General features: G+C 49.4%; 5 protein-coding genes across 7 annotated transcripts; 4 read left to right on the top strand and 1 right to left on the bottom strand.

Annotated features, from left to right (window-relative positions):
• The first annotated feature begins 32,549 nt into the window (after positions 1-32,549).
• Positions 32,550-35,520, top strand: LOC112884754 (ubiquitin-conjugating enzyme E2-17 kDa-like). Its single transcript, XM_025950296.1, has 5 exons — positions 32,550-32,793; positions 32,939-33,025; positions 33,569-33,696; positions 34,880-34,984; positions 35,145-35,520. Exons 1-5 carry the CDS (start codon positions 32,565-32,567, stop codon positions 35,286-35,288), a joined length of 693 nt encoding a protein of 230 aa, XP_025806081.1. The 5' UTR covers positions 32,550-32,564; the 3' UTR covers positions 35,289-35,520.
• Positions 35,521-36,585: 1,065 nt separating this feature from the next.
• Positions 36,586-37,543, bottom strand: LOC112884755 (arabinogalactan protein 16-like). The gene is made up of 2 exons (XM_025950297.1): positions 37,048-37,543; positions 36,586-36,915 (listed from the first exon to the last, which is right to left on the bottom strand). Exons 1-2 carry the CDS (start codon positions 37,157-37,159, stop codon positions 36,809-36,811), a joined length of 219 nt encoding a protein of 72 aa, XP_025806082.1. The 5' UTR covers positions 37,160-37,543; the 3' UTR covers positions 36,586-36,808.
• A 2,765-nt stretch (positions 37,544-40,308) lies between these two features.
• Positions 40,309-43,430, top strand: LOC112883976 (post-GPI attachment to proteins factor 3-like). Of its 2 annotated transcripts, XR_003227002.1 has the most exons (6): positions 40,309-40,630; positions 41,306-41,567; positions 41,659-41,858; positions 41,950-42,137; positions 42,419-43,083; positions 43,178-43,430. XR_003227002.1 is itself a non-coding variant. In XM_025949255.1 (5 exons), the coding sequence occupies exons 1-5, from the start codon at positions 40,527-40,529 to the stop codon at positions 42,703-42,705; spliced, it is 1,041 nt and encodes a 346-aa protein (XP_025805040.1). In that variant the 5' UTR covers positions 40,309-40,526; the 3' UTR covers positions 42,706-43,132. The 2 variants fall into 2 exon arrangements, 1 of the variants encoding a protein (XP_025805040.1); XM_025949255.1 differs by lacking the exon at positions 43,178-43,430 and having other exon boundaries at positions 42,419-43,132.
• Positions 43,431-45,522: 2,092 nt separating this feature from the next.
• LOC112886956 (S-type anion channel SLAH2-like) lies at positions 45,523-52,444 on the top strand. Of its 2 annotated transcripts, none has more exons than XM_025953005.1 (3): positions 45,523-45,670; positions 50,108-50,331; positions 50,450-52,444. In XM_025953005.1, exons 2-3 carry the CDS (start codon positions 50,143-50,145, stop codon positions 52,160-52,162), a joined length of 1,902 nt encoding a protein of 633 aa, XP_025808790.1. In that variant the 5' UTR covers positions 45,523-45,670; positions 50,108-50,142; the 3' UTR covers positions 52,163-52,444. The 2 variants fall into 2 exon arrangements, with proteins under 2 accessions (XP_025808790.1, XP_025808789.1); XM_025953004.1 differs by lacking the exon at positions 45,523-45,670 and adding an exon at positions 49,678-49,914.
• Positions 52,445-52,668: 224 nt separating this feature from the next.
• On the top strand, positions 52,669-58,512 carry LOC112886955 (ATP-dependent DNA helicase DDX11). Its single transcript, XM_025953003.1, has 11 exons — positions 52,669-52,918; positions 53,012-53,560; positions 53,649-53,731; positions 53,922-54,275; positions 54,877-55,131; positions 55,203-55,445; positions 55,525-55,746; positions 56,308-56,872; positions 56,954-57,223; positions 57,588-57,692; positions 58,361-58,512. Exons 1-9 carry the CDS (start codon positions 52,762-52,764, stop codon positions 57,157-57,159), a joined length of 2,634 nt encoding a protein of 877 aa, XP_025808788.1. The 5' UTR covers positions 52,669-52,761; the 3' UTR covers positions 57,160-57,223; positions 57,588-57,692; positions 58,361-58,512.
• The last annotated feature ends 10,790 nt before the right edge of the window (positions 58,513-69,302 follow it).

Here is a 69,302-nt window from a genome sequence, read left to right as displayed (position 1 = left end):
GGAGGAGAGCAACTACCACCACCCCCACCCCTCGGAGACCTGGCACATATAATTCACAACCAGACCCTCATACTGGAAACACTGGCCAACGCCCTCGTTAACCGGCAACCACGAGGGCAGAACATGAACGACAAGCTGACGGCCTTTCTAAGGACCAAGCCGCCCACCTTTGCCGGATCTTGCAACCCGTTGGATGCAGACGACTGGTTGCGAGTGATTCAGAGGAAGATCGAACCATTCGAATGCCAGGACCGGGACAAAGTCCTTCTGGCAGCCCACCAGCTCACCGGAACAGCATTATCCTGGTGGGAAAACTATTGTGCCGCAGCCGAAGATGCCTCTACCATCACCTGGGGAGAATTTGTAAGGGAGTTCCGCCGCTACCACATCCCTTCGGCCACCATGAAGCGCAAGGCGGATGAATTCCGCGCACTACAACAAGGAAGCATGACGGTGGAGGAGTACACCCACCGGTTCATAGAATTGGCCCGATATGCGCCGGAGGAAGTGAACGACGACGATAAGAAGCAAGACATGTTCAAGAAGGGATTAAGCCCAGAACTCCGAACCTTGCTTACCCCTCAGATTTATCCGGACTTCAACACCCTGATGAACAAGGCTATCCTCACGGAAAGGGCCAAAGTCGAAGAGAGGAAGGATAATAAACGCAAATTCCTGGAGAGTAGGGCCCGCCAACAGGACCGCTTCCAAAAGCCGAGGAACTCCAACTACACTGCACCAAGATCTCAGGCCCCAATGCAGTATAGGACTCGGTCCCAAGTGACAGGATCACGGGCCCCTGAAGCACAGCCTAAGAGTCAGAATACCATGAGGGCCCCGCAGAGCAACACAAGCCTGGTTGCCTCCAACAACAACAATGTTAGGGCCTGTTTCAACTGCCGTGAGACAGGGCATTTCATCGCCAATTGCCCCTATGCCAAGAACAAGCCGGCTACATCGGCCTTCTCCAACACGGTGAATGGGCCCAGACCAGCCCTGACCGGTGCCAATCGAGTGCCCATCCGCAACAGCGACAACAGCCAGCAGATGAAGCAGCAAACATTTGGGCGAGCCCGCGTCAATCACATCGATGCGCGGGAGGCTCAAGAGGCTCAACGCGTAGTGCTCGGTGAGTACCTAGTCAACTCAGCTCTGGCAACAGTACTATTCGATTCTGGAGCATCGCACTCGTTTATATCCTCGAGCTATGTGGAGAAACACCAAATACCTACAGTACTACTAAAAACACCCCTATTAACCCGGACGCCTGGAGGCGACATCAATTGTCAATTAGGTTGTCCACGGGTAAGGATCAATTTAAGTGGGGTAGACTTTCTAGCAGATTTGGTAGTACTTAAGTCTAGGGGAATAGACGTGATCCTTGGAATGGACTGGTTAAGCCGGCACAATGGTCTCATAGGCTGTACCAATAAAGTGGTACACCTAACAAACTCCGAGGGAGTACAAGTGATCTGCCATACCCGGGATAGTAAGTTCGACCCAATGGTGTTTAGCCTGGAAGCCAAGCCCTTAGAAGGAGTCCCGGTAGTAAACGAGTATCCGGATGTATTCCCCGAAGAGCTTCCCGGTATGCCGCCGGACAGGGATATAGAGTTCGTCATAGACCTTATCCCCGGAACATCCCCTATAGCCAAGAGACCCTATAGGATGGCGGCCTCTGAGTTAACAGAATTAAAGAAGCAACTAGAAGAACTGCAACGAATTGGCTTCATTAGACCAAGCTCGTCGCCATGGGGAGCCCCAGTGCTGTTTGTCAAGAAGAAGGATGGGAGTATGAGGTTGTGTGTAGATTACCGGGCACTGAATGAAGTCACCATTAAGAATAAGTACCCCCTCCCCAGGATTGATGATCTGTTCGATCAGCTAAAAGGAGCCAAGTACTTTTCTAAGATCGACCTAAGGTCAGGGTATTTCCAGCTCAAGATTAGAAAAAGTGACATCCCTAAGACAGCTTTTGTCACCCGTTACGGACAGTTTGAGTTCACCGTAATGTCCTTCGGACTAACCAATGCCCCCGCCTATTTTATGAACCTCATGAATAAGGTATTCATGGATGAGCTAGATAAGTTTGTCGTAGTCTTTATTGACGACATACTTATCTACTCTAAGAGTGTTCAGGAACATGAGCAACATCTGCGGGTAGTGTTGGAAAAGCTAAGGAAGCATAAACTATATGCCAAATATAGCAAATGTGAATTCTGGCTGGAGAAAGTAGCTTTCCTTGGTCACATTCTGACCGCAGAAGGCGTAGCAGTGGACCCAGAGAAGGTCGAAGCAGTTTCCAATTGGCAGCGACCAACTAACGCCAGTGAAATCAGAAGCTTCCTTGGGTTAGCCAGGTACTATCGGAGGTTCATTGAGGGATTCTCTAAGATAGCCCGACCCATGACGGAACTTCTTAAGAAGGAGAAAAAGTTCGCCTGGACGGAAAATTATGAAAGAAGTTTTCAAGAATTGAAGCAAAGGTTGACAACCGCCCCAGTGTTGACCCTACCGGACATCCATCGGGACTTTGTCATTTATTGTGACGCATCCCGACAAGGATTAGGATGCGTACTGATGCAAGACGGGAAAGTCGTTGCATATGCCTCCCGCCAACTCAGGACTCATGAGCAGAATTATCCGACCCATGATTTGGAATTAGCAGCCGTAGTGCATGCCCTTAAGATTTGGAGACATTACCTGATTGGAAATAAGTGTGAGGTTTACATCGACCACAAGAGCCTGAAGTATATCTTCACCCAGCCGGATTTAAACCTGAGGCAAAGGAGATGGTTGGAGTTGGTCAAGGACTATAACCTGGAAATTCAGTATCACCCCGGAAAGGCGAACGTGGTGGCCGACGCCTTAAGCCGGAAAACCTATGGACCCAAAGATGACCATCTATGCGAGGAAATGGCACGATTAAATGTGCACATTGTTCCTCGAGGTTCCAGCCAAATGCTAAACATCCAATCGACACTAGAAGATGGGATTAGAGAGGCCCAATGATCGGATCAAGAGTTAAGGAAGATCTGCAAACAAACTGGAGAAAACAAAGCGCCGGGTTTCAGAGTAGATGATAAGGGGACATTATGGTACGAGGATAGGATTTGTGTGCCCTGGAATGGAGACTTCCGGGAGCTAATCATGGACGAAGCCCATAACTCAGCCTACTCCATCCACCTAGGATCCACCAAAATGTATATGGACATAAAGCAAAAATATTGGTGGAATGGAATGAAGGCGGATATTGCACGATTCGTGGCTCATTGTGATACCTGCCAAAGGGTCAAGGCCGAACATCAAAAGCCGGCAGGATTATTGCAACCCTTGCCTATCCCGGTCTGGAAATGGGATGAGGTAGGGATGGACTTTGTAGTGGGTCTACCCAGAACGCAGAAGGGACACGATTCCATATGGGTAATAGTGGATCGACTCACTAAATCGGCACATTTCATACCCGTACGAACCACTTATGGTGGAGAAAAGCTGGCAAAGCTTTATGTAGAAAACATAGTAAAACTACACGGAGTACCTAGCAGGATTGTCTCTGATAGAGGGACCCAATTTACCTCTAGATTCTGGGAAAGCTTGCATCAGGCCATGGGCACCAAATTAGATTTCAGCTCCGCATACCATCCACAGACGGACGGAAAGGACTGGGAGCAGAGTCTTCCCTATGCAGAATTCTCGTACAATAACAGTTACCAAGCCAGCTTGGGCATGTCGCCATTCGAAGCCCTCTATGGAAGAAAGTGCAAAACCCCCTTGATGTGGTCGGAAGTCGGAGAACGTGCACTAGTAGGACCTGCACTTATAAAAGAAGCAGAAGAAAAAGTAGCGGAGATCCGCGAGAAATTGAAAGCAGCCCAGTCTCGACAAAAGAGCTACGCAGACAAGAAAAGGCGAGAAGTAAGCTTCAACCCAGGAGATTTTGCTTATCTCAAGGTCTCACCCATTCGAGGAACGCGAAGGTTTCAAGTACAAGGAAAGTTGGCCCCTCGATACATTGGACCGTATCGAGTTCTGAAGAGAGTCGGAGCAGTAGCGTACCGACTGGAGTTACCAGAAGAAATGTCTGATATACACCCAGTATTTCATGTCTCGCAATTAAGAAGGTGTTTGAGAGTACCCGAAGGAGAATATGTGCCGGTGGAAACAATAGACCTGCAGCCGGATCTGCGATACCAGGAAGTGCCGGTCAAGATTCTAGACACTGTCACTAGGAGGACAAGAAACTCCGAAGTACGGATATGCAGGGTGCAATGGAGCAGACACAGAGTAGAGGAAGCAACCTGGGAACGCGAGGAGGCTCTAAAGAAGGAATTTCCCCATCTGTTTAGGAGCCAGCCGAATCTCGAGGACGAGATTCATTTAAGTGGGGTAGGTTTGTGACGCCCTGAAAAATTCACTTAATTAAATCATGCGCAAGAGTGATTTGTAAAAACGGTTCGACGTCAAAACCCTAACCCTAACCGGATTGCTGCCCCGTTCCGCATCGCTCGATGGCTTGTCGCCCACGCGCGACCGCCCGCCGAGATTAGCGCCGGCGCGATTCCTTTCTCGCGCGACACCGAATCCCGCGCTGAAGCGTCCTCCCATCAGGGAAGACTTGAAAGTGTCACTTTATCAGTCCCAGGAGGCTGATAACACTTTTATTACATCAGATGGTACATCATCGTACAACTCTACGCGGTAATGGGCAGTGAAGCGCCACTATCGCGAGGATTACAACCAGAACCCACACAACTACACTAGCTACGAATAAAGGATCATCAGAGTCTTGCGTCATGCGGAGCTCCAACGGTGACCTCACCCACAGGCAAGACTGGGTGCAGGACGGAACCCTACTCGTCGTTCTCGGGGATGTAGTCGGGATCCTCCACTGTAGAGTAAAAACGGGGTGAGTACAAACGTACTCAGCAAGTCCAATCACACCCACGGGGGGGGGGGGTTATAACAGAATTAGATGCACAGGATATTCCAAGGATAAAGCTACGGTTCTTTTGTGGAAACACAATTATATGCAAGGGTTCGTTCTAAAAGCATTTTTCAAAGCAAGTGTCTAAGAACGCACAATGTCGATCCTCGCGGATCCAAGTTTCAAACCGCTACCGGACTCCCCGTCCGCCGTAGCACACAGCACTGTGGCCGGATACTTTTCAAACAACTCACACCAGATCAACCCTTCCCAGAGTGGAATGCTAGTTATGTGACCACACCGTAACCTGCCCAATACCGTGGGCACGGCTATTCGAATAGATTTCTAACTCTGCAGAGGTGTGCAACTTTACCCACAGGTGGGGTACCACAGCACGAACACCCGAGTGCCGGTGCAGATCCCATCGAAGCCCTTACCCACCGTAGCTAGACCTGACTAGCCACCACGGGATCTATCAAGGGGTCATTCGTCCTAACACCGAGGTTTAACCGGGGCATAAGTCACACAAAGCTTATCCCGTCTCCTTGATCACCCGTTGCTCCCAGCTCTCCCGATGGCTATCAGACTAGCTAGTGGGGTTAGGCCAAGCCGTTGCCCATACAACGGTCAAGTGGTTCGCACTACGAGAAGCTAGGTGAGATGTCACATCAACTCGGTCCTTAGGGGTGACAAGATGGATATCTCCCATCCACGCTCGACCACACAGGTACGAGCACACCAACGGCAATTCACACAGAAATGCCATCCATCTCATCTAACTCGCTTTTCAAAACCACATTTTATCCCTTCCCACACACACACATTTTCTTTATAAATCAGGCAATCAAAGTATGGTTATTTCAAACATGGGTGGCTATCCTACCGGGTTCCCAGCACGCAAAACAATGCAATTCTATAAAACAGGCCATTGGGTCGTGTTTATAAAAACTAGGACAGAAATATGCATCAAAGGGCGGAGTTGAACTTGCCATCGTCAAACCCTTGCGGGAAGTCCTGATCGAAGCACTGTCCTTCGGGTTCGGGGTCGCAGTACTGGTCCTCGGTTGCTTGGTCGCGGTCGGGAACCTCGTCGTTCACTCCGTGTCCTACGACGCAAACAAACAGACACACAATCAACCGAAAGAACTAAAAGCTTTTACCGATAGGCTTGAATCGGAAATAATTTAGTTACGGAGTTAGGGGCAATATCTCTGGGTGGTTTCTTAATGGCACGGCTAAAACTATACTAGAAGCGGAGTGGTAAAGTTTCGGGTCAATCGGAGTTCGTTTCGCACATAAAATGACGCGCTAAAGGTGGTTTCAGGGCTTGAACGGGGGTCCAGGGGCTTGGTCGTAATTATCTAAAGAGGGCAGGGGTTTAATTGCGAACCCTAGAAATTTCCAGAGTATGCAAAAAGGGTGTCGGGCGTAATCGGGTTTGCGTAATAAAGGACTTGGCTTGAAATATCAAAAGGAGTAAGGGTTATTTAGTAAAAAGGAGTAACTAAGTGAGGGGGGGGGCTTCTTTGGGGAATACAGAAAAAGGGGAGGGGCTTTGGGCAAAACTGCCCTTCTTCTTCCTCCCCTCAGCACGTGAAACAGAGGAGGGCTAGGGAGGCTCGGCCGGCTCCAAATCCGGCGGCCCTAGGGCCTAATCGCGGCCAAGGAGTGGGGGGAGAGGGAGAGGGGAAGGAGGGGGCCCATTCCCAGCCTCACCTCGGGCGGGGGCTGCGCGAGGCGGCGGGCCGGCGTGAGGCAGGCGGCGGCGGCCGTGCGGCTCGGCGGGCGCGGCAGCGGCACAGCGGCGGGGGGGCGCGGCGAGGCCGGGGCGCCAGCGGCGGTGGCGTGCGCGAGTGCGCGTGCGCGTGGAGCGCGTGCGCGCGCGGTCCGGCGGCGCGGCCGTGTACGGCGGCGTGCGCGCGCAGGGGCGGGTGGCGTGCGTGCACAGGGGGGAAAGGCGGCGTGCAGGTGGCCGGCGGCAGTGGGGCTCGGGAGCAGGGGAAACAGGGAGGAAGAAAAAAGAGGGGAGGAGGGAAAAAGGAATAGAGGAAAAGGAAAAGGAAAAAAAGAAAAGAATAGGAAAAGGAGAGAAAGAGGGGGAGAAAAAGAATGGGGAAAAGAAAGGGAAAGAAACGCGCGCGCCGGCGGAATTCACGGCGGCGACCGCGCGGCGGAACTCGCGGCGGTGACCGCGGCCGGTCGGCCGTGCGCGCGCGGCGCTTGCGCGCGGAACGAGGGAAAAGATGGCGTGATTGCGGTTGGATTCGGTTGCCGGTTTCGGGTCTCGGGAAGGTTAGGGTTTCGGGGGGGTTAAGGGTTCCGAAGAATTTAGCGTGAAATTTTCGGGGTGTTACAAACCTACCCCACTTAAATGGATCTCGTCCTCGAGATTCGGCTGGCTCCTGAATAGATGGGGAAATTCTTTCCTTAGAGCCTCTTCGCGTTCCCTGGTGGCTTCCTCTTCTCCGTGTCTGCTCCATTGAACTCTACATATCCGTACCTCGGAGTTTCGTGTCCTCCTTGTGACAGTGTCCAGGATTTTGACCGGTACTTCCTGGTATCGCAGATCCGGCTGTAGATCGATCGTTTCCGCAGGCACATGTTCTCCCTCGGGTACTCTTAAACACCTCCTTAATTGCGAGACATGAAATACTGGATGTATATCTGACATTTCTTCTGGTAATTGCAACCGATATGCTACGGCTCCGACTTTCTTTAGGACTTGGTACGGCCCGATGTATCGGGGGGCTAATTTCCCTTGCACTTGAAATCTTCGCGTCCCTCGAATAGGCAAGACCTTGAGATAAACAAACTCGCCTGGGTTAAAACTTATTTCTCGCCTTTTCTTGTCCGCGTAGTTCTTTTGCCGGGACTGAGCTGCTTTTAGTTTCTCGCGGATCTCTGCTACTTTTTCTTCTGCCTCTTTTATAAAGTCGGGTCCTTCTAGGGCACGTTCTCCTACTTCCGACCACATTAGGGGAGTTTTGCACTTTCTCCCGTAGAGAGCTTCGAACGGCGACATGCCCAGGCTGCCTTGGTAGCTATTGTTGTACGAGAATTCTGCATAGGGCAGACTCTGTTCCCAATCGTTTCCATAGGTCAGGACACATGCTCTCAGCATATCTTCTATGATCTGATTTACCCTTTCGGTTTGACCATCCGTCTGCGGGTGGTATGCGGAACTAAAGTCTAACTTCGTGCCCATGGCCTTGTGCAGGCTTTTCCAGAACCTAGATGTAAATTGGGTCCCTCTATCCGAGACAATTCTGCTAGGTACTCCATGTAACTTTACTATATTTTCTACGTAAAGTTTTGCCAGCTTTTCTCCACCATAAGTGGTTCTCACGGGTACGAAATGTGCCGATTTAGTGAGTCGATCCACAATCACCCATATGGAGTCGTGTCCCTTCTGTGTTCGAGGCAGTCCCACTACAAAGTCCATCCCTATCTCATCCCACTTCCACACCGGAATAGGCAAGGGTTGCAGTAATCCTGCCGGTTTCTGATGCTCGGCCTTGATCCTTTGGCAAGTATCACAATGAGCCACAAATCGTGCAATATCCGCTTTCATCCCATTCCACCAATATTTTTGCTTTATGTCCATATACATCTTGGTGGATCCTGGGTGGATCGAGTAGGCTGAGTTATGGGCTTCGTCCATGATCAATTGCCGGAAATCTCCGTTCTGGGGTACACAAATTCTATCCTCGTACCATAATGTTCCCTTATCATCCACTCTGAAACCCGGTGCTTTGTTTTCTCCAGTTTGTTTGCGAATTTTTACTAACTCTTGATCCGAGCTTTGGGCTTCCCTAATCTTGTCCTCTAATGTTGATTGGACGTTTAACACATGGCCGGAAACTCGAGGAACAATGTGCACATTTAATCGTGCCATTTCCTCTCGCAGATGGTCATTCGTGGGCCCATAGGATTTCCGACTTAAGGCATCGGCTACCACGTTTGCCTTTCCGGGGTGATACTGAATCTCCAGATTATAGTCCTTGACCAACTCTAACCATCTTCTCTGCCTTAAATTTAAGTCTGGCTGAGTAAAGATGTACTTTAGACTCTTGTGGTCAGTGTAAACCTCACACTTATTTCCGATCAGGTAGTGTCTCCAAATTTTAAGGGCATGCACTACGGCTGCTAGTTCCAAATCATGGGTCGGATAATTCTGCTCATGAGTCTTGAGTTGGCGGGAGGCATATGCAACGACCTTCCCGTCTTGCATCAGTACGCACCCTAATCCTTGTCGGGATGCGTCACAATAGATGACAAAGTCCCGATGAATATCCGGTAGGGTCAGCACTGGGGCGGTTGTCAGTCTTCGCTTCAATTCTTGAAAACTCCTTTCACAGGATTCTGTCCAAGCAAACTTTTTCTCTTTCTTAAGAAGTTCCGTCATGGGTCGAGCTATCTTAGAGAATCCCTCGATAAATCTCCGATAGTACCCGGCTAACCCAAGGAAGCTCCTGATTTCACTGACGTTAGTTGGCCGCTGCCAATTGGAAATGGCTTCGACCTTCTCTGGGTCCACTGCTACGCCTTCCGCAGTCAGAATGTGACCAAGAAAAGCTACTCTCTCCAGCCAGAATTCGCACTTGCTGAACTTGGCATATAACCTATGTGCCCTCAGCTTTTCCAATACTACCCGCAGATGTTGCTCATGTTCCTGAATACTCTTAGAGTAGATAAGTATGTCGTCGATAAAGACTACGACAAACTTATCCAGCTCGTCCATAAACACTTTGTTCATGAGGTTCATAAAGTAGGCAGGGGCATTGGTTAGTCCGAAGGACATTACGGTGAACTCAAACTGCCCGTAGCGGGTGACAAAAGCTGTTTTGGGGATGTCACTTTCTCTAATCTTGAGCTGGAAGTACCCTGACCTTAGATCGATCTTGGAAAAGTACTTGGCTCCTTTTAGCTGATCGAAAAGGTCATCAATCCTAGGGAGGGGGTACTTGTTCTTAATGGTAACTTCATTCAGTGCCCGGTAATCTACACACATCCTCATACTCCCATCTTTCTTTTTGACAAACAGGACTGGGGCTCCCCAAGGCGACGAGCTTGGTCTGATGAAACCAATCCGTTGCAGTTCTTCTAGTTGCTTCTTTAATTCCGTCAATTCCGAGGCCGCCATCCTATAGGGTCTCTTGGCTATAGGGGATGTTCCGGGGATGAGGTCTATGACGAACTCTATATCTCTTTCTGGCGGCATGCCAGGGAGTTCTTCGGGGAATACATCTGGGTATTCGTTACCACCGGGACTCCTTCTAAAGGCTTAGCTTCCATGCTAAATACCATTGGATCAAACTTACTATCTCGGGTTCGGCAGATCACTCGTACTCCTTCGTGGTTTGTTAGGTGTACTACTTTGTCGGTGCAGCCTATGAGACCATTGTGTCGGCTTAACCAATCCATCCCAAGGATCACGTCTATTCCCCCAGGCTTAAGTACTACCAAGTCTGCTAGAAAGTCTACCCCACTTAAGTTGATCCTTACCCGTGAACAACCTAATTGGCAATTGATGTCGCCTCCAGGCGTCCGGGTCAATAGGGGTGTCTTTAGTAGTACCGTAGGTATTTTGTGTTTCTCCACATAGCTCGAGGATATAAACGAGTGTGATGCTCCAGAATCAAATAATACTGTCGCCAGAGCTGAGTTGACTAGGTACTCACCGAGCACTACGCCTTGGGCTTCTTGAGCCTCCTGCGCGTCGATGTGGTTGACGCGGGCTCGTCCAAATGACTGCTGCTTCCCCTGCTGGCTGCCATCGTTGTTGCGGACGGGCACTCGGTTGGCACCGGTCAGGGCTGGTCTGGGCCCATTCACTGTGTTGGAGAAGGCTGACGTGGCCGGCTTATTCTTGGTGTAGGGGCAATTGGCGATGAAGTGCCCCGTCTCACGGCAGTTGAAACAGGCCCTGACATTGTTGTTGTCGGGGGTGGTCTGACTTGCATTGCCTTGTGGGGCCCTCGAGGTATTCTGGCTTCTAGGCAGGGCCTGTGATCCTGTCACCTGGGACTGAGTTCTTATACTGCATCGGGGCCTGGGTTCCTGGTGCAGTATAGCTGGAATTTCTCGGCTTCTGGAAACGGTCTTGTTGGCGAGCCTTACTTTCCAAGAACTTGCGTTTGTTGTCCTTTCTTTCTTCGGCCTTGGCCCTTTCGTGAGGATGGCCTTGTTCATCAGGGTGTTGAAGTCCGGATAGATCTGGGGAGTAAGCAAGGTCCGGAGCTCTGGGCTTAGCCCCTTCTTGAACATGTCTTGCTTCTTATCGTCGTCGTTCACTCTTCCGGCGCGTACCGGGCCAATTCTATGAACCGGTGGGTATATCTTCCACCGTCATGCTCCTTGTTGTAGCGCGCGGAATTCATCCGCCTTGCGTTCATAGTGGCCGAAGGGATTGGTAGCGGCGAAACTCCCTTACGAATTCTCCCCAGGTGATGGTAGAGGCATCTTCGGCTGCGCACAATAGTTTTCCCACCAGGATAATGCCGTTCCGGTGAGCTGGTGGGCCGCCAGAAGGACTTTATCCCGGTCCTGGCATTCGAATGGTTCGAGCTTCCTCTGAATTACTCGCAACCAGTCGTCAGCATCCAACGGGTTGCAGGATCCGGCGAAGGTTGGTGGCTTGGTCCTTAGAAAGGCCGTCAGCTTGTCGTTCATATTCTGCCCTCGTGGCTGCCGGTTAATGAGAGCATTCGCCAGGGTCTCTAGTATGAGGGTTGGTTATGGATGATCTGCGCCAGGTCTCCGAGAGGTGGGGGTGGTGGTAGTTGTTCTCCTTCTTGACTTCCCCCCGGTTCTGGCTTACTTCTGTTCTCCTTGGGAAGATCTTGTTCAACGGGATGTGCTCCGACACTAGCGGCTACGGGGTTCCGGCCCGGGAGGCCCTCGCGACGTTCCGGGGGGTCACCTGTTGATTGGGTAAATCGGGGTTACGTTATTGATGTTTAAGTTGTTTAATACGTATATAGGGCGGAACCTACTTCTGCCAGTAGATATTTAAACAAGCAGCCACCACAGCACACATCATCACAACAACAACAAACTTTATTACTGCGGAAAGAGGGTACAGCTTGGGGTAGGGCTAGGTCTCGCCTACTCGTCCAGGGTCATGCCCGAGGGCACGATTTAACAAAAGGGGCTGGGGTGTACACCGCTAGGGTGGCGTCGTCATTCTACTCGCGGGGCAGGCCTTCTTCTGGGCGGAAAGCGTGAGTGATCCTTGTCGCCATCCTCTGGATTCCATCGGTCAAGGGTTGCGCCGCCGCATCTCCTTAGCGGCAGCAGCAGACTTTCAGGGTTCTCGGGTGGGCTTGTGTGCTCTGAAAAGTGTCCCCACCCTATGACGGGTGTCCCGAGTAACACATGGTCTTCCCCTATAGCCGGGACTGGTGTTCCACTTTGGGTCCAATCTGCATACGCCGGTCTCGGGCCTGCCTGAGGCTCTCTTGGGCGACTGCTTCGTACTGACCGCGGCTGCGGCTCTCGCCTCGGCATGGGCGGCTCGGATCTGCTGTATCCTCACCGCGAGCTCTGCTTGCTCGGCTCGGTGAGTCTGCTCCCTCAGAAGGTTGGCTTGCTCGTCAAAGAGTTGGTCCAGGGCGGCTAGGTAAGTAGCCACTTGGTACAGGGGGCCTTCTTCGTGGCGTCGTCGCTCCAGGTTTCTCATGCGCGCTTCCCAGACTGGGGTTCTGATGGCCGGCGGAAAGAACTTCGCTGGTGTAGGGGCGAGGTGTTCTTCGAAAATCCGGCACAAATAACGGAGCGCTTTCCTGACGGCCAAGGGGTAGGTGTCTTGGTGTCTAAACCCTGTGGCGGTCGCCCGCCAGGGCTGGATGTCGGGGTAGCGGTTGCTCCTGGCGATGACCAGGATACCCTGCAGCGGAGGGTACCATGGTGTTCGTACTCTCGGCTGTAGTACCTTGGGCGCTCTGTAACGCCAAGGTCTTCCAGGGTGTTGATCAAGAGGCTGGGGAATCCAGGTGCAGCTTGGCAATCGCCCTGGGTCCATCCTTCCTCAGCCATCTGAAACAGAAGTAGGGTAAACAACATGGTACAGGTGTAAAAGCGAGTAGATGATATTTATTACAACAAGGGTGGTACAGTTTTCATGGATACGTGGTCATTAGGGTAGGGTTTTTGCTAGGGGTGCTAATCCTATCATGGGGATTCTTCCTCGGCCCTGATAGAGCGCTTCTTTATCGGAAGGAACCGATCCATCTCGTTTTCGGTCTGAGTACCCTTGTCCCAATGGGTCTCCATGGGTTCTTCTTCTTCTTCTTCGATCCATCCACCTATTCCGTTGCGGTTCTCGTATTCTTGCATCTGGGTTTGGAGGGCGGCTAAGAAATACTCGGCGGTTGCAGCTCTTGCCCGTTGTTCCTCCAGCTCCTGGGTTATCTTTTCAACTCCATGGATTAATTTCTTCAGTTGTGCCGCTTGCTCGTTGCAGAGTGCATCTAAGCCAGTGAGGTAGATGGACAGGTGGGAAACCGTGTCTTCCAGGTCTTCTTCTTCTCGTCCAAGTCCCCTCATTCGGGCAATCCAAGTGCGCCCTCTTCTTTCAGCGGGTGGGAAAAATCCCATAGGGGTCCGCTGAAGGTGGTGCTTGTAGAGTACACGCAGTCGTCGCAAGGCTTTACGAGCGGCCTTTCGATAGGTGTCGGGGAAGCGAAAACCAGTGGTGGAGATGAACCAAGGGTCCACATCAGGATAGCGGGTGCTTTTCTCCACAAAAATCATCGTGTCACACCGAAGGGTGCCACCGGAAATGTATTCTCGGTAGGCGTATTCCGGCGTTTCCATAACCCCGACACGTTCCAGGCTGAGCAACAATAACTTGGGAAGGCCAGGCTCTGCGTAACAGACTCCGTTGACCCATCCATTGTCAGCCATCTGGAACAGGGTAAAAACCAGTGGTGAGTGTTTGTGTGAAAAAAAAAGAGCTAAGCCAGTGCAAATCCTAGGGCTTAAAAGGGTTTCGCTCCTAGGGTCACGTCCTACGGCCAGCCTACGGCTCTGATACCACCTGAAGCGTCCTCCCATCAGGGAAGACTTGAAAGTGTCACTTTATCAGTCCCAGGAGGCTGATAACACTTTTATTACATCAGATGGTACATCACCGTACAACTCTACGCGGTAATGGGCAGTGAAGCGCCACTATCGCGAGGATTACAACCAGAACCCACACAACTACACTAGCTACGAATAAAGGATCATCAGAGTCTTGCGTCATGCGGAGCTCCAACGGTGACCTCACCCACAGGCAAGACTGGGTGCAGGACGGAACCCTACTCGTCGTTCTCGGGGATGTAGTCGGGATCCTCCACTGTAGAGTAAAAACGGGGTGAGTACAAACGTACTCAGCAAGTCCAATCACACCCACGGGGGGGGTTATAACAGAATTAGATGCACAGGATATTCCAAGGATAAAACTACGGTTCTTTTGTGGAAACACAATCATATGCAAGGGTTCGTTTTTAAAAGCATTTTTCAAAGCAAGTGTCTAAGAACGCACAATGTCGATCCTCGCGGATCCAAGTTTCAAACCGCTACCGGACTCCCCGTCCGCCGTAGCACACAGCACTGTGGCCGGATACTTTTCAAACAACTCACACCAGATCAACCCTTCCCAGAGTGGAATGCTAGTTATGTGACCACACCGTAACCTGCCCAATACCGTGGGCACGGCTATTCGAATAGATTTCTAACTCTGCAGAGGTGTGCAACTTTACCCACAGGTGGGGTACCACAGCACGAACACCTGAGTGCCGGTGCAGATCCCATCGAAGCCCTTACCCACCGTAGCTAGACCTGACTAGCCACCACGGGATCTATCAAGGGGTCATTCGTCCTAACACCGAGGTTTAACCGGGGCATAAGTCACACAGAGCTTATCCCGTCTCCTTGATCACCCGTTGCTCCCAGCTCTCCCGATGGCTATCAGACTAGCTAGTGGGGTTAGGCCAAGCCGTTGCCCATACAACGGTCAAGTGGTTCGCACTACGAGAAGCTAGGTGAGATGTCACATCAACTCGGTCCTTAGGGGTGACAAGATGGATATCTCCCATCCACGCTCGACCACACAGGTACGAGCACACCAACGGCAATTCACACAGAAATGCCATCCATCTCGTCTAACTCGCTTTTCAAAACCACATTTTATCCCTTCCCACACACACACATTTTCTTTATAAATCAGGCAATCAAAGTATGGTTATTTCAAACAAGGGTGGCTATCCTACCGGGTTCCCAGCACGCAAAACAATGCAATTCTATAAAACAGGCCATTGGGTCGTGTTTATAAAAACTAGGACAGAAATATGCATCAAAGGGCGGAGTTGAACTTGCCATCGTCAAACCCTTGCGGGAAGTCCTGATCGAAGCACTGTCCTTCGGGTTCGGGGTCGCAGTACTGGTCCTCGGTTGCTTGGTCGCGGTCGGGAACCTCGTCGTTCACTCCGTGTCCTACGACGCAAACAAACAGACACACAATCAACCGAAAGAACTAAAAGCTTTTACCGATAGGCTTGAATCGGAAATAATTTAGTTACGGAGTTAGGGGCAATATCTCTGGGTGGTTTCTTAATGGCACGGCTAAAACTATACTAGAAGCGGAGTGGTAAAGTTTCGGGTCAATCGGAGGTCGTTTCGCACATAAAATGACGCGCTAAAGGTGGTTTCAGGGCTTGAACGGGGGTCCAGGGGCTTGGTCGTAATTATCTAAAGAGGGCAGGGGTTTAATTGCGAACCCTAGAAATTTCCAGAGTATGCTAAAAGGGTGTCGGGCGTAATCGGGTTTGCGTAATAAAGGACTTGGCTTGAAATATCAAAAGGAGTAAGGGTTATTTAGTAAAAAGGAGTAACTAAGTGAGGGGGGGGGCTTCTTTGGGGAATACAGAAAAAGGGGAGGGGCTTTGGGCAAAACTGCCCTTCTTCTTCCTCCCCTCAGCACGTGAAACAGAGGAGGGCTAGGGAGGCTCGGCCGGCTCCAAATCCGGCGGTCCTAGGGCCTAATCGCGGCCAAGGAGTGGGGGAGAGGGAGAGGGGAAGGAGGGGGGCCCATTCCCAGCCTCACCTCGGGCGGGGGCTGCGCGAGGCGGCGGGCCGGCGTGAGGCAGGCGGCGGCGGCCGTGCGGCTCGGCGGGCGCGGCGGTGGAGCGTGGGGGAGAGGCAGGGGCGGCGGTAGAGGCTTGTGGGGGATGCCGGGGTGCGGCCGGGCCTATTTATAGGCGGCCGGCGGTAGGGGAGGCGGCGGCCGGCGGGTGGCTCCACGGGCGGCCATTAATGGCGCCCGTGGCGTGCGGCGGGGCACGGCCGTGCACATGGGGGGGGGGCCGGGCGGCGGTGTGCAGCACAGAGGGGGGGGGGCGCGAGCGGCGAGGCGGCACAGGGCAAGGCGGGGCGCGGCAGCGGCACAGCGGCGGGGGGCGCGGCGAGGCCGGGGCGCCAGCGGCGGTGGCGTGCGCGAGTGCGCGTGCGCGTGGAGCGCGTGCGCGCGCGGTCCGGCGGCGCGGCCGTGTACGGCGGCGTGCGCGCGCAGGGGCGGGTGGCGTGCGTGCACAGGGGGGGAAAGGCGGCGTGCAGGTGGCCGGCGGCATTGGGGCTCGGGAGCAGGGGAAACAGGGAGGAAGAAAAGAGAGGGGAGGAGGGAAAAAGGAATAGAGGAAAAGGAAAAAGGAAAAAAAAAGAAAAGAATAGGAAAAGGAGAGAAAGAGGGGGAGAAAAAGAATGGGGAAAAGAAAGGGAAAGAAACGCGCGTGCCGGCGGAATTCACGGCAGCGACCGCGCGGCGGAACTCGCGGCGGTGACCGCGGCCGGTCGGCCGTGCGCGCGCGGCGCTTGCGCGCGGAACGAGGGAAAAGATGGCGTGATTGCGGTTGGATTCGGTTGCCGGTTTCGGGTCTCGGGAAGGTTAGGGTTTCGGGGGGGGTAAGGGTTCCGAAGAATTTAGCGTGAAATTTTCGGGGTGTTACAGAGGCGCAGCCGCCGTCCGGGGAGTGGACACACAGTAAGTGCTCCCTCAACGACCTCAATAAGCTTGTTTCCGAGGGATTACTCCAAGACAAGAATCTTGTCAATTGGCGCCATTTATTTCACGAACCTTTCCCCATGGAGAATGTAGATGAAATCTTCACATTCTACCATTTTGCTGAACGTGGTTTGGCCCTCCCCTCTTGCTCTTTTTTCCGTGGCCTTCTTTACTACTACGGGCTTGAGCTCCACCATCTCAACCCAAATTCCATTTGCCATATCTCAATCTTCATCCATTTCTGCGAAGCCTTCCTAGAAATCGAACCCCACTGGGATCTTTTCCACTTCCTCTTCCGGGTGAAACCACAACCCACATCAAAAAATCCATCTGTTCTAGGGGGCGCCGGCATCCAACTTAGACAACAAGTAGGCGACAAGTACCACTCGTACAAATTCCCCTCCAATATTTCCAGGTGGAAAAATCATTGGTTTTATATCGAAAATCATGCCCCCCAACTCCCAGAAAAATCCAATAGACCACTTGTTGTAAGGCCGGAGTAGAATATCGAACTTCCCAGGGGGGACATGGATCAAGTCGAAGAGTTGCTAGACATCATAGCGGCTCATAAGGAGATGGGAGTGACCAGCGCATCCGTGATGTTCTCCTTCTTCAAGCGCCGAGTCCAGCCAATTCAGCAACGCCATATACTTGGATTCGAGTACAAGGGCGCTAAAGATCCGTCTCGCATATGCGTAGAGGAGCTGACAGACGAATCTGCACTCACTCGGGTCAGGCGGGTGCTACTGGATGTGGACGTGGTCCCCTACGTCCCGTAGCTGTTTTCGTCACAAAATCCTCCGAAACCGGTAAGTATTCGACTACTTTATGTTGAAAACAAACTCTGTTCTGCCACTGCTAACTGAAGACCTTCTGTAGGGGCACACAGAGTTGTACTGGAGCTACCCGCCGCAACTCGACATCCCTCGGCCGGACCACCTCCTCCCCAGCGCCGCAACCGAAGCCAAGAGGGCTCGAGTAGCCGATGCTCTGCCCGGTAGCGAGTCCACTGAAGGCGGAAGCCCCCTGGCGAAGAAAGAAGCCGAGGGGAAGGCGAGTAGAGGCAACTCCCCCGGACCATCCGTGGAGTTGACCGACACTCTGCCTTCGGTCTCGCAGGGTCGACGGGTTGTGCGCTAACTCAAAGCGCAAGAAGTCGAGTCCTCCAGGTATGAATATGCTGCCTAGCTATCATACCTCAATGTTGTTGCACGCTGATATTTTCCGTTTGCAGTCCTCCCGCTTCTCCACCCAGGCCGAGGCTTCAAGAAATGGGAACGGATCCAGCAGCTTCGGTGGCAGGATCGGTTACCATTGCTGTGGCGGGCACCACGCCGCCGGCTGGTGTCGCCCCGCCGCCAGCAGCAAGTACCGAGGCTGAGACACCACGGTCATGCGGGTGAAGAAGGCTGTCATGAAGAGGTCTTCACTATAAGTACCCATCTTGTTACATAATGAACAGCCTGCCCTTTTCGACTTGTAATGATAGAACTGACTCTACTTCATTAGGTCTGTGAGCGCCGTGAAGCACAAGCCGAAGCCTGCCGCAGCTGCCCCAGCCCCCGAGCCACAACAAGTCGAAGCCAGGGCTGGTGGTGATGAACAAGTCGAGGCCCCTGATGCCGCTCCTGCAGATGGCACAGGCAAGTGTCTGACCGCCCGCGGCTAGTTGCTTAGCTCCAGGTAATGTGTACTGAGTGCATCTTAACTTGCAGGTGCCCAGCAGCCACCTTCTGAAGAAGCCGCAGGGACCTCAAGGGGTCCTTGCGACCTGCTGATGACCGGGCCCGGGTACCAGAACGTCATCACCACCAATCTGGTGGATGATCCAATGCTGACAGCCAGCAACATAAAGACCTTCAAGAAGGCCTACAAGGAATTGTACGATTTTACCATGGTAAGATCTGACTGCTCTTCTGCTTGTATACGTTGTCGAGTTGCTTGTCTTGATCTCCTCCTTTATGCAGAACGTGATCACGCATTCTCAAAAGAAATCAGAGAAGCTGAAAGCAGTTGTGAGTGGTCACCAGGAGCTTGCTGCCATGGAAAAACGCATATCCGACGAGAAGACGAAGAACTTCTATCTTCAGAGAGAGCTTGACATGCTGAAGCAGGAACAGACTCGAGAGACATGGCTTCTCAAGAACGACCTATGCAATCTCAAGGAGCAGCTCAAGGAACAGAAGAAAGCGCACCAAGGTAAGCCCTTTTCCTTCCTCGAGTACTTTCCCTTAACAAGTTTCCTGGGACACTGAAAATATCTTCACCGCAGAGTTTAGGAAAATCTTAAATTACAAAGAAGAGCTGCTTACTGACGTGAAGAATATGCTGTATCGCTGTACAGATAACGTCGAGAGGCTGCAGAAGGTAGTCGCCGACACTGAAGAACAATTCGTCGACTGCCTTCGGCAAATCAAGACGCTGGGCGAGGAGAAGGAGCAGCAGCGAAAGGAGTTGGGAGGCCTCAAGGGAGCCGCCAAGAAGTTGGTGGATATGGTGGATCCACCAGAAGAAGGCGAAGCAGGTGAACGGCCTTTGTTGGAGCGACTCCTCGAAGCGCCGCAAAAGGTCGTCAAATTCCTCACAGAGGCCCTAGTCGCGTGTGCCAGCCACATGCTCGCTTTTGTGAAATCCTTTTGGCCAGAAGCACAACTGGAGATGTTCGCGCAGGGGGTGGCAGCGGAGTGTACTGAAGATGAATTCAATGAGTACCTCCGAGAAGCCCAACCTGTAGCAGAACAAATAGTAAAAGGTGTACTGCAGGATTAGAATGTACAAACAAGTACTCGATTTCATTGTATATATTTTCATCTATTGCCTCAACTCATATGTGTCATAGCCGAATTGACATTCAGACTTAAAGGCTAAGTAGTAGACACTACCCTCGGGTGCAGCGACCCTGAAAAGTAGTCGTAGTAGTTCCGAGTAGGAACTCAACCAACGAATTAGATATAGCCCGATCGAGCGAGTCTAACTAGTTAGGAAAGAACGGGAGCATCATCGCAAGACTGCCATGCTTATGGCAGAGAATGAAGCTACCTCGAGTGCAACGACTCTGGGTGTAGTTGAGATCGCTCCTCATCTGAGCGCGTCCAACAAGTTAGGTAAAAACCAATCGAACGGATCGAACTTGTTGGGAAAGGACGCGGGCATCGCCGCGAGACTGCCGTGCTTATGGCAGAAAAAGAAACTACCCCGAGTGCAACGACTCTAGATGTAGTTGAAATAGCTCCTCCTGCGAGCCCATCCAACAAGTTAGGTATAAACCAATCGAACGGATCGAATTTGTTGGGAAAAATACGATCATCGTCGCAAGCGACCATCAAAAGTCACAGTGGAAGTCGATTCATATAAAGCGTGAACGTAGCCGAAGCCTCCGTCAAAACTTAGAGTATGAAGTTGATAAAGCATGAACGTGGCCATAGCCTCCGTCATAACTCATGGCAGGAAGTCAATTTATAAAACATAAACGTGGCCGGAGCCTCCGTCTGTTAACAGAAAAGTTTACATTCCGAATTTTCTGACACATAGCCTCCAAATCGATTCGGAAGGAAAGGGCCATCTAGGCGCCCGGAGAATAGCTATCCCCACACGCTTCCTCATGGGTAGAACTTGCGCAGGTTCTGAATGTTCCAAGAATTCGGGACGTCTTGGCCCTCAAGGTATTGTAGTCGATACGACCCCGGTCTTGTAACCTGCTTGACGAAGAAAGGACCTTCCCATCTTGAGTTGAGCTTGTGTAAGCCGGACTCGTCTTGGATGTGGCGTAGGACCAGATCACCTATGTTGAATGACCGTTCCCTCACGTTGCGATCGTGATATCGCCGGATCCCCTGGAGATATCGGGCTGACTCAACAAGAGTAGTGCAGCAAGCTTCTTCGACAGAATCGAGCTCTAACTGCCTTGCCTCGTCCGCCTCGCCTTCATTGTACATTTTAACCCTTGGGGATTTCCACATGATGTCAGCCGGCAAGATAGCTTCAGAACCGTACACAAGGATGAAAAGAGTTTGTTCTGTGGCTTTGGACGGCTGAGTCCGGAGCCCCCAGACGACATGCGGCAATTCGTGTATCCACTTGCCTCCTTTCTTACTGTTTTCATCATATAGTCTTTTCTTGAGGCCATCAATTATCATGCCATTCGCCCTCTCGACTTGACCGTTGGCCTTTGGGTGTGCAACAGAGACATATTTGATCTCGATGCACGCATTTTCATAGAACTCCCAGAACTGGTTGGCCGTGAAGTTTGATCCTAAGTCCGTGACGATGGTATTCGGGAAGCCGAAGGGATGCAAGATATCGGAGATGAAATCAACAACTCGATCAGGTGTGAATTTGGCTATCGGCTTGTACTCAATCCACTTGGTAAACTTGTCGATAGCCACCAACACATGGGTGAAGCCGCCTGGCGCCGTTGTGAAGAGCCCAATCATATCGAGGCTTCCACAAGCAAACGGTCAGGATGGTGGTATCGTGATGAGACTGTGGGCTGGAACGTGAGACTGTTTGCCAAAGAATTGGCAGTTTTGGCACCTCTGCACAAGATTCTCAGCATCGGAAACTGCGGTGGGCCACCAGAAACCAGCTCTGTATGCTTTCCCCACCAACGTTCTTGAAGCTGCATGGTTGCCACAAACACCCTCATGTATCTCCCGCACTATGTCGTAGCCGTCTTCTTTCGTGACGCACTTCATTAGAACGCCTGATCGAGCGCCACGTGTGGCAGAACCGCCTGAATTATTCAGGCTCAAGTGCGCTAGTCATCGCTATACAGACGATACTAACTCAGCGCACTTCAAATGGAACAATCCATTGGTTTGTCGGGTCTCCGCCTGATACAACCACGGTTCCACAGGATCGAACTAAGTTTACCTCGCACGAAGGCGAGTTTACAATCACACCACAGCTAACAAACTTTTAGTCCACAGGCTAATTAAACATCATTACAAACTGTTTCGAAACTTTAAGTAACTTATACGGACATTGTTTTAAAACAACAAGCTAAACAGCTTGTCCAGAGTCACAGCGGAAGAGAGAGTTATAAACATCGCGACTACACATCGCAAAACTTGGCACCATGCTTCGCCCTAAACATGGCGTCATTCCGGAGGGTCATTGCCAGCCAGGGACGGTCCCATTCCACGGACCAGCCAAACGGAACAGAAAATGGCCAAGCTGGACTATCCGTTTGGTTCACACTGGTCATACCTGAAAAATAAACTAGCAAGACTGAGTATGCTAATACTTAGCAAGACTTACCCGTGTCATGGTATACTTAGCCATGTAACTAGACTTATGATGGCTTGTAATGGTTCTGAGTTTAATTTTAGCTGAAAAGCAACAAAGAGTATGATCTAACTTTCATGTTTTAACTTTCAGTTTCTAGTTACATTAACCATTCTAGATAAGCACCTATTCTAGACAAGCAAGGTAGAGATTAGCATCCATCAAGATTATCCCAATAAGAGTTACTGTTCTTACTCTATGTGGCAGAAGGAATAAGCAGTCTCAATCTCCGCGAGAAACGGATGATTCTGAATCGAGTTTCATAACCTTGCAAGGACAAACCTAAGTCACACGCCTGGAACATCCAACGATCGTTCCAAAGCAACCGTTTGCCTTTCATTCTGACTCGTGGATCAGGGCCACCACAAGCGACTGTAGGACCATACGCACATCCAATATGCAGGACATACGTCTGTAGCGCGACTACATGACCGTACTCCTGTCCGCTGCTCGGAACGTACTCCCGTACGTCGGTGCGTGTGAAAAACCAAATTACGAGTGGTGGGAGGTATGTCCACTCCTCGGGCCGATTGGTTACTAGGCTTACCGCTTACCATATTTCGCAGCATGTGCCTAGTAATTTCAATCCTTATCAACTTTTATCAATACAGATGGGGTAATCTTCCAAGTCATGATACTGCACATGACCCCATCCACCATCCTTATAGTAATTGCAGAATCGTAAACATTCAACTCCTATATCGCGCGAGTGACAGGAAATCACTCGACTTCTGCCGATCCTATTAGCAGAGCAGCTATTCGATATAAACTCAGGCTCAATACATAGGTTACTAGGATTCATGCATCTACGGTTCCATTTCAACTCCTAAACGTAATGCATAATAAAGATATATAAGTATAAAACTGTATAAGTATAGTAATTCAAAATATTGGGTTATGCATCGGGGCTTGCCTTCTTGAGCGGGGCTGGGGTCAGGGTTATTAAAAACTTCCGAACCTTGGTTCGGGGCTTCAGTTATAACCTCAGCGATGTTCGCAGGATCTTCAGAAAATCCTTGCTCGGTTTCCGGGACTAGGTCGTAGTCTCCGTCGTCGAGTGTTGCTGACTCTACATGATATGCCATGATTTGAATTAGGTGGTTCTTGAGTTAAGAAGGTTATTTCACAATAAAGTTGCAATCTAAACAATTTATATATACAATTTCATAAAGCAAGAGATGTAATTATAAACCTATTATTGGTATCTTAATTCAATAGTTGAATTAATTGAATTAAGTTAAAAAGTTTGATTTTTATTTTGAAATCCACAAAGGCTATGGCTTTGAATTTTTGTGTATAAGTTTTCTTCTAATAGAGGAGCTCACTATGAATTTTTCAAAATTTTCTGAAAATAAAAACTAAAGCATTTGAATTTAGTTCAAATGTCAAGTTTAAATTCAAACCTTAAGCAAAACAGTACTATAAATTCTTGAAAAATATACTATGAACTACTTAATGACAGAATATCACATGGTAAAAAGATCTAAGCATGAAAACCTTAGTAACAGGCATGAATAAATGTAAATCATTTCAAGCTTGATTTGACTAAGTTCAAATTAGTTCAAGATAGAGTGCAGGGATTAAGGTGAAATTTCTACACAAACTTGCATACACTTTAAACATGCTGTTACCCAAAAATCACATGAAAAGAAGCTAATATACAAAAGTTACACACAATAAACCCTTTTCCTAAACTTTAGAATAACTTAACAAGCATTGGGTTTCAGACCATACTCTACTAATAAAAGTTGTAGAACTAAACTTCAGGAGTATAAAAAAATTGGTTTGACAATTTTTGTATTTTTCTAAAAATTTCTATCAATTTTACAAGTTGACAGCTTTGCAAACAAGACTAAAAGAGAAACTTGCAGAGAGGCCCTCGGGTTTTTGCATATAGGACCCTAAAATGGAAACCTAAATTGCAATGTGGCCCTTGCCAGGTCAAGACGGCGGCCGTGGCGGCTTGACCGGCGTGTTCTCACCGGCGGCGAGGTTTTGGCGAGGGGCAAACGGGTCCTACACGATCTACGGGATGAGGTGCACACGTTGGTGGGTGATGGGCACAAGGAAGGGCGGCGGAGCATGGTCGTCGGCGAGGAATGGCGGCGGCCGTGGCGGCGCGCCCGTGTTCCCGGCGAGGGGCCAGCGAACGTGGAATAATGGAGCACGCACGAGCATCGCGGAGTCATGGGGATGCTATTCTGGTACCTGTTTCGGCCGGAGGTGGGGCGGAAGGGGGTCGTCGGCGTGGAAGTGGCTCGGGTTTCTCCGGCGGTAGGGGCGGCACGGGGTGCACCTTGATTCCGATCAAGGAGAGGAACAAGCTCAGCTAGGGTGGATCGAGGGGCAAGCAGGGTTGGTGAGGAAGCTTTGGGGCGCTGGAATTGAGAAGGGGTAGGGCGGGGCGGCGAGGAATTCCGGCGGACGGCTCGGCGCTCGGATTGACGCTCTTGAGGAAGAAGAGAGGGGAGGTGAGCAAGGGCAGCTTCGGTCAAGGTTTTGTAGATGGGTTTCGTGCGGCAGAGAGGGAGAGAGTAGGCGCACGGCCGGCCACAGACCGACGGCGCCGTCGCCGTGCCCCGTCGGGCACCCTCGGCCGCGTGGCGGCCTCGGCACCGGCGGCACAACGTGGCGGGGCAGGGGAGAGCTAGGAGGGGCTGTGCGGGCGGTGGGCGGGCTAGCAAGGAGCCACGTGGGGTGGAGGAGAGCGGCGCGGGGTCAGCGAATAGCTCGGGAAACGGCCGGCGGCGGTGGAGTCATGGGCGCGAGCAGAAACAGAGCAGGGGGAGCTGGAGGTTGAAGACAGGGAGTGATCCGTGATTCTCCAAAAATGCAAGGACTCCCCTGTAAAGCCTAGTTAACTTTCAAACCATAGCTCAAATGAAAATATGCCCAAAAGCAAAAGTGTAGAGTTCAACAAGATATACAACTTTGCTTTAAGGTTTAGTTCTAAAAGATTTAAGGATTTGAAACTAACATAAAACTTAACAAAGTTTTAAACTTAAAAAAATCCTATTTAAAAACTACACTACATTTGCATTCTTTGGGTAGTTTCACCTCTATTTGCGGCTTAAAAGTAAGTTCTTAACTTTTGCAAAACAACCTTCATATGTTTTGATTTTATCTCCCATTCTCACCCATTTAACACTAAAGGACCTACATTTTCCAGAATTACACAAATACCATTTTCCCTTTGCATTCAAGTTTTAGCACACATACAAAAATCAACATACATACTTCGTACTATAATCTAGTGTGTTTTAATCCTAAGTACCTGAATGTCACACCACGTCGGTAGAGCTTGCTGTCGATTAGGACGAACCCCTTGCTTCTGCGCATGACACGAGCTGCCTCTGTGCTCCTTGCGTCCATCCCCGCCGGTAGCCTTTGATCCCTGACGAAATCGATGTAAGCCTCTCTCCAGTTCTCACCAAGCAACATAACCTTCCGATCAGGCTGTTGAGGACCCGCATCGGTGGTTACCTGAGGTGAAGACTTGATGGATGGCTGCTTTAACTCCTGGATAAAGACTCCCGCTGGAGCCTGTGCACGAGTAGACCCCAGCTTGGATAGTATATCTGCGCCAACATTATACTCCCGTAACACATGATGAACCTCCAGACCGGAAAACTTATTTTCCAACTAGCGAACTTCTTGTACAAAAACGTCCATCGTCTTCTTGTTGCAATCCCACTCTTTGTTCACTTGCTGAACCATAAGAAGTGAATCGCCATATACGAGTAGTCGCTTAATGCCCCGTGATATTGCCAAACGCAACCCGTTAAGCAAGGCTTCATAATCGGCTTCATTGTTTGATACCTCCCTAAGGATCTGGAGAACATATTTCAGCTGTTCGCCCCGTGGGGAAATAAACAGGACTCCAGCGCCGCCACCGTCGAGCTTAAGAGACCCATTGAAGTACATGGTCCAATGCTCTGGCTTGTCAGCTGGAGTCGGGATTTGATTCTCCCTCCACTCAGCCATAAAATCGACTAGAGTTTGAGACTTGATTGCAGTGCGTGGCTTTAAGTCGATAGATAAAGCCCCCAGTTCCACTGCCCACTTTGATATACGCCCCGTGGCATCTTGATTATGGAGAATATCCGCCAACGGGAAATCCGTAATCACAGTGATCTTGTACTCGTCGAAGTAGTGGCGCAATTTTCTAGATGAAATCAAAATTGCGTATAAAAGTTTCTAGACTACTGGATATCGTACCTTGGATTCGAAGAGTACCTCGCTGACGAAATATACAGGCCTCTGCACTCCAAATGCATGCTCTTCTTCGTATCGCTCGACTACAATAGCACTACTGACAACATGAGTTGTTGCCGCAATATAGAGTAGTAGATCTTCTCCGGGCAATGGTGCTGTAAGGATCGGAGGGGACTGAAGGTGATGCTTCAGGTCTTGTAAGGCTCGCTCGGCCTCTTCCGTCCATTGGAACTTGTCTTGGCGCTTCAGGAGCTTGAAGAAGGGTAGTCCTCTTTCCCCGAGCCAGGAGATGAACCTGTTCAGGGCTGCCATACAGCCTGTTAGCTTCTGCACATCTTTGATTGTGACCGGAGCCTCCATATCAGCGATAGCCAAAATCTTCACAGGGCTGGCTTCAATTCCCCGGTTGCTGACGATGAACCCGAGCAATTTCCCTGATGGTACTCCGAAAACGCATTTGGTTGGGTTGAGCTTCCATTGAAATCTGCGTAGGCTGCTGAACGTCTCTTTCAAGTCTGCAATCAGGCCATCGGAATTCCTAGTCTTGATGACCACGTCATCCACGTAGGCTTCAACGTTCCAATGCAGCTGATCCGCAAAGCACATCTGGATCGCGCGCTGATAGGTTGCTCCTGCGTTTTTTAACCCGAAGGAAATAGTTTTGTAAGCATATGTCCCATACGGGGTGATGAACGCGGTCTTAATTTGATCCTCCTCCTTGAGCACAATCTGGTGATATCCTGAATAACAATCAAGGAAACAAAGGAGTACACAATCCGCCGTCGAGTCGACAACTTGATCGATGCGCGGTAGCCCGAAGTGATCTTTTGGGCAATGCTTGTTGAGATCGATGTAGTCAACACACATTCTCCATTTATTATTCTTTTTCTTTACAAGGACGGGGTTAGCTATCCACTCTGGACGGATTACTTTTTTAATGAATCCAGCCACGAGGAGTTTAGCGATTTCCCGTTTCATTGCCTCACGCTTGTCATGAGCAAACCTTCGCAGGCGCCGCTTTTTGGGCACGGCCTGTGGGTGTACATTCAGACTATGCTCGATCAGTTCCCTGGGCACCACTAGTATGTCCGCTGGTTTCCACGCGAATATATCTCGGTTGGCCCGAAGGAAACTGACGAGCACGAGTTCCTATTTGTCACCTAAGCCCGTGCCAATGACGGCGGTCTTGGATGAGTCACCCTCCTGGAGCTGGATCGACTTGAGAGCCACGTCATCAGTCGACTGGATGCTTGACTTACTGGCCTTTCTCGAAGGGATCTCTAGCCCGGCTTGGGAGAGCTGTTGCGTGGCCGCGAGTACTTCCCCTGAAGCATCTGGCACATGCGTAGTCGAGGCGTACTGGATCGCCTCCTAGTTGCAATCATACGACTTCTTCAAGTCGCCTCGGAGAGTGAGCACTCCACTTTGTCCTGGCATCTTGAGAAGCAAATAAACGTAATGCGGCACTGCCATGAATTTGGCGAGTGCCGGACGACCCAGTATAGCATGATAAGAAGATTCGAAGTTAGCAACTTCAAATTTAATGAACTCGGTGCGATAGTTCTCCCTCCTGCCGAAAGTGACTGGAAGAACCATCGTGCCAAGTGGGTGCGCCGCATTACCTGGGACAATGCTGTAGAAAGGAGATTTGCTTGGAGCCAGCATGTCCATGAAATCCAGACCCATTTTTCTCAGAGTGCTGGCGAAGATGAGGTTGAGACCACTCCCACCGTCGATGAGCACCTTGGTGAGCCTGACTTCTGCTACTACCGGGTCCAGAACCAGGGGGAACTTACCGGGCTTCGAAAAGCTTATCCACTGATCGTCACGGGAGAACGAGATGGGCACCTCCGACCAGCGGAGTGGTCGTGGTGCCGCCGGCTCGACGGACATGATCTCCTGGAGAAGCAGTTTGTGTTCCCGCCTGGAACTGAAGTCTCCATCCCCCCGAAGATGACGTTGATGGTCCTCGAAGCGTCCTGAAACTTCGGGTTGCGCCCTTGGTCCCCTTGGTCATCGTCTTCGGGTTCTTTGTCCATGGGCTTCTTGTTCTTCTTGCCACCGTCGGAATTGCTGAAAGTCCTCCGAAGGTGGTAACAATCAATTGCCACATGATTGGCACCTGGATGCCATGGGCATTTCTTCTGCAGGAGCTTCTCGAACTCCTCCTGCGTTGTCGACTTCTTGCCTCGCGAGGGATGATCCACAGCCGCGATGAGATCATCTAGCTTGCGCTTTCGGGGTGGACCCGAATAGTCCCGCTGGCTTTTGTCGTTGCGGTTATCGGGAATACGCCTCAGATTACCATCTTGATGCCTCGGGAACCGCTCCCGCATCTTCTCCTCCTGTTCGGACCAGTCGTGCTTCATGTCACGCAGTCCCGCAACAGTCTTCGGCCTGTTTCGCCCGAAGTCTCTGTAGATGCCTGCATCGGTGATGCCGTTGTAGAAGCAGTCGAGGATGTCCTTCTCCGAGATGTTCGCGATGGTGGCGCGGACATTAAAGAAACAGTGTGTGTAGGATCGTAGGAGCTCGTTACGCGTTCCTGTTTGCACTGAGCAAGATCGTGACGAGTACCTGCACGAGCGATCGCCCCCTGGAAGTTGTCGATGAAGACCTTTTTGAGCCGCTCACAGGAGTCAATCGAGTTGTTGCTGAGGCTCTCCAACCACGTGAGCGGCGCGGGGTCTAAAGCCATCGGGAAGTATACGACCTTGGTGATGTTGGAGCCCCCTGCTACTTCAATGGCAGTGGAGTAACAGCGTAGCCATTGTTGAGGAGCTTGCTTACCATCATACTTGGTGATGCCGATCGTTTTGAAGACCTCAGGATACTTGTAGCTGCTAAATCATGGGGAGAAAGCTGGGAAACGATCGCTGCAGTCAGTACCTTCCGTCTCGACCTCTTCGCGTACTTCGCGTCGGGAAATGATCACGGACCGCGCATCGCAGCCTTCATTGATGTGCTGGCGCAGGTCTTCTGGAAGAGGCCGATGATTGGCCTGTCGCGGGTTACCTCCTGGAGGTGGCTGCTGCCTCCCGCCAGGAGCCTGTCTCCCGCGAGCGTTGTTATTGTTGCTACGCTGAGGTCGAGGATGGCCGCCTGCAGTTTGGCTGTGAGCCTGGCTTCGACTTTCGCCCACACGCTCCTCCCTGAGGGTAGACGCCGGGTTTTGCTGATCAAGTTGAATCCAGGCCCGCTGCGCGTAACGAAGTGCTTGACACACATTCGGATCGTTACTGCGCTTAAGTATAGCCGTAACCCTGGCTATGTTGGCCATCGGAGTCCGGAAGCCCCGCTCGCTTACGGCAACGAATTCGGCGTTAAGCTCGCGATGCATGGATCGCATGCGCTCATTGACCCTCCTTCGACGAGCTGCGCGAGCCCTTTTCCAGGTCCTTCGTGCCTCACGACCGGCGTCATCTTCATCACCGGCGTTGGCTATGGCTTCGTCTTCGAAAACCGCATCAAATTCAGTCGCCATCGTTTTCGCCTTCTTCTACTATCAGCACCTGGCGGGAGATGAGCTCCTCAGAGCTCTCGTCGACTAGTTCAGTCGACTCCTCCACCTCGGTGGCTAACAGCCTGCCCTCCTGAAAAGGCAAAGGCTCGAGGTGGGCCACAAGTCGATCCTCAGCCTCGAGTAGATCAGAAGGTTTCATGCCTGTCCAATGCACGAAACGCCTCTCCGGGGTGGAGGTGACCATCAGATCGCTGGTACCAAAACAACCCGAAGCCCCCCCCCCCGACGTGTGTGGCTTCGGGCTCTTCAAGTTGGAGCAGAGAGTCCAAGTCCTTCTCTAATGCGGAGAGGGACCCGGAGATATCGGCCTCCTGGAGATCAGTGGCCGAATTGCGTGGACCGAGTCGTGATCGGTTACGCGAGTCCTTAGATTGGAACGAGTCCAACCCAAGGAAGTTGTAGCAGCACCGGATGAAGTCATGCCGAAAGCAGACTCCACCTCGGTCTTTGCGGCGGATGCATGGTTTGACAGGTCGTCGAGATCATCAACGAACTTGTCAAGATCGCTGCTGGGACCCGCCGCGGAAGTTTTTGGCTTCATGTCGACGAGGAATCGACGGAAACTGCTGCACCATCTGCGATGCAAACCCACGAGCCAAAAACAAATATCGTGCCCTGAGAGGGAACTGGCCTGGTGAACTGAAAAGATGCCATCGAGTTCGCCGGTGGATCTTCGATGCGCACCCCTACCTGGCGCGCCAGCTGTCGGTATTTTACCGGCTGCCCACCGGGGGGTATACTCAAGGTAGTAAGTTTTAGGTGAGCAGACGCCGAGATCAGGAACTCGGAGGTACAAGGAACACAAGATTTAGACAGGTTCGAGCCGCGAGGTGCGTAATACCCTACGTCCTGTATGGTGATTTGTATTCCCTTGGGTGTTGATGTTGTGTTTTGAATGGATCCCTGCCCCTCTTTATATCTGGGAGGTCAGGGTTAAAAGAATTTTAGTCCAATACTAAATAAGGAATCGTAACCGAAAACAACTCGAGTAGATTCTTTCTGTACCGACTAGTTTTATCCGTATTCATACGGGATAAATAAGAGATATATGAAGTAAATAAGAGATAAAATGGGCTTTATCTCTTAACCTTGTTTAAACTACGTTATGTATACAGCCCCGTAGCTCCGGGTCTAACACTCCGCGCCGCGGCACCTTACTAGTTAAGTACAATAAAGCACTGCTATATACTAATTAGTACTGTATAATATAAAGGACTATCACGGCAGTTGCACACAGTGCGCATGCTTTCTAGAGTTTCAGAAGCAGAGGAAGCCACCCTTGACCGCCGGCGGCAAGCTGGACTCGCCGCAGAGGCAGTCCAGCTTCCACGCGGGAAGCGCACCCACATCACCACCCTCAACTCTTCTGCCATCGTCCCTGCCGCGCCACACGATGGCCGGAGACGGCGTGCCCGGTGCGGTGGGCTCCTTGCACGCCTGCTTCACCTCGCAGATGGCAACGCCACCGCTCGCCGGCGCCACATCGGGTCTGGCGACAGTTATGTCCGCCATCTTACCCTTCTTCTCCATGCTTCCAATTCCTGGACAATGTTTGGTGGTTTTTCTCTGCGAGGCTGTATGCTCTCTATGCCAGCTTCCATAATTGAAGATGTTTTATAGGTAGGACGATAGAGAGGATGATGGTAGCCGGGGAAGATCATGACTCGGCAGTCGAAGCAACAGGTGGCATGAAATGGATAAGGCTGTGACGTGATTTGTGTTCTTTGTCTTCTTTTTTCGTGTGACACGAAGGCAGATGCAATAGCTTGCGTGATGGATAGAAGCTTCGCCCATTGAGCTGGTCAACACTAGAAGCTGCGAGAATGGAGATTGTTTTTAGGGACAGCAGAAAATGGAGATTTCCCGGTAGGTAGTTTTCGTGGCTAGTATGTTGAGTACTGTCAGACTTCCGTGTCAAATCAGTAATCAACCACCCTGGAAATTAGGGAACAACAAATGTGACAGCTAATGTTGAAAATGAAAGGAATGGACGAGACGATGAGGAAGCAAGAATTTATACAGTCGAGGTAAATTTTTAGTTTGAGATGCATTTTACTGGATTTAAATTCGTTTTCTTGCTGTTGCGGCTGAACTATCTCATATGACCTCTTGGAAAAACGAAGTATTATTCACTATAACCTGTCAATTACTATCACTATAGTGAGTTAATGGTGTCAGTATCAATCTTAATCATGTCTACTTCGCCAAGTTGGGGCCATATATGTCAACTACAAAGAAGGCTACAATTTTCTTCATTTTAATGTATTTGAAGCCATATATTATATACTATTTATTTTAAAGAGAGGCTCAGAAGTGACTCAAATATGATATATATTAAGTTAAGTGAGTTACTTTCACATGAAGTGATTTATATAAAAAAGAGAAAATTATAGAGAGGTTCTTTTAGACATTTCTTCTCCGGAGAATATGTTGTGCTCGTCGGTAATTAAAAGACACTGTTGAGGTAGTAGGTGAAGAGAATTTCCCCTACAACTGATGATCATAACCACACAAAGGCCCTTAAAGAAAAGCCACCCCAGAGGCCCAGCTCCTTCTTTCGGTCTAGTCCCCAGATGGGCTCGCGGTTGGGCTTTCCACTGTTCGGCCTCAAGCCGCTGGGACCCACCCGTTGTGGGTCCCAGGGAAAGCTTCTGGAGCCACAGAAAAGGCACGGGCCCACACGCCTAGGTTCTCTCTTTCCCCCAATCCTCTTCCTCTTCTCGCCGACCCCCCGACTGGCCCCGCCGGCCCTGCGTGTTCTCTCGCCCCGCTACGAACTCTTTGCCGATTCCTCTCCACCAGGTCATAGTTTGATCAACCGATCGGCCGGCGAAACCGGCATATCCTGTTCGCTTCTTCATCTTCGCCCTATTTGTTTCGTATGGAGTATTCAATGGTGGGTGCATATTTTGTCTTGTTTGGGTTGGAATCGGTGGCTGGGCCGCAGGTCTCGAGTCGGCGGCGATGGCGTCGAAGCGGATCCTGAAGGAGCTCAAGGACCTGCAGAAGGATCCCCCCACATCCTGCAGCGCAGGTGAGGAGTTTCTCCTTCTCCACCACCCGTTGATTGGAAGGGGTCACGGCGTAAGAGCGGTCTGGACTCTGGACTATGTGTCTGCTTCTGCTTGTGTGATCGATTGATTCGTTGTATGACTGAACAAAGGGCTACCCTGCTCCTGTTTTAGAGTTAGTTTATTTAGATTGATGTGGCTGAAGTCCCTCTGTCCTTTAGATTGATGGTTTGATTAGATGCAGATCAGTCGTCTCTCCTGCTGGGGAAGCCTAGAAGAAGATCGTGCTGTTATCAGAACATAAGTGTTTCGTTCTTTAATTCTGTGTCACTGTTAAGTCAACAAGATTGCAGCAAATATGACGATACACTTGTTACATGCTCCTTTGAAAAAAAAAAGGAACTCAGTGCGCAAATTCACGCCTCCATGGAAGAAGTAAATTTTTCCTGTGTAGTTTTTAGAGAATCTAGGGTGGTCACGTGCTTTAACAGACTGCAATTATGAGTTATTGAGATCATATAGATTATGTTTGTTTAATCAGATTCAACAATCATTTTACTTCACAGGTCCCGTAGGAGAGGATATGTTCCATTGGCAGGCAACAATCATGGGTCCTTCAGATAGTCCCTATGCAGGTGGCGTGTTTCTGGTTTCGATCCACTTCCCTCCGGATTATCCATTCAAGCCACCAAAGGCAAGTCTATATTAGTTTATACAAGCACAAATTTTATTCAAGATGCAAATGGTGCTATGCATCATGTTACTATCCTGTGAGAAGTAGTGAAGAGAGTGTTTGCTTTTCTTTAATTCTTTTATCTCTAATCATTGCCCCCCTTTTTCCTGGAACACCTTTTTCAATAATTGTTTCCAGTCTTATGTCTGAATATTTATCCATGACAAACATGTAAATTTCACACAGTAATCAGATAACCAATGATCTACTTATTCTTATACATTATTAGAGTGCATCCTAAATTGTTATCTTGAAATTCAACCTTGTACCAAGCAGCATTATACTTGATTGGTTGGTAGGATTTCCTCTACATGTGCTAGGATTAAAGATCAGTGTCCAACAGAAATAGTGAGATGGAATTATTTCTTAGAAGGGCTTGTATTAGCTTAATACAATGGAAATTTTGTGGGGTTCTGCTACTCTAGTAAGAAATATCAACCATGCTGTATCCTTTCTGTGCTGTCATTTTGTTTTGTTCAATGTGACTTGCATATGCTCCTATACTTTTCTCTTTGCCTGATTTACCCTGCCATAGTGAAGTGTATTGGTAAGGATTAGTTATTCAATGGATGTTATTTTTTAATATACATGATATTGGGGGAAGTCAAACATTAAAGATTAATAGGTTAACTCACACTGTCCATAGTATGTCACTCTACATTATTTGGTCATCTCTTTTCATCTGCTTCTTGACCTGGTCAGCTTTTGTTTGATTCCACTCCACCTCAGTCTTCATTCAACTTAAACAAGGTGTATTTTGTTTTGTTAGGACAAAGCTTTGACCTACCGTTACTGTACTGATATGTCAGTATGTGATACATAAGTATTTTAAATATGAATCTAGTGCTATCTATTTTGCTCGCAAAAATTATATATTGATAGAGTAATTGTGGTCAAAGGCTTTGACCTAACGAAACAAAATACACCTTGTAAAGCAAGATGAATTGAGGGACTAGGTTGTTGGGTCTACTAATGAGCTAATTTAATTTCCCTATTTTTGGTCTTTAATAACCAGTCTGCTGCTTTATGGCTAGTGGTAATGTGTATGGAAACTTTAACATTATATTTTTTATTAATCAATCCCTTCTCTCTTGATCGTTGATGAAATAATCATGCTATTCTGAACGTATGTCTGATGCTGCAGGTTGCTTTCAAGACAAAGGTCTTCCATCCAAATATCAACAGCAATGGAAGCATCTGCCTCGATGTCCTGAAAGAGCAGTGGAGCCCAGCATTAACTGTTTCCAAGGTGATTGACCTTAGCTTAATCTCTTTTGGCTATGAAATTTGTATAGATACGACATGATTTCTACTGTTCCATGTACGTCGAGGCACATAAGAAACCAACCTCAGCCCCCCCCCCCCCCCCCCCCCCCCCCCCTAATTTCCACAATTCTGGTTGGTTGTAGGTGCTACTTTCAATCTGTTCGCTATTGACAGACCCAAACCCTGATGATCCGCTGGTTCCCGAGATAGCTCACATGTACAAGGTGGACCGAAGTAAGTACGAGACCACTGCGAGGAGCTGGACCCAGAAGTATGCAATGGGTTAGTAGGGAATCCGTCCGTTATAACATACTAATGGACCTATCCCTTGTATGGTACGATTCCGGTATTGTAATAGCAACTAAAGTCGTAGGTCGATGGTAACTGTTGAACATATATGCATTAGCGTGCCTTCAACAGAATAATAGAGTTTGATAAACTCAGTGCCGGTGCTGCATGATTGACGTGGATGGCAGATCTGCTCATAAGGTGTGATTTTTGCACGCCACATTTTTCTTCCCCGTGTTGGTGATGGAACTTGCATTAGCTGCAAAGAACTGCCTGCTTGGCCAGGTTGCTGTGCAGAGCATTGTTCGCAACGACTGAATTTCGCTGGATTTACTGCGAAAGGAATAAGAGGCCAGATACAATCAATTGCTGGATTATGATGCAATGGATATTGGACATATTTTCCATACGTAAAAATGTACAATGAACAATATGACATTGCTAACCTTGAAGTACAGTACTGCACCGTGGCTGCACGCGGGATGACAACATGACATTGCTTACGATCAACTGACAACAGCTAACCTGTCGATCCGTAAAATTCTCAGTTATAGGATTGAACATAAGATACTGTTCCTGGACTGCCCTAGCATGCGCTTGGCAAACGGCATGGTGCGAGAATGGAATGTTCTTTTTCTTAGAAAACGAGATGGAATATTCCTTTTCATAGAGAATAACTTCTCATTTTTGGTTCAAACATGTTCGTGTTCATTGGAGCGAGTGTGTGAGCATGCGCTTCTGTGTCTATATTGTGTTTTTCTTTTACAGTACAGTGTTTATTTGAAAAAAAATTAAGGGGGAGAAAAGAATACAGGTATCCTCGTACTCATGTCAAGAAAATACTCCACTTGAACTATAGTATGCCCCAAACAGTTCCCTCTCCATTAGCCGTCAAGGTAACTTGTAAAAAGCATTCAAGTTGCAGCATGTTGTTCGAACTTGGCTTACCAAAAAATGGGAGGGTAAAGTTTTTCTTTATTCTTTTTTTTTAAAAAAAGTTTCTCTTTGTTTGTCGCTGACACTAGCAGTCCAGCATGTTGTTCAGGTAAACCGTCCACTTCACGATACACACCGGATCGTTTCCAAGGCTCAGATCAGTTGAAAAGGGCTTTCAGTGCCTAATATAATCCTAACCCATCCTTTCTTCTGACGTTGGAATTGACTATCGTAGCAACTGCGTTGCATGATTCAGAAGGCAGATCCTGATCCAACCTGACACCAACTGATGGCTATCAGGAACTGGCGAGCTCGGAATTTGACTAGCTATCCTGCAAACGGGCCTCCAGTGCCACCGAATCATACACGCTGCTGCTGATGGTCAGATGCATGCGCGCAAACAGAACTCGGAAAAATTCTCTGAAATGCAGTACATGAAGGTAGCAGTAATGTTATACACATGCAGAAGCCAATAGAACAAGTCACGAATGAATACGGACCGGACCGACCACCAATGATGCCTCCTCACTCAAATAATCCACTACCCTATCAGGAGAAGGAAGGAAAAATTTCTGCTCTGCTCTCAGAAGAGCTTGTACGCGGAGGATGCGTCGAGGGGGTGGATGAGGTAGGTGAGCACGAGGGCGACGATCATCAGCAGGTACGCGATGCCCTGGTCAATCGACGTGCCTGCAAAACAGATCGGGAAATCTTTAAGACAACCGCCTGTGCCTGGGGGCAGAATGTAGTTGAAGCTAGAACAGAGCACAGGAGGAACTCAGGAGTGCTCTGAACTGCTGCTATGTGGGAGGATAGGCTCACCGTCGCTGGTGGGCGCCGGCGCGGGGGCCTGCGCGGCGGCGAGGGCCGGCATGGCGACGGCGAAGACGAGCGCCGCCACGACGGCGAGACCGAACGGAGTGGCTCTTGCCATGGCGGCTGGTGATGGATGGGACCGCGCGTGATTCGGGGAGGGAGGAGAGGAGAGGAGAGGAACAAGGAGCAAGAGAAATCTCTGTGGCCGTGGCCGTGGCCGGGGGATACGCCGCGCCTATCTCCCTGCTTGTACGCATGTGCATCCGCTCCTCACTCCCCCCTTATAAAACGGCCCTCCCCCTCGCTCGCTCGCTCGCTCGCTCTCTCTTGTTTGGTTTCTCTCTCTAAAACCGCTGGACCTCGCTGGGGCTGCCATGGCGCGACGCGGCGGCGGCGGGGCCCGCGCACATGCACGACCGTTGCGGCGGGGCGGTCTGCCGGATCGGCCAGTCTGGAATCCCATTCCTGAGGCTGGCCGTGGCTGGCTCCGACGCCTTTTGCCCTCGCCTCTGATCTGGACGCGCAAATTGTTCCAGACCTACTGGCTGCAGATCATATCGTCGTCGGGATGGCCGCCTGATTGATTTATTTGTTCGTTTTATTATTAGATGTAGAATATACGTAATTCCCGAGACGTGCCGCGGAATCCGATCCCGCTCCAGCCGTAAAAACGCAGCTTGATTATTTGTCGCGAGAAAACCTGTTGCTCTCAACGTCTCCAACCACGATCCAGAAGGCCACCAGCGGAGCCGCGAGCGCTACTCCATTTGTCGCGACCTCCGGCCCCAAGCAATGGCGTGAGCCACGAAACTTGACCGGCCGCGTACAGACTGCAGTCATCTGGGAAGTGGACGGCGCAACAAGCACATGCTCAATCAGCGCAAGTACGTTCGTGAGAGCAGATGGAAGAAGACGACAGATAGATGTGGCAAATCTCAGCAGCAGCAGAGGCATTGGCCAGTCACCACATACTCAGTCACCGATGACTACACTCCGTCCGTAACTCATTCCTTTCATAAAAAAAAAAACTCATTCCTTTCAAATGACTGCAGGTTCTGTGCAAATGTACGTACTCGTTGATAGTAGACTTGGTATTTTCTTACCTTTTCATTAGTTATCGAAATGCTGAGTGGCCAGTGCCCACACAGGGTTCAAATCGGCAAAGTGAAAAACAACAGTACTGTAGCAGGTGGCATGGAAATTTTGTATGTTTGGCTCTTGCAGCCACCGGCCAGAGCAGGTGTCCTGGACTGCTTTTCTGTTTCTTTTTTTGAGTGGAAGGTGTCAAGGACTCTTGATTGGCAGGTGGTGGCTGCCACACTTGCGAAACCGGCGAAAAGAATCAGCAAAGAGACCCCTGGCGGCCTGGCCCTTCTCGTGGGCCGCTTCTTCTCACACTAGTGCTTTGTTATGTATATGGGCTTCCTTGGTCAAGTGAGCGTGAGGCCCATGATGAATTCCTCCTAAATATGTAGCATTGCTTCTTTTTTCAGTCACAGACTCACAGTTTATCTAAAAGTTCCCTCCAATCCCGCAGCAACGCGCGCGGAATTCACAGAATTATTGATTTATCAGTTAACAACGGAGCATTAGGCGCTGGTAAAATCTACGAATTTGACAGTGTAAAATAACTGCAGGAACACCAGCTCCTCAAACAATTCCGAATTCAACAAGGTCATTCCTTTCAAAGGCACCGTTTCAGATTATTCGAACCCTATTCGACGGTGACAAGGAGAGCTTGCAGTACGCGATGGCGCTCGCGATGCCGTCCTGCGCCTGCAGCAGCGAGTCGTCGCGGCGAGGCGGCACGGGCGGCGGCGAGGCGGCCACGGCCGCAGAGGAGCGGCTGATGCCCAGACGCCGCCTGCACGCCTTCCCGGTCTCGCTCTCGCCTCGCGACTTGAGACCTGGCAGGACCGCGGCCGCCTGCGGACGGTGCGTCGGCGGCGAGGCGTCGTCGTCAGGTCCGCCGTCGGCCACGCCACCGCGGCACGCGAGGATCGGCACCTTGCTCAGGTACTTGAGCGCCGCCTCCGTCGACGTCCGCCGCTCCTCGCCGGTGACCGCGCCCGCCGCCGACCGCCGCGCGGGCGGCGACTGCACCTCAGCGCTGGCCATGAACTGGCGGTTGCCCTCCGCGTCCGTTGCCGCTGCTGCTTCACGTCCACAAGACGGATGCCCTGGCCCCGCCGCCTTCGGCTTGCGCAGCTTGCGCACGAGCGCGCGGAGCCTGGCCGCTGGCCCTACTGCCATACCCAAAGCCTCTGATGCGGCATCCCCGCGGCGAAAAGCTTCCACGGCAGCCACCCGCTCCCGGCGATGAAAAGCTTCCGCGGCGGCCACAAGTTCCCGACCGTCGGTCACCCCCTTATTACCGTCCTCCTTTTTATCCTTCTCCTCTTCGCGGTGGCCGGTGAGCGCGAGCTCCAGGGTGAAGAACGTGGCTTCGTCCTCGACGTCCTCCTGCCCCTCTGCCCGGCCGCCGCCTTCTCGCGCTGGCTCTCCGGCGTTGGCCACCATTCCTCCTGCTGCCCGGGCTATAGGCACTGACCGTCCACAACTCCACACGAGTAGTAGTATTTGACGGCTCGGTCTAGTCACCACGCTTAACATCGTCATGGTCTCTGGTCATCAGTTTCTAGATTTCTATGGCTGGAAGTGAGACGGTAAAAACGTATATATGCCAGGTGATGTGGGTTGTGACCGTTGACCGCAGCTCGACTAGTCCAAGGTGGAGTGGAGATGTACTGGCATGAGCATCATCGAGCTGCAAGTCCTAACTGTACTCTGCAATGGTATAGATAAAATTAATTTCTTTCACCATTTTCTGAAGTGCAGTAAAGTACTAGGATTCAGAGACGTTTAGCGTGTCTAATATGGAAATGACTATTTCGGCCATGACCAACATGATCTGCACAGCACAAGGTCGTCGGGCGTTAAAGAGTAGGGCACATTCAGATATTCTACAAATTTCTTGACTCGACATTTTCTACAAACTTCTTGACTCAACATTTTAATGATTCAGTTTTTTATATTTGGATTATTATTAATTCAAATAATTTTACACGAAACATTGATCCAGAATTTTCATTTTTCAATATTTTATATTAATAACCGAGAGTGATTATAATTAGCAAGCCACTTCTTTTTCTGGTCACGTGAGGCCCGCCACGTGAGCAATTCCGGTCGCCTCCCATGCATGATTGGGCTTCCAAACAAGCCCACCAAAACAAAACTGGTCGTGACCCAGCTCGGCCCAGCCTGCATTCCTTAACGTCTTAACGGGTCGGATCCCGAAATCCCGTCTTCCCCAGCTCCGGCGATCTCCACCACCACTGCAGCCGCCTTCCATTTCCACCGGTCCGCCGAGCGTCTCTCTCCGTCTCCGCACTCCACGATCTGCGCCAACCTTCCCCAATTCCGGAGGTGACCGGCGCTTATCTTCGGGCGCCGCTGCGGGATCCCACCTGGGCGCATCCGCCGCCATGGGTGGAAGCGCCTGGGTGGTTCAGTTGGCTTCCCTTCTCGCGCTTGGTTTGGTGCTCGGCTCCGTCGAGGCCAGCCTCGGGGATATTGATCCGCGGTACAGGTGAGGCGCATCCCTGTGTGGCTTTTGGATCTTGACTTGTCTGCAGCAGCATTGATGTATTTTTGCGTGAATTGTTTTCTATACGTAAGTCGTGAAGCAAATACTACTGACTAAGCTGCAGAAAAAGGTGTTCATGGTTGGACTTTTGTAAGTCGTTTAGCAAATACTGACGACGCTGTGTGATTTCAGTAGTTCTTCTGCAGAAAAAAAAAATGTTCATGGTTGGACTCTTGTTGATCATTAACCCTTGTAGTTAGTAGGTACCATAAATCTTGGAGCAGAAATTCTTGTGCTATGCCACCATGGTTGGACTCTGTGTACAGATGTGTCACTGTTTGAATCACGGTTGATGGCTAATCCCATGTAGCTAGTTGGCTATATAAGAAGATATTCCAAACTGAGAAAGGCTCCTACAAGAACTAGCAGGGCCAACACAAGGTTCTGGTTGCATGGATTTTGAAATTTTTTGGTTAAGGCTCCTCCAAGAACTAGCAGGGCCAGCACAAGGTTGTGGTTGCATGGACTTTGAAATCTTTTGGTTATCTAAGCTTCAAACAATTTTTTTCTCTTCAATGGTGTATTAGATTCGTAATCTGTTGAAACCATCACATTCTTGTTAATAAATCTACCATTTAGGAGCTTATGGAAATCTTTATTCTGCTGACCAACCTTCAGAACCTGTGTGAGGGAGTGCCAAACTACAGGGGTCATTGGGGAGAATATCATCAGCCACTGCCAGTCCAAAGATAATGACACATCTGTTGCAGGTTCTTGGTACAACCAGGAGCAAATTTACATGCAGTGGAAACAACTGAATTGTAGGACAGATTGTCGCTACTTCTGCATGATGTGGAGAGAAGGAGAACGGCAATCTCTTGGTCTGAGTCCTGTTAAATATCATGGAAAGTGGCCATTCTTACGTGTTTCTGTGTTCCAGGTATGTCTTGTGCTGACGTGATCCTGAGTGAAATAATTTTTTTCGTTTAGTTCTTGACAGCATCTCAAATAAATCTGACATCCTTCATCAGGAACCTCTTTCAGCTGCACTATCTGCTGTGAACCTATTTATGCACTTCATTGGCTGGCTTTCATTTTTCCTTCTAGTGAATTACAAATTGCCTCTTAGACCCCAGACCAAGAGAACTTACTATGAATATACTAGCTTATGGTATGTCTATGCAATCTTATCAATTAATGCATGGCTCTGGAGCTCTATCTTCCATACTAGGTATGAAGTTGCTCAGAGTCTTCAAGTTATTCTGAAACTTTGATATACTGCTGTAATCTGTGACATCTAATTTCATCATTCTAATCTGTAGAGATATCGACTTGACTGAGAAATTGGACTACTCTTCAGCTGTCGCCCTGCTTGGGTACTCTTTAATCCTTTCATTGCTAAGGACTTTCAGTGTAAAAGATGAGGCTACCAGGGTGATGTTTGCAGCCCCAATTCTGGCATTTGTTACAACGCACATCTTGTATCTTAACTTTTATGAGCTTGACTATGGTAAAGTTGCTTTCACTTGCTGCTAAACATTTGCTGTCCCTATGCAAATATCGATTTCACATTTATATCAGTTGCTTGTTTTTAATAGATTTAGCAATCTGCTGTTGCTCATTTTACCAAGTCTTTTGTATTACAGTAACCATATATGCCTCCTTTATTTACGTATGTATATTTCTTAATAAAAGCCATCACAAGATGTCATTTGCGAGCTAGTAATGATTTTCTTCAGTTCTGCTTTGCACAAAATGGTTGCATCTATCTGACCAATTTTTTTTAATCAGGATGGAACATGAAAGTTTGTGTGGTGATGGCTGTAGTTCAACTTCTGACATGGGCAATTTGGGCTGGTGTAACCCAACATCCATCACGACTCAAGCTATGGACAGTTATTTTTGGAGGAGCACTAGCTATGCTTCTTGAACTCTACGACTTCCCTCCATACATGGGCTATGCGGATGCTCACTCGCTGTGGCATGCAAGCACCATTCCACTCACATATCTATGGTGGAGCTTTATTAAGGATGACGCCGAATTCCGAACCTCAACTCTCATGAAGAAGGCAAAGTAAGCAGAAGGACCACAGATTGTTAACGTTGGATCTGAGAGGATCAGATTTCATGACCCACTTAAGAAACATTACGACACTTGTGCTGTCAGACATCACAAACCTTCCGTATATTTGGCCCCTTGATGCTCCTGCCGTCAATCCGAAAAGGGATCCATGTTCATGCTCTCACGATTTTGGTCCACAAACTCATCATCTTCCTTTGGGCACATATCCGGCCCTTGAGATCTGTCTGTTGATTGCTGAACGAAAATTCTGCAGTTGAATTCGCATCTTATCTTTTTGATCTGGTGGGGCTTACAAGATTTTTTTGGTCATTGCCAATTCAGTTTTGCAAAATCACACTGAACACCATTGGTGTGTTTCCTATGTGCAACCGTTGTAAGATCCTGAAGCCCCCCTTTATATAAATACAAATTTATCGCCATCAGGAAATCCAATGTTTCGAAGGGTTTTTTATATTTACATTTCCCAGGTTTGAAACGTAAGGGTACAGTGCCCTAGAAGCACCTTTCGAGCTCCTAGTCGATCCTGTCGCTTTCCGTTGGATCTTGACGTCCTGCACGCGCACTAGGAGCATGTCTGGTCGGAGGCACGAATGGGGATAGTGGCAAGAAAGTTTCGCAACTTGGAATTTTTAGAAGGTGGGCGAGTGATATCTGTCACTGAGGACTTGGAGACATTTACAGATCAGTTTACTGGGAATATCATGCAAAATTTTCTCGGAAGTTCTGTGGGAAGTAAATACGGATTCACTACACTTCAAAGCTCAGTACAGGTATCCAGTTCCAAGTGAAAGGTGATAACTTAAGGGATATACATGAACAAGGGCAACGGCACATTTTTTTTTTCCTCTTCCAGTATTCGGTTAGCCTCTCTCTCTCACTAATTAAGTTCAACTCGAGACAGCGAAAGGCGGTAATCTGTAAATCACAGATAGGTCCAATTTGCGTTGTCTTGTCGCAGGTGTTTAGTGCTAATCACATTTAAGTGCTAGTGTCCCTGTCAGCAGACATCGCGATCCTGATGAAAGCAAACTCCGATCATTCTGGCACTCAGAAGAACAATCCGCTGCCGTGGCCTTGCATTGGCTTTTTTTTCTCAAGCAATAAACAACTATAACCTGCAAGCATGAAAGAAACTGAAGTGCTTAAGAGACCCCATGTGTCCTTCTTGAATACGTATTCGTCGTCAAGCAGTAACCAATTTGGCACAAAATTAACTCGTTAGACGTACTCTATCCTAAGACGGTGCCTGCTATATTGGAATAAATTCAGAAAAACGCAAGTAACTAGCACGGGAACCCAACCGAGTGAGCCCAGACCGCAAATTCAAAAACGATTTAATCCGGTAAGGAAAATACATCATGAGTATCTTTTTATTTGTTTCACATTAAGTGTGCATACCAGCATATAACATATGGACTGATACTGATCAAGTGTGAAGTGATTATACATATATAAATATTGCTTCAGTTAAAATTGCGTGATTTTGCAAGATCAGAACAAAGTATTTCTTCTAACCTGAAACACCAACAGAATTGGACTTTTTTTTCTAATTTTCATCCACTTTTACAGATTATTTAGTACCCCCTCTGGCCACTTTTAGTTGACATGCATTTCAGGCAAGCAATGAAACTACATACAAGACAGGCCAATGAAATTACTAGTAAAAATTGATAGAGATAGTTCCTTCTGCCGCGTAGTTAGCCATCTCAAATGAGCTGTACTGTGTCCATGGATACTATATGTTACAGGTAGGATCTAGATGCTATCTGCCGCTTTGTTTATTTGATGTGCATGCTTCTCACGGAAAACTTAATTTAATGTTGAGCTTATTTGGCACGACAGATAAGCGCCGTATACGACATGCTAATTGTATTTATATGTAGCAGTCTAGCTAATCGTTTGAATATAAACCTTCTTGAAATTTGGAAGTATATGGCCATTCCATTTAATTTCACGGACCCTGTAACATGGCAGTCTATCTCACAAGTAGCTTTTCAAAGAAGTCTGGAAAGGGAGGAAATTTGCAAGAGTGCTACGGTTGTTGTGTCTTTGGTTTGAATGGAAGATGCATGGGTTGGGCTAGACAAGAATCCTTTCCTTTCACTTATCTTCGTTTCTTTTATCTTACCTTCTTTTTTTTGTCTTTTTACGACGGTGACCCCCATAAATATGCGCACCATTTCTTAGTGGAACGACGATATATACACCAGAAAAGCATGGAACGCCATCACATACTGGATTTCCCTCTTGCAACTCACAATGTCACACAATGCAAAGTGCAACGGTTTTAGAGTAGTGGGCCACCTTTGGTTCCACTCAAAAACTTAAATATTTGATTTGCCTCCGATCTGTTTGGCGGGGGCGAATTGAAATATTCGATACAAACTTGAAAAACTCTTTTCTCCTTACCCCTTAATCCCCACGTGAAAAAGGGTGTGGTGCATCAAAACAAAACGGAGCAGGAGGAGGTACAATTATTAAACTCGGGGTAGACGGAAACGATGCTCGCTCTCCATAGCTAACCAATCTGTATGTCCGTATCTGTGTCTGTGGCCCGCGTGGCAGAACCCGCGTCTGCACATCAGAGAGGCAGCAAAACCAGAGCAGGAGAAGCAGCCCCGCAACCCAACTGGAGGGGGACACCGCCCTGAGCGGCTGAGCCCCTGAGCCTCTCCTGGAAAGTGGAAACGGCGCTGCGGGGAAGGAGCCGGGAAGCTGGAGGAAGGAAACCCCTCGACCCCTTGTGCGCAGAGGCCTCCGAGAGATCCGTATAAATAGCCCCACACGTCCACCTCCAGTCACCACACACCCATCTGGCATCTCCACTCTTCTGAGTCCTGTCTCTCCAGTCTTCCCCAGTGGCCTGGCCGCCGCCGCGTCACTTCACTTCAGGCTTGGTGGTGGCGTCCTGCAGCAGCTCCCTAGATTGCAGGGATCGGCATTCGGCAGGCGATAGTCAGGTGAGCCCGTCAGCCTTGCTCTCCCCATCTAATCTCTCAGCATAAACTTGTTTGGGATGTGTTGTTTTCGGCTACCTCAACTGCGTTCCTCTGGTTCTGCTGTTTGCTTGTACATCCTGCTGAGGGTGACAGCATCAATTCCATCTTGGGGACTTGTTGCTACTGTCCTAGCAGTTATGTGGAACAGGGACACGTCATCGAGGAGAGTATCTCCATTGAACATTTGAACATGGACACAGGAACACATAACATTAGCTGTACTTCTTGGCCTAATGGTCCCACTCCTATCTTCTTGGAAGTAAAACATGGAGGGAAAAAAATGCAGATTTGTGCCGATTACACCATAGGTCCTTACTTACGGTGGTCGTAATAGGATCTTATTGGGCATAAAAATAGCAAAAATATATATTGTATTCACAAGAAGCGTACAATGAAGCTTCTTGATAAAGATAACAAAAACATAAAACCTAAGAGGCTCAGTTTTGTGGCCGTGCAATACAGGCGCAGCCAGCAGCCTAAGAGCTCATTGGCTAACCAAGTCTTTCCTTTCTAAAAATTGCCCAAACAACTTTTTCTGCATCATGAACTTTACTGTACCCTATTTTCTGTAAAGGAAAGAGAAAAAAAAAAGAGAGTAGCCGTCTCTGCCATGGGGTACTACATTATTGCCCGCTGAATAAAGCTCCAATACGTAGCAGCACCAGTATAAAGAGAGCTTGGTAGCACATCATTTTTGCATCATGGCGCAAGAAAAAAAAAAGGGGGCAAGAGATGGAGAATAGGTTTGATTCCCTGCACAATGCCCAGCAGCAAGTACATACTACCAGTGGATAGATAGGCACACCAAATATGATTAAAGATTTGTGCTCTGAAACCAAACAACAAGTGGGTAAGCACAGCATAGCTTTATTTTAATTTGCTCGTAGCACAGGTCAGACGCCGCACACGCAAGCCCAGCAGAGACCCAAGTCTCATGAGAGATCAGACCAGTTCCAGTAAAATCCCTACGGTTTTCAAGAGGAGGCTCGACTCTTGTTGGATTGGTAGCTGGTGGCCGAGGTCGCCGCGACGGCGCGTGGAGCTAGAGCCTGCTCGCTGCGTGACAAGAGGGAAGAAAAAGGCTCGCCTTTCCGTCCCTTACGGAACCAGAGCTGTTTGTGCATATGTGCGCGGTGTTTTCCTGAGGATGGAGGGAGGGACGTGCATGCGATTCCACGTCAGTCACGATCGCCTGCCGCGACCAACCCAGCCACATGTATGTGCTAGCGCGGTTTGGCCGTGGTCGGATCCGATTACGCACCCCCACGCCGAGCAAGATCTCCGGCGATCCTTGCTGCCGGCCGGCACGGCGCCCTGCCCCTACCACGTGGCCCTGCGCCTTCTCCGGCCGTTTGGTTTTGGTCACCTGCGCCTTCCCTAGCCCTGCAAGTTCGTGTCCGGTTTTATCGATCTTCCTTGATCGAGTCCTTCCAAGTAAGATCGCGCACCTTCCGACCTGAGCTGTCAGGCCGGCCTGGGGAGGAGCCAGCTGATCATCGCTGCAGTTTGCACGGACGGAACAGTACTTGTGCGACACGGCACAGGCACGACGACGCGGCGGGCCGGGAGACCCGGGGTGGCGCGTGCGCCGCGCGGTTTGGCCAGGCAGCCAGCCAGCCTAGGCGGCCGCGCTAGCTAGCCGCCATGTTTAGCTAGCGCCCCGGTACGTCCAGCAAGGCACAGCACGCGCCCCCTCCCGTTATTAGGTTACGGACCCGCGTGGTGGGACCTGCCCGTGGCGGCTCGCGCTAGCTGCTGCTCCTCCCGGCGGCGAGCGGCGCCGCGCGCCACCTCGGCGTACCCCCACACCCTGCAGGCAGAGCCGCCGCCGCCGCCGCCGCCGCCGGGTTCCTCCCAGGTTAGGATCAATCTCATCGCTGGATTGCTTACGTTCTTTTCATTACCCCCGCTGGCTCGCCGCGGGGCGATTAGTTAATTGATCAATTATCTATCAACCCGGCCGCCTAATCACGGCGCCGCCGTACGCCGTGGAGGACATGGTTTAGTATTTTACTACTCGGCGCCGCGGTAGCTGGGTAGCACGACGCCGCCCGACGCCGCGGGCGCGTCCGACCGCGACGCGCCGAACGCGCGCGAGCGTGTAAATTGGACTGGACCGCGCCCGGCGAGGATTGCGGCGTGGATTACGTGCGGCGCGCGTGCCGCCTCCGTTGATTGGCGGCCAAGGCAGACCGACGAGCTGGCTCCAGCTAACCATATCCCGCATGAGCTAGCTAACCATGATTTCAATTTAAAATCCCTTCGCGCGAGGGACATTCTGTAGCTAATGGCCAGCTAATAATTAACTAAGGATCCAGATGCATGGCGCCAGCACCAGTCATCTGCTCGATCATGCATCTCTACAGCCACAGGGCACACACACGGGACGGCGTGGTCTTCCCCTGACCGGCCGATCCGTCCGTCAGTTCCGTACACCACCAGTTGCGACCTGCGCTCGGCTTGTCCGGAACCGGTCACGGCGGCGTACGTGGACCTACCGCTGCTCCGGCGAGATTTCGGTGACGGCGACGACGCCTCCTCTGTTTTTTTTCCCTGCGTGTCCAGCTAGCGCGCGCGGTTGGTCGCGTCCGGACGACGGCGACGCCTCGCCGCCGTTTTCAGTAGGCCCTGCGTAATAGCTGCTAGTGACAGGTGCTCCTCGATGTGATGTCTGCATGCACACCTGGTGCGCTCCGGCACCGTACAGTCGTCAATCTTCCCGGCCTCCAGGACCTCGCACCGATGGCCGATGCCAACGCAAGCCAGCGGTGTCGTCGTTGCTGGGTAGATTTTACGTAGCCAGAAAATTTTCCAAATCGGCGCCTCTGAGTTTGGCGGGAATTAGAGATCCTGTGGTGGTGCTGGGATCATTGGACCCGAGCCGTCAACGTCTTAGCGCTTGACCACTGCCCATACTCCATGCAGGACAGGAGGATACTCTACCTCAGGAAGTGAACTTGTGGTGGCGCCAGAGGTGGCGGTGTTGTCGGGTCGTTGCAGCCAAGAATGAAGAAGGTTGCCTTTGGTTTCCCCTTTGCCAATTTCACTTTGCTGTGCCCCCTAGTAGTAAGTCCTGATGTACATGCTGAGTGGTCAAGGTCTTAGAAATGGATGGCCGCCCATCAAAAGGCGATGTCATGATAGAATCATTTTAGTTTAGATTTGGTTGCTGCCCTTTTTGGTCTCATGCGATCGAACGTACCACGCGGCGACTGCACCAAATTCTTTTTCCGCCTGAAAGGAGTGTCACGCCGTTAGCATGCGCTTCGGCGCGCGCCACGTGTCTGAACACCAGGGAAGGGTCTGTTACGAGTTCCTCATTGTACAATCCTATTAGGGTTTCTCCAACGGTGCCCTCTAAACCGTTCTCTATCCTATATATAAATACGATTCCGTTCTCTATTGCTCCAGCAGTATTCTCTAAATGGTCCTCTAAAATAGAGAACGCTACAGGTTTCCTCTATATATATAGAGATTCTCTCTCCTCTTCTCTATTTTTTATTTACGTTTTAAACACTGAATTAAATAAAAATAAAATATGTCCATAGCATTTGGGGTATGATAAATACGTACGTACAAAAATTTGGAATAAAATACGTTTCTAATATAGAATTTAATGTATAGAGAATGAGATTTAGAGAATGTTATTGGAGAGAAATGAAGAATATAGAGAAGGATATAGAGAACGACGGTTGGATACAGGCTAATACCATCGAGAATGCCGTCACGCAACAGAAGAAACGGAACCCTCGATCTGCTGTTGCGCGTACCCGCATCTGGCAGCCGGTGACGCGCGCAAATCCGTTGCGGTTCAGCAGATCGGGCGGCAGCCAGCAGGCTCCTCCGCTCACCTCATCTCTGGGGGCCTCTCTGTCCGGTGCTGGCGCCACTGCCTGCCACCGATGCAACCAGGACAGTCAGCAGCTGGTACTCTCCTGGCCATTTAAAAATGCCCCAACCCCTTTGCCCTGCACATGCTCGCACCGTTTTCTTCATCGGAGATGTTCTGGCGCCGCTGCTAGTGTTGGGAATCGAGATCGATCATCATCGTCTCCTGTCTGCCCAACAACTCGCAAGAACCGTCCAGACATCTCCGATCTCCTGCCACCTTGTGATATCTTTTAGATTCACTCCAGTTTGTCATAGCGTCCTGCCAAATCGGCCCGTCACCAGGTTTCGTAGTCCAGCGGGGCGCGTCGACACTGGTAAGTTCTCAGATGGTTCCTCTGTTGATCTCTGCTCTCCCAGCAGTTGGGCGACGGCTTTAGTTGGAACGAAGGGATGCGCACTTGTTTTTTTTTCTTTCTCGATCTGCTGTGTCCTCACTGTGCTTGTCTCTGTTTATAAGTTCATCAGTTCCCATCTGGTGTACTCACCAGCTAGATGTGCGCCGCGCAGGTACGGTCTCTTGCTCTCAGTCGGCTGAGTGAGCCATGGAGGGGGCCACCGGCAACAGCACCACGCCCCGCGCCGTGCCGCCGCTTCTCGCCGACGTCGAGGTCTCCAACCTGCCCGGCTTCGACGTCACCCCGACGCCGAGCCCGCGCCACCAGGACGCCGCCACACCGACGACGCCGAGCGCGCGCCCGCAGCCCAGCCCCAAGAAGGCGTCCCGCCCCGGGGTGAGTGGAGTACCTACCTACCTACCTACCTCCGAGGCTCCGAGCTCCTCGCCACCGGCCGTTCGTTCACGGAGAACATGGAGGACTGATCGTTTCTTTCCGCTCGCGGCTAATGCAGGGGCTGCCGATGGACCGCGTCACGCGCCGCAGCGAGGTGGTGCTCCCGTCGCTGGAATCGCCGTTCCAGGCGCCGGGCTACCGCACGATGCAGCCGGTGTCCATCAGCCTCCCCGCGTCGCCGACCGGCTTCGGCGCGCCGGCCATCCCCGCGGGGCTGGGCGGCGGCGCCGGCGGCGACCCGGACGGCCTAAGGCGGCAGGCCATGGCGAACGCCGCGGCGCGCGGCGAACCTCAGCCGTCGCCGCCTGCCGCGCAGGACAAGCATGGAGGGAGCGTCCGGTTCGCGCACCAGCCGGACAAGGTGGTGTTCCGGTCGCAGCCCATCCCTGGCGGGCAGCCCGCGCCCCCCGGCAGCGCCCGGGCGGGCCGCGCCGGCAGCAGGGTCATGAGCCGGGACAAGCGCTACGACTCGTTCAAGACCTTCTCCGGGAAGCTGGAGCGGCAGCTCACCCACCTGGCCCGCGCGCCGGAGGTGCACGACGACGAGGAGGACGGCGAGGACGACGCCATCACCACCAGCCGCAGCACGTCCATGCCCAAGGTGGACCGCTTCTTCGCGGCGCTGGAGGGCCCCGAGCTCGACCAGCTCAAGTCGTCCGAGGAGCTGGTGCTGCCGTCGGACAAGAAGTGGCCGTTCCTGCTCCGGTTCCCCGTGTCGGCGTTCGGCATGAGCCTGGGCGTGAGCAGCCAGGCGATCCTGTGGAAGACGATCGCCACGTCGGCGCCCACCACGTTCCTGCACGTCGGCACCAAGGTGAACCTGGTGCTCTGGTGCATCTCCGTGGCGCTCATGTGCGCCATCACGGCCGTGTACGCGCTCAAGGTCGCCTTCTTCTTCGAGGCTGTGCGGCGCGAGTACTACCACCCGATCCGCGTCAACTTCTTCTTCGCGCCGTGGATCGCGTGCCTGTTCCTGGCCATCGGCGTGCCGCCGTCCGTGGCGACGGAGCTGCCGCGGTGGCTCTGGTACGCGCTGATGGCGCCCGTGCTGGTCCTGGAGCTGAAGATCTACGGGCAGTGGATGTCCGGCGGGCAGCGGCGGCTGTCCAAGGTGGCGAACCCGTCGAACCACCTGTCCGTGGTGGGCAACTTCGTGGGCGCGCTGCTTGGCGCGTCCATGGGGCTCCGGGAGGGCCCCGTGTTCTTCTTCTCCGTGGGGCTGGCGCACTACAGCGTGCTGTTCGTGACGCTGTACCAGCGCCTCCCCACGAACGAGACGCTGCCCAAGGAGCTCCACCCTGTGTTCTTCCTGTTCGTGGCGGCGCCGAGCGTGGCGTCCATGGCGTGGGCCAGGATCACGGGCGAGTTCGGGTACGGGTCCCGGGTGGCCTACTTCATCGCCATGTTCCTGTACGCGTCGCTGGCGGTGCGGATCAACTTCTTCCGCGGGTTCCGCTTCTCGCTGGCGTGGTGGGCCTACACGTTCCCGATGACCGGCGCCGCCATCGCGTCGATCCGGTACTCGACGGAGGTGGACAACACCTTCACCAAGGCGCTGTGCGTGGCGCTGTCCGCGGTGGCCGTGCTGACGGTGACGGCGCTGTTCGCCACCACGCTGGTGCACGCCTTCGTGCTCCGGAACCTCTTCCCCAACGACATCTCCATCGCCATCACGGAGCGCAAGATGAAGCCCATCATTGAGCTGCACGAGAGCCAGGGCGAGGACGGGAGCACCAAGAGCAACGACATCGAGGCCGGCAGCGCGCAGTGATGGCCATGGCCTGATGGGGCGGCGGCGACGGAGCCGGAGGAGTCGCCGAGCTCCACGCACGCCATGCGTGGGGGAATGACGCGACCGAGTTCTTGCATTATATTGCTTGGATCATTGCTTGGTGGTTTACAAAGGGAGGAGGAGGAGCTTTTGATCGATCCTATATGGTTGCAGCTATTAGTATAGTAGTACTCAGTAAAACTACATGTACAAAGTGGATTGCGTCGTATGGATTGGTAATTGTCGTGGAAATTATGCATGCGAGCGCTAGTGTTGATTTTACTTTAGCATTAGCATCCTAATTTCTCAACTCCTCAAGCTGAAAATTTGAATGATCCTGTTGTGGGAGACTGATTGACTGAAGCAAAAGGAAACTGAAACCAATGAGGACTGAGAGAAGTACGCTGTCGTGGAAGTAGGAATTTTGCTGAAATCCCTTGGGCCCAACGATGCAATTATTAGGCTAGGCCCAAACCTAGTCCAGTCCAATTCAGCCCATCCCATCCCGCCGCCAGCACGCCAACCATCATCGGGCGGGCCGCGCGGGAAACCCCCCACACGCACCTGCCGTCTCCCGCGCCCGCCGCGAGCTCGCCGAAATGCCAACGCCGCCGATGCCGCCGCCGCCAACGCCGCGGGAGGAATTCCCGGCGTTCCCGTTCGCGCCGTACCCGATCCAGTCGGAATTCATGTCGTTCCTCTACACTGCCCTCTCCTCCGGCCCCGGCGCCCTCGCGCTACTGGAGAGCCCCACCGGTCAGTCGCCGACCGCCATATCCTCCATCCTCCCTCCCTCCGCGCCGCAGTCCTCTAAACCACTATCGGCATCTCTTTTTGGTGAAACCGAAGGCACTGGCAAGACGCTCAGCATCATCTGCAGCGCGCTCCAGTGGCTCCTCGACCGCCGCGACGCCGCCGCTACGGCGCCGGCCCACCCCGGCGGCGTCGCTGGCCCCGGGGTGGACGAAGACGAGCCCGACTGGATGCGGGATTTCACGCCGCTGCCGCCGGAGAAGGAGGTCGCGAAGAAGAAGAAGAAGAAGACCAAGCCTCCGGCGATGAGGAAAACGGCGGGTTCGGGGAAACCCGACGGGTTTGGGGAGCAAGGCGCCGGCGACGACGATGCGGAGTTCCTGCTGGAGGAGTTTGAGAGCGAAGGCGAAGACGGCGCGATGCGCGGGGTGGGGAAGCGTGCACATTGCGGTAGCATCAGCAGCAGCAGCAGCAGCGACGGCGAGTCGGATGAGGAAGAGGAGGAGGTGACGCCCAAGGTTTACTTCACGAGCCGCACGCACTCGCAGCTCTCGCAGTTCGTGGGGGAGCTCAAGAGGACGGAGTTTGTGGGGAGGCTCAGGACGGTGGCATTGGGGTCCAGGAAGAACTTGTGCATCAACAAGGGTAAGGGGATCTGTTAAAATTGCTGTTTTTCCTTTTAGGTGGTGGCGCTGTGTGTGAGTGAGTTGGTGCGTGATGTGTTCGCCTGCAGATGTTCTGAAGCTTGGCAGTGCAAACCGGATTAATGAGCGGTGCTTGGAACTGCAGAAGAACAAGAAGAGCAGCAAAACTAAGGTCCGATGATCTTGATTCATTCTTTGTCTGCACTATTTCTTCTTTGGAGCGCTTTCCTGACACCTTTCACCTGAGTGGCGAAATATAATTATTGATTAGGGACGTCCATTCTTAGGTGAAACTAAAAGTCTGCTGCAATATTGAACTTGGTTGATTACTACTAATTCGTTTGATGGCCGTGAATATGTAGGTTGAGGATGATAAAAGAAAGGCACGCAATGCAAAGAACTCTTGTGGGTGCCCAATGTTAAGAAATAGAAGCCTTCAGAAAGAGTTCAGGAGCGAAGTGTCAGACCAAGGTGCATTAGACATCGAGGATTTGGCACACATAGGAAAGAAGATTGGAACATGCCCCTACTATGGTTCACGGGACATGGTCCGCTCAGCTGACCTTGTAGTCCTTCCTTATCAATCTTTATTGCTGAAGTCTGCTAGAGAATCGCTTGGCCTTAATCTGAAGAACAGTGTTGTCATCATAGATGAGGCTCACAACTTAGCTGATTCTCTGACCAGCATGTACAATTCAAAGATTACATCTTCTCAGGTTACTCTCAACTTTCATTCACATTTTCATCACAATCTGGTATAATATCTTGCTCTGTCATGGATATCTGTATTTGTTAGCAACTGTATTGCTTTCCAGTTCTTTCAAGATTAAAGAAACAGAAGTATCAAATATATTCCACACGTTTTATTTATCACGATTTATTTCTATGACATAAATGGCATATAGACCCATGTTTTGTATCCTGATGCATATTTAGTATTGTCGTCAAGACACAAAAGGGGAATTTAGGAATTAGCCATATAAATGGGTCTAAACAAGGAGGGCCCTTCAGTGGTGATGTTATTTTGGCTTGCCTACATGGTTGTATGGTACATAATAATTTTCTAAATATGGTCTTTGTCCGGTTCATGTTCAGAATTTAATGTTGAAAACAAAATTCAGTCAGTACATGACTTGAGCATTCCATCTAAATTGGCCTTTTTGGTATTTCCTTGGCCTAAAATTGGGATTGTAGCATTGCTTCTGTAATGTGCGGCTTACAAGTGCGAAAATAGTGGTGTTCAGAAAACAAACTTCATCATCTGATTCTTATTTTTTAAACTTTGTTTCCTGATATTAATTTCCTTTTGGATTGTAGTTGAAGGCAGTTCTTTCCCACCTGGATGCATACCTTAACAGATTTCACAATGTTTTGGGAGCTGGGAATCGACGATACATCCAGACATTGACAGTTTTAACAAGGTCTTTCCTACGAGTTTTGACCAACAATCAAGATGGTGCCAGCACCTTGTCTTCTATGACCATAAACCAATTCTTGTTTTCCCTTGACATTGATAACATAAACATAGTGAAACTTTGTCAGTATGTAAAAGAAAGCAATATAATTCACAAGGTGAAGAATTCTACCGCAATGTACACATTCAATTGCCCAATGCCCTTGTCATCTGATTGTTGTTTTGTCAGGTTAGTGGATATGCCAACAGGACAACTTGCATCCAAGCTGGTGTAAATCAGTTTGATCTCCAGCAGGAACATGATGAAGGAAGCAGTATATCATGCTTTCAGGCATTGATTGACTTTCTACGCTCCCTTATGAACAGCAATGATGATGGAAGAATCATTGTTGCAAAGCAAAAGCTCAGTGGACAACCTGAAGAAGCATATCTTAAATTTGTGATGCTTTGTGCGGAAAAATTATTTTCAGAGGTACTATACCTTGACATTTTGTGTTGCTGAAAGTATATGCTATAGCTACTTATGAGTTTTTGTTCCTTACCTGTTGCAGGTCACTCGGGATGCTTATGCTGTTATCCTTGCTGGTGGAACCCTCCAGCCTATTGAAGAAACTAGGCTACGCTTGTGTCCAAGCTTGCCACCAGCTGATATAAAATTCTTTACATGCAACCATATTGTTCCTCCTGAGAGTATTCTTCCAATAGCTGTTACACGTGGACCCTCAGGCATGACATTTGATTTCAGCTACAATTCAAGGAGCTCTACTTCCATGGTTTGCACTCTCTACCTCATGTATAACATCCCCTACCCCATTAGCTTCTGCCACTCTAGCATACATTGTGAAATATGAAAATTATATAATTTATTTTGCAGAGCATCTTCTTTCCAATAAGCATCAATTAAAAAATGTTTAATTGACAGTAGTAAACATGTACCTCCCTTAATCAACTTGTCTATCGTTAGCAATCCAGGGTAATATAAACTCTGCTGCAAAATGTATTTACATGTTGCTTCTGTATACCTGTATTTCTTTTTGTTTCATTACCTTGTAATGTTAATCTTTGTTGAACACACTTGTGTAAGTCCTTGCTTATTCCTTCATTTCTTTGTTTTTTTTGTAAATATAATTACTATGTGGGTGTATGCTTGTATGATTTCATCCATCTACCCTTCTCTATAACAACAAAATTCTTTTTTTTCTGAAATTGTTAAGCGCAGTACTGTAGTTAATCTGCAGCTTCTTTTGTTGCTTTGTCCCTGATCCTTGTGCAATTATGTTCTACTTGAATGCACTTTATCCTTTGTGCTCATTCTTATTTGCTTGTATTCACAGATTGAAGAGCTTGGACGTTTCATCTGCAATATTGTAACAGTTGTGCCTGAGGGAGTTGTTATGTTTTTTTCTTCTTATGATTATGAAAGGCGTGTATATGATGCATGGACGGCTGCAGGCACAATTTCCAAGATTTGTAAAAAGAAACATGTTTTCAGAGAACCAAGGAACAGTGCTGACGTCGAGGCTGTCCTCAACAAATACAAGGAGAAAATTCAATCCTGTAGTAAAAATTCCCAAGACACAGGCATCAATGGGGCACTTTTATTAGCTGTCGTTGGTGGTAAGATTTCTGAAGGTATAAACTTTAGTGATGGGATGGGTCGTTGTGTAATAATGGTTGGCTTGCCCTATCCAAGTCCATCTGATGTTGAGCTGATAGAGACAATAAAGCATATCGAAACTATTTCTAGCTCATTTTTGGTTGGAGATGATAAGGCGTCAGGGAGAAAATATGATGATGAATGTGAACTTCAGCCTGGTTACAATATATTACGAAAGTGCACTAAAGGTGGAAAAGAGTATTATGAGAACCTGTGCATGAAAGCTGTGAATCAATCTATTGGTAAGCTGCTTTATTTAAGCATCTGTGATGCTTATTCACTGTTGGCATACTTTCTTATATGATATGATGAAACAATTGCAGGCAGAGCAATCAGGCACATAAATGATTATGCTGCAATGCTATTGGTTGACTCTCGTTATGCACAGACTTCATCAAGCAAGAGTTATTCCAGCCCAACTGATAAGCTTCCTCCATGGATAAAAGCACGACTCTCTTGTACTCAAAACTATGGAGAAGTCCATAGACTGTTGCATCAGTTCTTCAAATTCAATAAACAAAAACGTTGAAATACTGTAGAAAACAAGAAGCAAGCTTTGCCCCAGTTGATGCAATGCAAGCAAACACATGCAGGTTTGTGTATTCCTCTTCATATTGTTTTAAAATGTAGCGTTGTGTTTGTGTATCCTTATATATGCTGCCTGTTTATGAGCAAGGCTTAAGCCTGCACCTGTGATCCTGTATCATGGTTATACAATAATGTTATTCTGAATAAAATAAACAGATATTCTGTAGATAATTTATGTACAGAATTCTGGTGACAATTCTGCTTGCACTGAAGGAATTATGGTTAGATCCATATTTCTTTTGTTCAAGACTGTAGAACAAAATAACAAATATAATTATTCAGTCAGCTTATTGTCTGTTTAAGCCCTTATCATTTTCAATTCTCTGACATGATAGTATAAATCTAATAATACTCATTTTACAGATGCAGGACAAATGGAATTCATGTGTTACTCTGCTAATATGATGACATATTTTTGAAGTGGGGACAGAATACTCAATACTATTTTGATCCTTGCAAATTATGATTACATGGGTAAATTCTTGACATCTACAATCTAGGCAAGTGATCGCTATGTATGCAATTTTATTAGTTCTGCTATCTTTCTGTTTGATTTTTTTTTTCCAAATAGAAAGAGGAATAGAGTGAAACAAAAAACAAGTTGCAAATTCAGCTTGGTGAAACAAAAAACAAGTTGCAATTTTCAGCTATCTAATTTGAAGAGCAACTTTCTGAAGAATTCAACTACGAATTATCTCATTATTGCATTATCGCCATACTAGGACATCCTTATTTTGCACAACAAACCATTGTAACTTGTGCATTTCATATTTGGATTATTTTAGAAAACTGTACAGTATTTTTTAATAGAATTGCAGTTTTCCCTCAACATAAGCTGAAATCTATTGAAGCTACCCTGAAACTTTTGCTGAAACTTGGTCGAAAAGCGTGAAACCTTCCTGAAACACTTTTGGACTTGAACTTAACCTGAAACCTGACTGAGACTTGCTTGAAACTTCAATGCCAAACTTCGCATGAAACATGGAGCACGTTGAGTCATTCTATCCCACTGGAAGTACTTAGAAGGGATCTTGATGGCTAATAATACTTAATGATATGCATTAGATTGCTAAGCTAATAGTCTTGTGAAGAACATTCAGTACAACCGATTAATCTTTTATGGTGGGTTATTATCTAACCAGAAGAAACTGAGCAACTGGGATGTGGGTGTGCCGCAGTGAAGACTGGGAAGGGGCCAGCCAGAACCAGAGAGTTTATTGAACTAATATTATTGTGATTCCATTGGCCATACATGATGATGGGCGACACTTTATTACTTGCTCTATGATTCTTCAACAGCAGGCACCACCACCAGTGATGGCGCACGGAGTGGTGCAGTAACTTGGCAGTGAAACTCCGCACATGGCCGGCAGGTTCTTGGCACCCAGAGCAACCCTCTGAAGTTCATAATACTCTGAGCCTTGCAGCAGCATCTGCTGGACTACGGCCTCAACCAGGCTGCATACCTCTTGGCACCGGTGTGGGGGCTCCACCTGCCTGATCCGCAGGCAGCACTCCTGCCGCATCGCCAGGCATCTGCTCGGGTACCACATCGGTGGCCGGAGGAAGGGCCATCCCGTTGCCATGGGACACTTCTGCCTGAGGAGCTCGCCGCACGGGTGCAGGCTTCCGTAGTAGCCTGGCTGCTCCTCCGGCTCCAAGCCCGCAGAGGTGCTGCTCGCCGCCAGAGCGAGGAGAGTGAGCACGAGGAAGATCTTCATGCCGGCTGCTGCTATCTTTGTGCTATTGAATTTGGTGTCTATGAACTGTGAAGGAAATGATGGTTAGTGGTGATAGGGGAGTGCGTGTAAGAGGGTTATTTATAACTGTGAAGGCGCGCCGAATGCATTCTGGGCTTGCTTCTGCTGTTGCTTTTGCATTTGCTTTACTACGTTGCTAACTCTGTGCGTGGGGTGTCATCGTGTTTGGATGCTTCTGAAACTGAACATTTGGAATGCTGCATTAGCTGGGAATAGAGGTGCACTTAAATGCTCATCAAAGTTACTTTAGAACACATGAGAACGGCATCGATGTACTTGTTGAGATGCTTCTGATTAGATAGCTTGCTATGGCTTCTATGGTTCCCTTTACGCATTAGAACTGTTCTGCACCCCATGGTTTTTTCTTTCCTTTCAGGAAACTAAATTTGTAATGTTCCATAAGCTGTAGAGATAGATCGTAGTAGCATAGATATAGATTGACATGACTCGTCAAAACTTGTTCCTCTACATTTTGAGGGTCGTTGCATTCTATGTTACTGAGCTAAGATTTCAACAAATCCCATGAAATCCACAAATTTAATATTCGTCTTGCCAAATTCTTGTAAATTTCCAAATAAGTCCATAAAACTATAGAAAATATCATACAAAGCCAGCTATCAAAGAGATATGCCAAAGCCAATGGGCAATGGCTATCAAAGGTCAATATGCAAAAAAGATACTTTCTAAATTCAAGAATAATTCATTAGTTGAATTATCTCCATATTAAACCACCATATTCATCATATCCACAAGAATATCACCAAACAAATTATTAGAGTATGCTCGATGACATGTGGCTGGTTAGGTGGCAAACCACAGCATCATTCTACCATGCAACCATAGATCAGGGAAAATGAAGTGTAAATAATGCATTTCATGGTATACCAGAAATAGGAGGGTTAGTTCACCATTGCACATAAATAACTAAGGGCCAGTTTGGCAGAGCTCCCAGAGCTGATTCTCTGCTGAATCTAACAAGAGCTCTGCCAAACAGTTTTTCAGAGAGAAGTGATTCTCTGCTGATTCTGTGGAGTGATTCTCTGAAATGAACTAAGAGGCTGGGAGCTGAAAAAATCAACTTCTCCTGATTCTGTGAAGTGATTCTCTACCCTGATTTTAAGGGCGCGTTTAGCAGAGCTCCCAGAGCTGATTCTCTGCTGAATCCAGCAAGAGCTCTGCCAAACAATTTTTCAGAGAGAAGTGATTCTCTGCTGATTCTGTGGAGTGATTCTCTAAAATGAACTAAGAGGCTGGGAGCTGAAAAAAATAGCTTCTCCTGATTCTGTGAAGTGATTCTCCATCCTGATTTTAAGAGTTTATGCTAGAGAATCAAAGAGAATCACCTTCAGCCACAGAATCACTTCTCTTAGAGAATCAGCTCCCACAGAGAATCAGGATCAGTTGGAGCTCTACCAAACTGGCCCTAAGAGTTTATGCTAGAGAATCAAAGAGAATCACCTTCAGCCACAGAATCACTTCTCTTAGAGAATCAGCTCCCACAGAGAATCAGGATCAGTTGGAGCTCTATCAAACTGGCCCTAACACTACGCCAAAACAGCAAATAGGAGCAAGCAATCTGAGACAAGCCTCTAAGGGCACGTCTCAGATTACAGAAAGAGAGTCGCCCTAAAAATGCGGGCGCGGCGCTGCGTGGGGTGGGGAGACAAATGCGAGACGAGCCGTGGGAGGGCACGTCTCCGATCATTTTGAGATCTGAGATGCGCCTTAACGTGGCTCGTCTCGCATTTATTCCCTCCTCAATGCGCCGTGGGAGGGCTTGAAAGTAATGCGAGACGCGCCTTAGTAAGGCTCGTCTCGCATTGATCCCAAAAAGGGGGTGGGGCGCGGTGGGGCGCGTCTGTAGCGTACAATACAATTACATATTACACGTACATGGAATCAATCCCTTGAAACCGAACGAACATTCCATTACATTGTCTCAAATACGAATAATGTCACAATACATTACAATGTCTAGGCTAGATCCAGCAATTATTATTACATCGACATCAATTATTACATAGATATTAAATCAGGCATTGGAGCTGGCTTAGGAGCGCTAGCAGCTTCGCGAGCTGAATCAACGTCCTGCCCCCTGTTTGCGTTGTTGTTCCCCGAGACACAGCAGTTTACGGTGACTGCACAGTCGCTGCAGGGGAGGCAGCCGCCGAAGCAGCTAAACAGCTTCGACCAGCTCGGAAATTTCATCCTGGACCAGCTCGTGTTTCGTGGGTTTCGTGAGACAATAGAAATCGATAGAGTACTACCACTAAAGCAAACAAAGAGAAGCTTCCTCCGTGGGTTTGCTGATGCCGATTCAGGCAGAATGCGACGATTACAACAAATACCTGCAACAATGGGGGATGTTGGTGGTAAAGGGCGTTGTGGTCCCCGTGTCGCAGATCTGCAGCTGGTGGTGGAGAAGCCCGGGGATGTTGGTGGTGAAGGGAGCTGTGGTCCCCGTGTCGCAGATCTGCGGCTGGTGGTGGAGAAGCCCGCTGGAGGAGGCGCCGCAGATCTGCCGGTGGCGACCGCCGTGATCTCCGAAGCGGTGCACTCCGGGAGCGCGGCGGTCTCGGAGGATGCGCCGAGGAGGGTGATGCCGAGCGCCGCGGTCTCCGGCACGCTGGGGAGGGGGATTTTGGTGGTGGCGAGCTCCTCGGTCTCCGGGACGCGCGGGAGGGGGATTTCAGCCGTGCTCATCTTGTTCAGCGGTACATCTCGCGACTATTTTCTTTCGTTAAATAGCCGGGACGCGTCTCGCTTTACAAATGGGAGACGAGCCACTGGATGGCGCGTCTCAGATCATGCTGATGGGAGACGCGCCATTTACAAATGGGAGACGCGCCACTGGATGGCGCGTCTCAGATCATGCGGATGGGAGACGCGCCACTGGATGGCTCATCTCAGATCATGCAGATGGGAGACGCGCCACTGGATGGCGCGTCTCAGATTGCGTCGTGCATTTGGTCCCGCCTCAAACAAGACCCGCCTTGGGGTCTGGAGGTCCGAACAAGCTGTCCGAACTTGCAGTCTGATACTTTGGTGGTGCGGCTGGGTGGATCTGGGGAAAGTGGTGCTGGCGGATGTGCGGCTAGGTGGATCTGCCGCGGCGGGCGGTGGAGATCTCGTGGGGAGCGTGTCGCGGCGGGCGGCTGGAGCACGATCGAGCCTCTTCTTGCTGTCGTGTGTCGCGGGGGCAGTGACAAGGTACCTCCGACATGATATCGATTCTTTTGGTTCACCATGTAATAATTAAGTTCTAAGTTCAAACTTTTATGGCTAGAATAGGGCATTATAACTTATGTTCGAAAATACACCAAGATTTTTTCATGATTGTCTTCAGACGTTAAGAGCATCTAATACTAAATTAATCCGAGATAAATCATATAGCATGAAAAGTAAAGATGAAAATCTTAAAATATTTTTTCTAGCACATGATATCATGTCATTTGCCATCTAACAATATTTGAACTTAAACACTAGTTGTGCATGGCCTCAAACTATGAGAATCCTAACGTTTTGATTTCATATTCTATATAGATGTCGTATCGGCGTTGGATGTATGGTCCACGCCTTTGCAAGGAGTTTATGGATGGTGTTGAAGCCTTCATTAAGAACGCGAAGAAAGATATGGTGGACAATGGTATACAGTATCTCTATTGCCCATGCAAAAATTGCAAAAATGAGAAGCGATATCTTCAAGAGCACATGTTGAAATCACACTTGATCAAACGTGGATTCATGGAGGATTATCGATGTTGGAATAAACACGGTGAAGAAGGACTTAATGAAGCAGAGAGTAGGGATTCCTATGTGGAGAGGGAGGTCCATAGCGTTGTCGAAGAAGAGGACGACGATGTGGATGAGGAGGATATACTAGGGTTGAGCAATGCCGACATCATGGAACAGGTAGTAATCAAACCCGGCCCCATAATAAAGCTTACAATTAGTATAATAAGGTCGTGCTAATATGACTTTTCATGTCTGGCTTGACAGGTTGATAACATAGAGGAGATGGTTTGCAATGCTGACAGACACGGCGACGATGAGTTCAAAGGAGGCGAATTCGGAAAGTACAAGAGGATGATCGAAGACTCTAAGAAACCTTTCTATCCTGGTTGTGGATTGAAATACTCAAGGCTATTTGCAATGGTGAAGCTTTTCCAGTTGAAAGCAATCCACGGATGGAGTGATGGCAGTTTCAAGGAGTTGTTAGCACTCCTTAAGGACATGCTTCCACAAGGCAACACCGTCCCTGAGACCGTTTATGAGGCCAAACAGATTATCTGCCCGTTGGGATTGGAGGTGGAAAAGATCCATGCGTGCAAGAATGATTGCATTCTCTATCATGGCTCGAATTATCAGGACCTTGAGAAGTGCCCTGTTTGTGGACTCGATCGATTCAACCGTAGAAAAGATGGTGGTGATGATGAGGACTGCAACAGAACAAAGGGCGGACCTAAAAAGGTGTTTTGGTACTTTCCAATTGTTCCATGATTGGTGCGCTGGTTTGCAAACAAAAAGGAGTCAGAATTGTTGCGATGGCACAAGGAGAAGCATAAGGTGGACGGGTTGATAAGACATCCTGCTGATGCCACACAATGGCGGAACATAGATTTGCGATATCCTAAATTTGCGGAAGATCCGAGGAATATTAGGATTGCAATGAGCACAGATGGCATGAACCTATTCATGAACAATAGCACACATAGCACCTGACCAATTGTTCTGATGATATACAACCTTCCGCCTTGGTTGTGTAACAAACGGAAGTACATTATGCTGTCGGGCTTGATACCGGGGCCACATCAACCTGGGAATGACATCGACACTTATTTCAGTTCTTTGGTTGAGGATCTGAAGTTGCTGTGGTGTGAAGGAGTGGAGGTCTGGGATGAGTACAAGCGTGAGTACTTTCAGCTTCGAGCCATTTTGTTCGCGACTATCAGTGACTCTCCAGCGGCACGGAACTTGTCCGGACAGAGCAAGAAAGTAGGTTGCGGGTGCCCACATTGTTTGAGAGAGACAGACTGAGTACTTGAGTGAGTCAAAAAAATAGTGTACATGGGACATAGACGCCACCTTGGAATGAAACACCCGTTCCGGAACATGTGTGATCAGTTCAACGGTAAGGCCGAGAAGAGGCGTCCTCCACCGCATTTCTCAGGTCATGATGTCTATGAAATGGTTAAGAATGTCCATGTTGTCCTCGGTAAGCGGAAAGGAGAGAAGAAAGGCAAGAAGGGCAAGAAGGTCGTTGTTGAAGAAGATGGCATGTGGAAGAAGCAGTCGATTTTCTGGGAGCTACCGTATTGGAAGGATTTAGACGTCCGTCACTCTATTGATGTGATGCACGTGGAGAAGAATGTCTGTGAGAGCCTTCTCGGCACATTGCTTAACATGGACGGAAAAATGAAAGATCACGCACATGCACGAGCTGATCTGAAGAAAATGAAAATTAGAGAAGAGTTATGGCTCAATGATGACTCCGTTAAAGGAATGGAGCTGCCCACATCATGCATCACCCTTTCAAAGAATGAGAAGAAGGAGTTTTGCGAGTTCTTGAAAAGTGTGAAAGTTCCAACTGGCTACTCAACCAACGTCTCGAAGCTTGTATCAATGTCTGATCTAAAGCTATCTCCCGGCATAAAGTCTCATGATTACCATGTATTGCTGACGCAGATGATTGCCGTAGGAATTCGGAATATCCTACCGGTCAATGTTCGGGAGGCTATTATGAACCTTTGCTTTTTCTTTAATGCAATTGGTCAAAAGGTTCTAAGTGAAGAAGATCTTGAGTCATTGGAAAAGAAGCACTATGAAACTTTGTGCGTTCTTGAGATGTATTTTCCACCTGCCTTTTTCGATATCAGCCTTCATTTCACGGGCCATCTTATCAAGGAGATAAAGCTACTTGGTCCTGTGTTCCTTCACCAGATGTATGCGTACGAGAGATTCAACGGCATCTTGAAGTCACTAGTACGAAATCGAGCTTTCCCCGAGGGCAGCATGGTACAAGGATATTGTACAGAGGAAGCCATTGAGTGGGCCCTAAACTACGCTGACCCGAGTAACCCAGTTGGTGTTCCCAAGTCTCGTCATGAGGGGAGGCTCACAGGCACGGGGACGATCGGGAAGAAGGCTATAATTCCAGATCGAGATTTATTTCATAGGGCTCATTTCCACGTGTTGCAACAAATGGACATTGTGTCTGAGTACTTTGATGAGCACAAGGAGCTGTTGCTTAGAGAGAATCCTCTACACAGTGAATCATGGTTAGCAAAGGAACACATGCACAAATTCTGTGGTTGGCTCCGGAATCGAATTTCACGATCAGATACTCCTATAAGTGAACAACTCAAAATTTTGGCTCTTGGTCCTATATTCACCGTTATGACATACAAAGGGTATGACATAAATGGATACACGTTCTACACCGAACGACAAGATAAGAAAAGCATGTATCAGAATAGTGGTGTACGTGTTGATGCTTACGATGTTAACGGAGAGGACAAAACTGCGTACTATGGTCAAATACAAGAGATATGGGAGCTTGACTTTCACGGTTTTAAAATTGCTCTTTTCCGTTGCAATTGGGTTGATGCAAATAGAGGTGTACAAAAAGACAAGTACGGGTTCGTTAGTGTCGATCTTGGCAGTCACGGATACAAGACGGACCCTTTCGTCCTCGCACAACATGTGGCTCAAGTGTTTTATGTTTCTGACACAACAAACAAAAGACTCAAGATGGTTATACTTGGAAAATGGCGAATCATCGGTGTTGAGAATGCGGTAGAGGAGGAAGAGTTTGATCAGTTCGATGAGATACCTCCTTTCGCCACCTCAATGATCAAGCCAAGAATACCATCGGCCAACGAAACTCCCTACTTGCGCAACGACCATAAAGAAAAAGTCAAGAGTTTCAAAAAACCAAGGGAACAACGGAAAGTAGCAAATTGATTGGGCACACAATGTATATTAATTGTTCCTTTGTCAAGTATGGGAATTGTGTGACTTTAATTGTTCCTTTGTTAAATATGGTAATTGTGTGACTTAAATTGTGCCTTTGTGAGATATGATCATGTGTGAATATTTGTGAAGTACGAATTCATATTTGTGAGATATGAATATGTGTGAATTTTCAGTTCCAGAACTGAACCATTCAGTTCTGGAACTGAACAAATACTGGCAACCATGAAAGGCGCGATGCGCGTTACCTAAGGCGCGTCGCTCATATAAAAATGCGCGACGAGCCGTAGGTAACGCGCGTCGCGCATTAACTAGAGGGTCCGGGCGGAACCCAGGGACCCTGGGTTCCATGATGTAAAAAAAAACACTTTGCCTAAAGAGAGAGAACCAAAAAAGTCCCTGGGGTCCATGATGTAAAAAGCACCTGTGCCTAAAGAGAGAAAACAAAAAAAAGTTACCCCGGTTGGGGGTCCGGGGCCACCGGGCTCAACCTGCAGGGTACCACGAACAGTTTGAACGGGTTCGACCAGCAGGGAGCCCACGGGCACCAGACCCACACCGCCAGCATGGGCAAAGAGAGGAAACAGCGGCTCAAAGGTACATGTATCGTAATTTCGAAACGGTAAGGACCGCCCAAGGTTATAAGCTGGACGCACTCGCCTTGCGTTGGCGAGGTGGGACAAAATCCCCTCCCCACGTGGGCATGATCCAGCTGCATCAAAGGCGAGACGCGCGTTACCTACGGCGCGTCGCGCATATCACAATGCGCGACAAACCGTAGGTAATGCGGGTCGCGCATGGAGATGCGCGACGCGCCTTAGGCACGGCAGCACGTCGCGCATTTAGAACGCGCCCCTCGGCCTTCTTGGGACTTAGGTCAAATTTTCAAATCGTTTACACACGTTCTCTGCTCCCCGCCGCCGCCGTCCTCTCGCGCCGCCCGTTGTCCTTGAGCCACACCGTCACTCCCTCGCGGCCGTCGGCCTTGAGCCACACCGTCACTCCCTCGCGGCCGTCGTCCCCGGCCGCGCAGCGCCGCTCCGCGCTATCGCCGCCCCCCGGGCCCGAGCTCCCGTCCCCGCGAGTGCCGCCGCCGTCGAGCCTTCCCCGAGCCGTCGCGCCCTCGTCTCCGGCCCCGCGGCGCCGCCCCAAGCCACCGTAGCGTCGTCCACTGCCGCCGTAGGTGAGCTTTCCCCCTTTCTAATTAGTCAGTGTTCATACCCTGTATATGGATGTATGAGGCAAGAAACATCTTTCATGGACCCACATAATATGTTTTGCTACACAGAATTCAAAACAAATCAAATTTGTCATATATTTCAAAAAATGGAGATTACTTTGCGAGAATATGTATCACTAAAGCATTAAGCATGTCTAGGCCTAGGTATGGGATTCATGCGGTTACTCTATGGTTGTATCTGATTCGGAGCGGTTACTCTATGGTTGTATCTGATTTTTTTTTCTTTCTCGTGTAGCACGATGTCCACTGGTCCGGACAGTGTGCAGCAGCCTACAGATGACAGAGCATCAGGACGGCCGGCACGGTCACAGTCAGGAGCTAGCACGTCTGGTGCTGGCAGAAAGAAAAGGTCACAGACAACGTGGCCATCAGATGTGAAAAGTTGTGGCTGGGTCAATTCTGAGGCAGCACCCGAAGACCCGACAATCTTGGTGAGATTAGGACGGGTTTGTGGCCTCACTGCCCGGCAAAGGGTGCCACTCACCTTGGAACATTTCGATGACTTGTCTTGGGACGACAAAAAGAGAATCTTCGAAAATAATATTCAACCCTATGTTGAATATCCGATAGAGTTGCACGATAAGGCTACGAAGCATGCTATGAAGATCATCTCTAAAGCCTGGAGGAGCTACAAGAACAAGTAAAGTGTTGTCACTTGCTATTGTCATTTACTATTTTTTCATTATTTACTGTCACTTATGCATATTTATTAATTTGTCGTGCAGGCTTATAAAGTGTTGGAAGAAGAAAGAGAACCCTTTTGACAAGTATGCGGAGTTGACCAAAGAAGCCTGGGACGAGCTTGTTCAAAAGTGGAATACTCCCGAGTTGCAACAGTCAAGTGAGTATTTTCGGGGTCTCCGAGCGCGGAACGAGCTTGACCACCACCTTGGCTCAGCGGGATATGCTGGAAAGCAACGCAAGTGGGAGCAGGAGGATGAGATGCTGGCACAGAGGGGCATTGATGTCACACCCGATTTATAATAACATAAATCGAGCAATCATATATGCGCCAGAATCAAGTCACGCATATATACAACAGATTATCAAGATATCACAACACATGTCACGAATAAAAGCGTATAAATTATAAAATGAATATCTTTATTACAACTGAATCAAGAATCAGTTCAAGGAATGCGGAAGCGTAAAATGAATACATGAAGAGCTGGGCGCCACAGGGACGTCGACTGGGAGACAAACGCCTAGAAGTCGTCGAAGCCGCTGACGTAGTCCTCCACGTTGCCAGGCACTGAGCAACAGTCGAAGATATCCGAAATAGAACAGAAGAGTAGAGAGGCAAGTGTGAGTACCAACTAGTACTCAACAAGTATAACACAGACTATGAGGCTCTAGGCTAGCTGACTCAACTGCATTAGCTTTTAGTCTTAGCAAATTTTATTAAAGCTAATTACTACAAGTGGATGAATTACCATAACCCAATTGCATAAGAAATTAATCAGTATTAATTAAGAACTACTAAGAACCATCCAAACCACAACCACCCGGGGAATCTTCCTAATCAAAGGTTGATAACCCCACTAATCAAAAGGAGAATCTGGGCCGCTCATGGCTGTGAGCACAGCTGATATATCAGTTTTACACTCTCGAGAGGTTGCACAACTTTACCCACAAGTCGTGGGCTACGCTAGTTGTTCATCACACTTCCTTAGGTGAGATGGCTAGCAAGCACACTACGAGACCGTTACAAAGGACCACGTTGGTAAGGTGTAACCGCTATGGATTCTGGATCAGCAACGATGGGGCCCACCTCCGGGGGTACAAGACACACAGCACAGACCAAGCCGGAGGAGCAGGGACCATTGAAGCTTACCACCCCTCTTGCCCACACAGGTAAGTTACTCTCGAACCAACACGACCTAATTAGTAAGTCAAGACCGTCCCATTCCAGTCTTGTGGTTGCGCGGTTATCCCAGGTTGTCGCTCTATGAACCGGTCCTTATGGAGAGTGGCCAACCAAGCACTAAGCACCGTGCTGGCCCCCTAAACCATGTTTCTAACAAAAACATCTTTTAAGGACGCACAAACCACTCAAGCACACAGCACAGAGGGTCGGCTCCAGAATTAAGTTGCATAAGATCATTAATCAAA

This window comes from Panicum hallii, chromosome 3 (genome assembly GCF_002211085.1).
Source record: "Panicum hallii strain FIL2 chromosome 3, PHallii_v3.1, whole genome shotgun sequence".
NCBI classification, from domain to species: domain Eukaryota; kingdom Viridiplantae; phylum Streptophyta; class Magnoliopsida; order Poales; family Poaceae; genus Panicum; species Panicum hallii.
Note: the sequence above shows the minus strand (reverse complement) of the source record. Positions and strands in the feature narration are given on the sequence as shown.

What these genes read in the sequence shown, in the direction of transcription:
- LOC112884754 (XM_025950296.1), top strand. Translation starts at nt 32,565, where the DNA reads ATGGGCTCGCGGTTGGGCTTTCCACTGTTCGGCCTCAAGCCGCTGGGA. An exon ending in CCCCACATCCTGCAGCGCAG is followed by an intron (nt 33,026 to 33,568) that starts GTGAGGAGTTTC and finishes TTTACTTCACAG; the next exon opens with GTCCCGTAGGAGAGGATATG. An exon ending in CAGCATTAACTGTTTCCAAG is followed by an intron (nt 34,985 to 35,144) that starts GTGATTGACCTT and finishes GGTTGGTTGTAG; the next exon opens with GTGCTACTTTCAATCTGTTC.
- LOC112886955 (XM_025953003.1), top strand. Translation starts at nt 52,762, where the DNA reads ATGCCAACGCCGCCGATGCCGCCGCCGCCAACGCCGCGGGAGGAATTC. An exon ending in GCTACTGGAGAGCCCCACCG is followed by an intron (nt 52,919 to 53,011) that starts GTCAGTCGCCGA and finishes GTGAAACCGAAG; the next exon opens with GCACTGGCAAGACGCTCAGC. An exon ending in AAAGCAATATAATTCACAAG is followed by an intron (nt 55,132 to 55,202) that starts GTGAAGAATTCT and finishes TTGTTTTGTCAG; the next exon opens with GTTAGTGGATATGCCAACAG.
- LOC112886956 (XM_025953005.1), top strand. Translation starts at nt 50,143, where the DNA reads ATGGAGGGGGCCACCGGCAACAGCACCACGCCCCGCGCCGTGCCGCCG. An exon ending in AGAAGGCGTCCCGCCCCGGG is followed by an intron (nt 50,332 to 50,449) that starts GTGAGTGGAGTA and finishes CGGCTAATGCAG; the next exon opens with GGGCTGCCGATGGACCGCGT.
- LOC112883976 (XM_025949255.1), top strand. Translation starts at nt 40,527, where the DNA reads ATGGGTGGAAGCGCCTGGGTGGTTCAGTTGGCTTCCCTTCTCGCGCTT. An exon ending in AGCTCTATCTTCCATACTAG is followed by an intron (nt 41,859 to 41,949) that starts GTATGAAGTTGC and finishes TCTAATCTGTAG; the next exon opens with AGATATCGACTTGACTGAGA. An exon ending in CTTTTATGAGCTTGACTATG is followed by an intron (nt 42,138 to 42,418) that starts GTAAAGTTGCTT and finishes TTTTTTAATCAG; the next exon opens with GATGGAACATGAAAGTTTGT.
- LOC112884755 (XM_025950297.1), bottom strand. Translation starts at nt 37,159, where the DNA reads ATGGCAAGAGCCACTCCGTTCGGTCTCGCCGTCGTGGCGGCGCTCGTC. An exon ending in GCCGGCGCCCACCAGCGACG is followed by an intron (nt 36,916 to 37,047) that starts GTGAGCCTATCC and finishes TCTGTTTTGCAG; the next exon opens with GCACGTCGATTGACCAGGGC.